The 71306-nt window shown below is 33.6% G+C and overlaps 7 protein-coding genes and 1 long non-coding RNA gene across 13 annotated transcripts in view; 4 read left to right on the forward strand and 4 right to left on the reverse strand.

Annotated features, from left to right (window-relative positions):
* Positions 1-11629: 11629 nt before the first annotated feature.
* On the forward strand, positions 11630-16567 carry LOC140957238 (glucomannan 4-beta-mannosyltransferase 2-like). The gene is made up of 9 exons (XM_073414378.1): positions 11630-12329; positions 12435-12533; positions 12957-13209; positions 14367-14477; positions 14634-14770; positions 14847-14960; positions 15057-15256; positions 15520-15723; positions 15832-16567. Exons 1-9 carry the CDS (start codon positions 12000-12002, stop codon positions 15992-15994), a joined length of 1611 nt encoding a protein of 536 aa, XP_073270479.1. The 5' UTR covers positions 11630-11999; the 3' UTR covers positions 15995-16567.
* Positions 16568-19352: 2785 nt separating this feature from the next.
* Positions 19353-21916, reverse strand: LOC140956608 (histone deacetylase HDT1-like). Of its 2 annotated transcripts, none has more exons than XM_073413421.1 (8): positions 21775-21916; positions 21103-21173; positions 20807-21023; positions 20530-20586; positions 20225-20409; positions 20056-20112; positions 19896-19986; positions 19353-19722 (listed from the first exon to the last, which is right to left on the reverse strand). In XM_073413421.1, exons 1-8 carry the CDS (start codon positions 21785-21787, stop codon positions 19604-19606), a joined length of 810 nt encoding a protein of 269 aa, XP_073269522.1. In that variant the 5' UTR covers positions 21788-21916; the 3' UTR covers positions 19353-19603. The 2 variants fall into 2 exon arrangements, with proteins under 2 accessions (XP_073269522.1, XP_073269521.1); XM_073413420.1 differs by having other exon boundaries at positions 19896-19989.
* Positions 21917-23823: 1907 nt separating this feature from the next.
* Positions 23824-25018, reverse strand: LOC140956693 (uncharacterized). Of its 2 annotated transcripts, XM_073413542.1 has the most exons (3): positions 24853-25016; positions 24336-24767; positions 23824-24181 (listed from the first exon to the last, which is right to left on the reverse strand). In XM_073413542.1, exons 2-3 carry the CDS (start codon positions 24739-24741, stop codon positions 23991-23993), a joined length of 597 nt encoding a protein of 198 aa, XP_073269643.1. In that variant the 5' UTR covers positions 24742-24767; positions 24853-25016; the 3' UTR covers positions 23824-23990. The 2 variants fall into 2 exon arrangements, with proteins under 2 accessions (XP_073269643.1, XP_073269642.1); XM_073413541.1 differs by having other exon boundaries at positions 24336-25018.
* A 2488-nt stretch (positions 25019-27506) lies between these two features.
* Positions 27507-29316, forward strand: LOC140957200 (uncharacterized). The gene is made up of 3 exons (XM_073414338.1): positions 27507-27857; positions 27939-28734; positions 28778-29316. Exons 1-3 carry the CDS (start codon positions 27507-27509, stop codon positions 29314-29316), a joined length of 1686 nt encoding a protein of 561 aa, XP_073270439.1.
* A 21551-nt stretch (positions 29317-50867) lies between these two features.
* Positions 50868-52143, forward strand: LOC140957379 (uncharacterized). Its single transcript, XM_073414610.1, has one exon. The coding sequence runs from the start codon at positions 51080-51082 to the stop codon at positions 51986-51988; it is 909 nt and encodes a 302-aa protein (XP_073270711.1). The 5' UTR covers positions 50868-51079; the 3' UTR covers positions 51989-52143.
* A 1338-nt stretch (positions 52144-53481) lies between these two features.
* LOC140957394 (stress-response A/B barrel domain-containing protein At5g22580-like) lies at positions 53482-54270 on the reverse strand. The gene is made up of 2 exons (XM_073414626.1): positions 54022-54270; positions 53482-53896 (listed from the first exon to the last, which is right to left on the reverse strand). Exons 1-2 carry the CDS (start codon positions 54138-54140, stop codon positions 53698-53700), a joined length of 318 nt encoding a protein of 105 aa, XP_073270727.1. The 5' UTR covers positions 54141-54270; the 3' UTR covers positions 53482-53697.
* An 8088-nt stretch (positions 54271-62358) lies between these two features.
* LOC140957427 (lysine--tRNA ligase-like) lies at positions 62359-69166 on the reverse strand. Of its 2 annotated transcripts, XM_073414663.1 has the most exons (18): positions 69003-69096; positions 67794-67927; positions 67507-67572; positions 67187-67352; positions 67007-67100; positions 66572-66657; positions 65850-65962; positions 65690-65752; positions 64962-65087; positions 64578-64860; positions 64397-64493; positions 64152-64308; positions 63588-63731; positions 63404-63472; positions 63177-63320; positions 62995-63050; positions 62723-62760; positions 62359-62609 (listed from the first exon to the last, which is right to left on the reverse strand). In XM_073414663.1, exons 2-18 carry the CDS (start codon positions 67863-67865, stop codon positions 62581-62583), a joined length of 1803 nt encoding a protein of 600 aa, XP_073270764.1. In that variant the 5' UTR covers positions 67866-67927; positions 69003-69096; the 3' UTR covers positions 62359-62580. The 2 variants fall into 2 exon arrangements, with proteins under 2 accessions (XP_073270764.1, XP_073270765.1); XM_073414664.1 differs by lacking the exon at positions 67794-67927 and having other exon boundaries at positions 69003-69166.
* A 301-nt stretch (positions 69167-69467) lies between these two features.
* The window catches only part of LOC140957712 (uncharacterized), a 3529-nt gene continuing 1690 nt past the window's right edge, over positions 69468-71306 (forward strand). For all 3 annotated transcript variants that reach the window (XR_012171674.1, XR_012171676.1, XR_012171675.1), the window contains exons 1-2: positions 69468-69732; positions 70573-71306. The exon at positions 70573-71306 is cut by the window's right edge and continues 608 nt beyond it. This is a non-coding gene — a long non-coding RNA (uncharacterized lncRNA). The remainder of the gene's footprint in view (positions 69733-70572) is intronic.

The raw sequence follows: 71306 nt of genomic DNA on the forward strand, positions 1-71306 counted from the left end.
TCCCAATCATTAATTATATTCTCTCCCTCTGCATTTTTTTTAATCAGTCTTAATTATGCAGTTCAGTTTCCATATTTGATATTATTTTACCTATTAATCTTTTACAAATCTACTTCTATTTAATTTACTTTCCAACTATATTTTATTCAATTAAAATATTCGTTAAATAGAAAATTTATTTAAAGAATTTATCTTTCTAATAAATTTTAAAATTTATGTGAAAACATACATAAATAAATCTAAATATATGGTGTGGTTTTGTAAAATCAGAACTTGACTACTTGTCGGGTGAGCGACATCATGTGTACTGCCAAATTAAGTACATTTCGTTGCTCAATTTGAGTTTTTAAGGTAATTATGTGGATAATAATTACCATAGCTTCTTTTTTACTTGTATTATTATTATTAATTGGGTTGCAAAGAGGAAAAAATATTACTTTAGGGCAAGGCTGAATTTTTTTTTTTTTTTTTTGGTCATGACATGTAACGAAAAATTGCTAGATAAATTTTGATAAAAATAAATGAAAATTGTCCCCAACTTCAAGGTCAAACTTGGCTCGGGGGTATGTGATTACCGAAAATAAATGAAAAAATTTTAAGTTTTACCTTTAGGAAATATGCACAAATTGAGCAAATTTTTTCAACAACTGATATTAATTTATTTGAGTGTGTCTACTCCATTTTATGCTACAAACTTTTTACATGTTCTCTATGGATTTAAACTTTCGCTTTCCAAAACTCCAACACATGTGCCTAATTTTGGATTATAAATCTAGGGTTTTGCTTTTGAATGTAGACTTTTTCATTTTATTAATTCTTTAATAAATTCCAAGATTTTCCACCTATTTAAATAATCATTGTTCAAATAAATAGATAAAAACTCAAACCAATAAATTACCGAGAATATTGTTAGATGTATCACATCATTTGAATTAAGTTATTGAAAATTGTATATATGGATTTGGATAACTTCTTCTTAGCTAACTTTTAATGTCGAGTTAGGTCCATATCTTAATCGTAATATGATATCAGAGAAAAGTTTCAATCCTGGTCCATGCCCCCCGTCATGTGTTGAAGTGTCCTACGAGCCATTCGATAATCTTGTAACTTCACGCTCCAAATGTTCGTTATTAGACGTGAGATATGTGTATTAGATGTCTCACATCGGTTGGATTAACTCTTTGAAAATATTATATATAAACTTGGACAATCATCAGTTTGAATTAGTTTTTGAGATTAAGTTAGTTTCAAGTTTCATTATTAATTAACAGGAGTCAACTAAATACAAAATTCTATAAAGAAATTCCATGTTGGAATAGTTTTACATTTCAAGTACTGTTTTCGTCGAAATCAATGGTCATTTTTTAGTATTTAAATTGATTAGTCCAAAGTGAATTTTGAATTTTATAATTAACATTTCGGAGGTCACAACAGGGCATACTCTGTAACGTCAACCGATGCAATGCATGTACGATTACGTTGTACTTCCTATTTAATTATTGATTTTTTAAATTGCTTTTAATTGTACTGATGATGATTGAAATGCATTATAAAATTTTAATATCATTTTGTCAGTAAATAATTAGATAATGAAAAATTAGAGACAAATTTCATTTCAATCTTGTATCTATTATTATATATCGGTTTCATACACATTGGATATTGTGAAAAGGGATGAAAATCTCCTAAATTCTTAATTATATCAGTGAAATATTCGACAATTATTTTCTTGTATCGAATTATCGTATCAATTTCATCAAGAGTGCATAGAAGGAAGGGGGTTTGAAATTTGACTTTGAATGAAAAAAATGTTCAAAATAAAAAAAAATATCGAAAAATAACGTGGTTACATCGTGGCTAATGGGAAGGAAATTGGGTTTTTGAAATTGAAAATTGTTAGTTTTTCCCTCTTGATATGATTAAAAAAAACAAAAACAAAAAAAACACTTCCATCCCTATCCAAACTAAAACACCACGTTGATAGTATGTTGTCCAAATTCTTTATAAAATAGAAAAAGTTATCCAAAATATCATCATTTTGTTATTTGCTATATTACGAAAAAAATATTGTGTAATATATGTTGATTTGAGTTAAAATTATCCAACCCACGAAAAGTATCACGTTTTGTCCAAAAATATTATTTTTTTGTTAGTTATATTATGAAAAAAATTGTGTAATATATATTGATTTAAGTGAAAATCGTTATCTTTCACTGCATCTATGAACCTTATCAACGAATCTCGTAAATATATGTCTGTGAGATCGTTGCACGCAGACCTACTCTTAAACATAACAGGTTTCCCAATACATACTAAACTCAATCCAAATTCCTTTTTACCTGTTTTTATGTGGATTGTATGTTGTCATTTGTTGGCCTTTAGGGAAAAAAATGTTTCAAGCCGCATTACTATTTATGTAAAAGAAAATACCATTGATAATTAATATTTGTGATTCTTGTAGTTGTTGTTAGAAAAAATGAGTTTTGTACTCATTTAGAATCGATAAAATAATTCGGACGAGTTACGTAGCGAACATAATTATTTATCGATTATCAATTAAGGTGAATGAGATATTAATTGGATTCAAATTTTATCGAGTGAAAATATTGAATCGAAAATATTATAATATATATATATATATATAATATTATTAGGTAATATTATATATATAAATTTTAAATAAAAATTATTGAAATCACACGGCCAATGTCATGAATTCAATTTGGACTTGGCGGAAACGCAAAGTCTTTTGTATTGAAATGATGCATCGTTCTATGAAAATACAAGTTTTTTGATTCAAGACTTTTTATTTTCTATAAATAAGTCTCTCTTTATTTGCATTCATTGCACCAATTTCTCTTCTTCTCATTTCTCTCCAAGTTTAGTTCTATATGCGAATTTTTATGCATTAGCGCTTAAAGTTCAAAATTTCAAGATATAAAATCTTGAGTTTGAATTTTTTAAGCTTATACGCTTAAATTCGAACTTCGAAATTAAATTTGATAGTTGTCTTCTAGTTTTGAGTTTTTTAAGCATTTGCGCTTAAATCCAAATTTTACAAGATGTAAACTCTTGGAATTAGATTTTTAAGTTTAACGATTATAATTCAAAATTAGAAAGGTTGAATATCATCTTGATAGCGTTCTAAACATTTCAAGTTCGTGTGGCTCAAAATAGGGTTTTAAAATTTGTAGTGCTACTATTTTAAAGCCGTAGTCGTTGTATCTTGAGAAAAGATTTTGCCAATAACCATGAGCACCGGGACGAGGCAATATCGTTTTAAGGAAAAAATTCAAACTCTTGCCTAACTATTTTTTCATAGCGATTTGGTAATTCACCCATTTCTATCCCGAAATTTTTCAAAAAAAATAATAAAAGAATACATACCAACAATCATAAAACGATAATTGAACCAAAATGGCATCAACAAGTACAACGACTCCAACTGTCCATCGTGGAGAAAAACTTGAAAAGTTCCATGGTACTGATTTCAAGAGGAAACAAAAAAATGCTATTCTACTTGACCACCTTAGCTTTGGCGAAATTACTCAAAGAAGATCCGCCTACTGTTGATGAAGGAGAACAAGATACTCAAAAGAGGAAAGCCGCTGATGCATGGAATTATAGCGACTTCCTATGGAAAAACTATATCTTGAATGGACTCGACAATACACTATACAACGTGTATTGTCAAGCGAAAACGACAAAAGAATTATGGGAGTCACTTGACAAAAGTATAGATCTGAGGATACAGGCTTGCAGAAATTCATTGTCGGATGATTCTTGGATTTCAAAATGATTGATTCCAAATCGATTATGGCCCAAGTGCAAGAGTCACAAGTAATTCTGCAAGAAATTCATTCGGAAGGAATGATTCTTAGTGATTCATTCCAAGTGGCGGCCATGATTGAAAATTTTCCTTCTATGTGGAAAGATTTTAAGAATTATCTCAAGCATAAACGCAAATAGATGAATCTTGAAGACTTGATTGTGCGCCTAAAAATTGAGGACAACAGGGCATCCGAAAAGAAGGTCGGAAAGAGAAATTTTGATGCGAGAGCAAATTTGGTGGAACAAAACACTAGCAAGAAGAGAAAAAACCAAAAAATGATCCAAAGAAAGGAAATGCCAAAAAGTTTGAAGTAAATTGATATAATTGTTAGAGTAGGTGCACGTCAAGTCAAGTGTTGGCCGAGTGTTAACAATGAAACTCTATGTATAAACAGTCTTTATTTTAATAATATTTGAAATTATTGTTTTGGCACTTCTTTATCTGTTTACCCATGCATGTTACATAGATAAATTCCTTGAATATACAAATAGTAGAAAGTATATGAGATGCTCATATTATGAGTATCATGAAACTCATATTTGGAATGCTGTATATTCTAAACTGTTCTTAGTCGATTCAGCCACCACTAAAAAAAATATAGGCCGCTCGAGTTTGAAACTAGTATCTACGATGTGAGTACCATGTTTCATTGGTAGAGGACATTGTGATGTCCGAACATGCAGATAGGTGCTCCTAGTAGAGTGCACTGAACAACCCTCCATAAAGGACTTTCCAAGTGGTTCTCACTTATCGAGTGGAAACGTCCTAGTTTATGGTTGTACACCATTAGTCCTTATGACACGGGACAACATTGAGACTCTATATGCTAGCATTACACTTTGACTTATTTACCGACTCTCATGGGATCATCAGGTGGTAAGGTTGGGTGTTTTGGCGAAACATATAGGAGTCGATGCATTGTAGTCGGGGATTCATCGCTTACCTTCGAGTATGGATATCCTATGTGATCTCATGTGTATGTAGTTTGAAATCTCTGATCAGAGTATGGTGATAATTATGAAATGGGGTTCATAGATTACACCATCGATGCAACTACGACATGACACATAGTATTGATTTATTGACAACTCTCGATATACCAATGGTTGTCGAATCGGTCAGGATATATGAGATGAAGGGACCGTACTGTACGCTAACCATAATTGAATGGTTCTTGCAGGCACTATCATTTGATACCTAGGGAATCATGTAAGCGATGCTGCTAGGCGTTTAACATGATTGGTTGGGTACTATCAGACTTGAGTTCTGACGTTCTTATTATCCAGGAGTTGATAATTAAGAATGGAGCAATTTGGGTATGCTCGTATAAGGAAATGTTTAGTCCAATCACATGGAGATGTGAACCCACGGCTAGTTGTATCAGTGAACCATTGAGGACCACACAAGTATTAGCTTTCTAGATCCCGTTGAGAAGTAAAATAGTTCAATGTGTTGAACGGCTTATAAAGGAGTTTATAGGTGTAAGAAAAAATAGAAGTATGACTTCTATGAGAGAATGTAGCTTTTAATTTGAGGAAGTGTTCCTAAATTAAAAGTTGACCAAACGAGTAATGTATTTGAAAATTGTGATTTTCATAAACATTATTATGGACTAAATTAAATTAATTCAAAGTATTGAATTAATTAAACACTAGTGGACCTAGTAGAGTCCAAATAATTAAATAATTTAAGTGTTGAATTAATTAAATTACATTGGGCCTTGTAGAGCTCAATTAGAAATAATTATTAAACTAGTGGGCTTGAGTAAATTCAAGTAATATTTAATTAGTCTCAAATTTGTTTGAGATAATTAAATTTAAGTCTATCGGTTTTTTAATTGTTAAATGACCCAAATAGATTTGCATGCATGTGAGGTGAAAGGTTGGGAGACAACTTTTTGTATAACCAAGGCTTGGCATGCAACTTTTTGCTTTACCTTTTTCCACAACCAAGAAAAGTCTTCCTCCTTTGTCTCCAAATCATGTGGTGGACGAAAATTACACAAATATTCTCTCCATTTTTGCTCTTTCAATTGTTGAAGAAAGCTCTCACTTCTCATTGAAAAATCCTCTTATTTTTCTAGTGCAAAATAAGAGAGGATCTTCCTAGTTGGTGGTGGGCTTGATTTTTGAACAAGGAGTGTTCAAAGGGAGGCTTGCAGATTGTCATCCTTGAAGAGCTTAGTTGTTTATCAACTAAGTTGGAGCCAAACATCAATCTTGAGAGATTGATAGGTATATTTTCTAAACACACTATGTATGACATATTTTGTGTTTTTGTATTTGCTACACATCTTAGTAGAGGTGTTCGAATTTTTGCCCTTAAAAATATGATTTTCGAAATTTTCAACTTCCGTTGCGCATTTGAACACCTAAAATCGATCCATTTCCAATAATTGTGACAAACCTAACCATTTGGCACGAGATTGCCGAGAAAAGAAAGGTAATCAAAAGAAGTCAAGGGACCAAGTGAACATCACCGAAGATGGGAAATTGTTAAATGACATGACGGATCTCATGCTTTCTGCTGTTGTGTTTGAATCCAATCTAGTGGACAATCCAAAAGAATGGTTCATCGATACAGAAGCAACAAGGCATGTTTGCGCCGAAAAAGAAATGTTCTCTACCTATACCCCAATTAGTGGATGATAACTCTTCATGGATAACTCTACTACGTCAAAAATCGTGGGACTTGTAAAGGTGGTGCTCAAGATGACATCCGACAAAGGATTAACTCTTATTGATGTGCTACATGTTCCGGACATTCGAAAGAATCTTGTGTCGGGATCAACACTTGTCAAGGCTAGATTTAGACTAGTGTTTCATTCTAGTAAATTTGTATTATCTAGGAATGATATGTTTGTAGGAAAAGACTATCTAGAAAAAAGTCTTTTCAAATTGAATGCGATGAATGTACTTCGTAACATTGAAAGCAATAAAAGTACCAATTCTATTTACTTGGTTGAGTCGTGTGATTTATGACATGTTCATTTGAGTCATTTAAGTTATAATTCATTACGTAAGCTAGTAAATTTAAATTTATTGCCTTCAATTGACGTAAACAAAAAACACAAATGTGAGATTTGTGTAGAGACAAAATTTACAAAGGCCTCGTTTCCATCCGTGGAAAGAAATACAACTCCTCTAGAGTTAATTCACACTGATTTATGTGATTTGAAGTTTGTGCAAACTAGAGGAGAAAAAAATATTTCATTACTTTCATTGATGATTACACAAGATATTGTCATGTCTATTTGCTACGTAGCAAAGATGAGGCTCTCGGAGTGTTTAAATACTATAAAAATGAGGTTGAAATCAATTGACTAAACGAATAAAAAATATTTGCAATGATAGAGGTGGAGAATATGGAGCACGATTTCACGAATTTTGTTGCGAAAGTGGCATTATTCATCAAACTACTGCGCCATATTCACCACCATCAAATGGTATTGCTGAAAGAAAAAATCACACTCTTAAAAAATGATGAACACAATGTTATTGAGTTTAGGATTACCCCAAAACTTGTGGTGGGAAGCAATCCTTTCAACGAAATACATTCTTAATAAAATATCACACAAAGTTAAGGCTGAAACTCCTTACGAATTATGGAAAGATCACAAGCCTTCTTACAAATATTTAAAAGTGTGGGGGTATTTGGCAAAAGTTGAAGTATCAAAACCAAAACAAGTAAAAATTGGACCTAAGACAATATGTTGTATATTTATTGGATATGCAATAAACAGTAGTGCATATCGATTTTTGGTATTTAAATCTGAAATAAACGATGTGCATGATGGAACAATTATTGAATCAAGGAATGCTGTATTCTTTGAAACAACATTTCCTTGTAAAGAAAATAAAGAAATAAGTTTCTGAAAAAGGACTTATGAAACTACGAACAGTAGAGTTCCATAAGAACAACAAGAACAACGACTTAGTAAGAGGGCTAAAACAACAAAGACCTTTGGCCCTTATTTTCTAACTTATATGTTGGAAATGAACCAAGAACAATTAGTGAAGCACTATCAAGTCCAAGCCCCCTTTTGGAAGGAAACGATGAACAATGAGATAAAATCTATCTTACAAAATCATACATGAGAATTGGTTGACCTCCCTTAGGGAAATAAACCATTATGATGCAAGTGGACTCTTAAAAGGAAATACAAGACCGATGAATCTATTGAAAAATATAAGGCTAGATCAGTAGCCAAATGATATAAACAAATGAAGGTCTTGATTATTTTGATACATACTCGCCATTGACGAGAATAACATCTATTCGTGTATTGATAGCAATTGCGACATTACAGAATCCAGAAATACATCAAATGGATGTGAAAACGGCATTCCTCAATGGGGAGCTTGAGGAAGAAATATATATAAAACAACCTGAAGGATACATGGTTCCTGAACAAGAGAAAAAAGTGTGTAGACTCGTTAAGTCATTATATGTGCTTAAACAAGCGTCAAAACAATGGCATGAAAAATTCGACAAAACTATGTTGTCGAATGACTTCAAAATTAACGAGTGTGATAAATGTATTTACATTAAAGACACACATGAAGCATATGTGATAGTATGCTTGTACGTTGATGATATCTTAATTGTGAGAAGCAATATTAATATCATCAAGACTACTAAGAAGATGTTAACAAAAAACGTCGATATGAAAGATATAGGAGAAGTATATGTCATTTTGGGAATAAAAGTTACCGAAACATAGGAAAGACGTGTTTTGTCGCAATCTCACTATTTTAAGAAAATATTGGAAAAATATAATGCGAATGAGATGTCCTTCATCAAAACCCCCGTAGATCTAATTTTGCATCTTTCCAAAATAAAGGTAAACCCATATCTCAATTAGAGTATTCGAAGATCATATGCAGTCTGATGTATATCCTGAACTGCATTCGTTCAGGAATTGCTTAGGTTGTCTACAAACTCAGCAGATTTACAAGTAATCATGGTAATGATCACTGGAAGGCATTAATAAGGGTACTTAAATATTTAAAATACACCTTCAATTATGGATTACAATATACGAGATATCCCGCGGTCCTAGAAGATTATAGTGACGCAAATTGGATATCTGACACAAATGATTCAAAATCCACAAGTGGTTACGTAATGAATAATAAATTTCCGCTGCATGTTTTGTGTTCGTGTTGCCAACACCCGAGCTCAACATTATATTTTGATACACACACATTAATTTATTTCATGTACGTTTATGATCAACAGCCCCCTATCAAATTCGAAATTAGAAAGGTTGAATATCATCTTGATATCGTTTTAAACATTTCAAATTCGTGTGATTTTAAAATTTGTAGTGCGACTATTTTATAGCCTTAGTCGTTGTATCTTAGGAAACGAATTACCAATAACCATGAGCACGGGGGCGGGACAATATCATTTTAAAGAAAAAGAGTCAAAATCTTACCTGACTATTTTTTCATAGTCATTTGGTTAACTCATTTCAATCCCGAGATTTCTCAATAAAAATAAAAAATATCTGCCAACAGTTGTTTTGATGAACATGAGACCGATAGCTATTTTCATTTCCGTGTGAAAAAACCAAAAATTATAATCGTGTCTGCGAAAAACTATGTTAAATGAATGGAAAGACAGCCACCTTAATTGATGTATTATTATTTGTAATTGAAATATTCCCTGCCCTATTATATTAAATTGCCTGATAGGTGTGGGCAACTTAAATTCACGGGCTCTCTGAATTTAATAATTGGAGCAGATCTGGTAGATGGTCGTTAAACTCTATACACATATGAACAAACGATTAGAGTGTGGCCATCATTGGTTCAAGATAATTCTTAGGAACCTAAACAGCATTAAGCAACCAATGTATATTTTTATTATTTTTCCAGCGGAAATTATTCCGGAATTCCCAAAACAAAGACAACAATAATAAGAAATATATATTTTTATATATTAATTATGAGACGATTTCTCTCAAAACCGGGAAATATGACACAGAGATGACCCACGATAGAGACCTGTAATGGTTTATTGCATGCCAATAGCAAATCTCGCAATTTTGTGCGCGCGTTTTAGCCTATTACTTTTGACCAAACGAGGAAAACAAAGAAGACTTGCAACCTCGAGCATGATATTTTTTAAGGCTGACATATATATCACTGCATAAGATCTTGACTTCCAATACTGAACCACGAAGAAAAGTGGTCATTACTATTGATGAAAATTAAAAAGCAGAGCGAGCTTGTTGATGTGTCAATATGATTATCTCTTCTCATGTATTGAATAGATAAAAACATATTTGATTATAAAAAAGTTTGTATATCTTTCAGTATAACACTATTCTCGTATCCAGATATTTCGCATCATCAGTAATTGCACCAATTGTTAGTGAAGAGTCCGAAAAGATATGAACATCTTTCATCTCAATTCTCAAGTAAAACTCTATACCATGTCGAATAGCGATAAGTTTCGCTCTTTTAACCAATTGAGATGCCTAACAACACTAATCATAGCACCTCGAACTGTACCTTGTGAATCCCTAATCCCCCCACACTATACATATGTTTCGCACCATCGAACCCACCATCCACATCCAACCTCCATGGATTCTGAGCAGGTGGTTTCCAGGTTTGCTCCGTCATTATAGCAATTTCACTCTCTCTTTGAACAAACCTTAGTGAAATTATGAACATCAGGCCAATAAACTGTGAGCCCAATAAATATTATAATCTGTAATGAATCCCTTTGAGTATGAGATTTGTTAGAAATCTTTTTTCCAGCATGCCTACACTATCCTTGTTGGAGTGGGTGAGCGCGAGGACAAATTATCACAAGTTCGATGTCTTTACCAACATTTTTTCGGTCGATTCACCCGCACAAAACAAAATGTGAGTTATTTTCTAAAAAAAGTATATCCAATGCCACTGATGTAATAATGTTTTCATAATAACACATAGATTTCCTAAAAACAGAAGAGTATTTGAGTATTTGGATATTGTCAGCACTTTCTCTCGATCATCAGCAGTATTTGTCAGCACTTTCTCTCGATCATCAGCAGCTTACAATCATGGAATGTGACGATTTTGAGTCAGTCTGCTTTTAGGTTTTACGGCATACCATCAATAATTGTTTTATCAAAATTCGGATCCCATTTCCCTATAAAAGAAAAAAAATCCGTATCCGGATCATGATCCGGAGCTGCTGCAAGTTTGGCCCACTTCTCTTTTTTTTTTTTTTTTTTTTTCCCTGAACATAATCCATACATTACTACCTAAATAAAAATCCAATCATTGTACGAAAGAAAAATTACTGCTAAGATGAGGCAGGTGATTAATAAATTAAGGGTGTTTATTTATAAAATTATTATAATTTTTTTATATTTCATAATAATAATTTTATTTTCCACTTATATCACGCACGTGTGTTCTTCGAAGATTAAATGTTTTTTCTTGAAATCCTTATCCTCACCAATATTTGTAGTGCAAATGAGTCTCTTTTAGACTTTGGCCACAAATTTTCATATAAGATATATATAGTTTTTCCAAGTGACTTACCAAATTTCGAATTTCAAATCAAAATTCAATACTTCCAAAAAGAATTAATGTGAGACCGTTGCTGAAAATTTAAAAATGAGTACAATAAGTAATAATCAAAGAAAAGATAGAGTCAAAAATTTATGCCACTAACTTCTCGATATTATTACTTTATTTATTTGTTTTCTTCAATAAAAAAAGACTAAACAATTAACAACGCTAAGCCTAAATCAAACAAAATAATGACTATAAAAAACCTCTTCGTGTCTCCCATACTTACTCTCCCAATTACTCACTTGCTCCACTCTCCTCCCCTCCCCTCCCCTTCTCTTCTATCTGCTCACGACGCTACAGTGAATAAGCATTCATTGGCTCGAACTAAGAGCAGAAACACCTGAGTGCAAGAGAAGGGGGTGTGTCGCCTCGGTTCTTGAAAATATTCGGTCACATTCGTGCTGCTGCAAGTTCCGGTTTTCGAATATATTCTTGGATTTGAAAACGGGCACAAGAAGTTAGCAGATCTATAGGTTTTGTTCAGATATAGCATATAGCACAGAGAGATTGAAAAACAGAATATCACCCACCTTCCTTTTTTTTTTCTTTCTACATTCCCCTGTTTCTTGATTTTTGAAAACTGAAAAATGGCTGAAGTGTCGGAGAACAGTTTTATCCCAGAAGCATTACCGGGATACACTGCAGACATGGCGGGGCAGATTGGTCTTTTGTGGGAGCTAATCAAAGCGCCATTGATCGTTCCATTGCTGAGAATCTCCGTGTACATCTGCCTAGCAATGTCAATCATGGTTTTCATGGAGAGGCTTTACATGGGAGTCGTTATCATTCTCGTGAAGCTTTTCTGGAAAAAGCCTGACAAAAGGTACAAATGGGAGCCGATGAAAGACGATTTGGAGATGGGAAATGGCGCTTTCCCTATGGTTCTAGTTCAGATCCCCATGTTCAACGAAAAAGAGGCGAGCCTCTGGTTTCTTGACTCTCTACTTTCTTCTCACAAACACACAGAAAGAAGATGGATATGCTTGAAGAGAAAAAAAACACATTTGTTTGTTTCTTTGCAGGTTTACAAGATCTCCATTGGTGCTGCGTGTAATCTTTCATGGCCTGCTGATAGGCTGGTGATTCAAGTTCTGGATGATTCCACTGATCTTGTCATCAAGGTACAATACATGATTGAGTAATCTTTTTCTCTTGTCGTTTCATCCCATTTTCCATACAAGGGCTGTTCCATTGTGGTGTACTTCGCAGTTGTAGATTTATAAAATCTATACATTTTCATGTAATGACACACATTTACCATGCACCTATATTATATTATTATAAGAAATATTTTTTTTTTTGGGGTGGGAGGGGCTGCTATGCAAAGGTTGGACCACATTAACTTTAACTCAATTGAAAGGAGGCCATAGGTGAAGGCTTGAATTTCATATATTATGAGATGGAATTTTATATTTTTAAGAAATCATGTATAAATTTGAAATGCTATAGAGTAGATGATTAGTTGTCATCAAATTGATCCGTTAAACGTAAAGCACAGCCTTTGTATATATAGTCTAAGGTTTAAACTGAATTAAACGTTGTAGGATATGGTAGAGAAAGAATGCATAAGGTGGGCAAGTAAAGGCATCAATATCCGATACCAAATTAGAGAGACAAGGGGTGGTTACAAAGCCGGAGCTCTTAAAGAAGGCCTGAAACACGATTACGTCAAAGAATGCGACTACGTCGTCATTTTCGACGCGGATTTCCGACCGGAGCCCGACTTTCTCCGGCGGTCTGTTCCTTTCCTTATTCACAATCCTGATATTGCCCTTGTTCAAGGCCGTTGGAGGTTCGGTAAGCATCAAATCTAAGTCGTATGTTTTTTAGTTAATAAAAATTTTAAAATACACTTTCTCTTGTTGTTTAGCTTGGTAAATCTTTTTCTGCTAAAGTGTGATATTCAAAATGCTTTTCCTTCAATTACTATAGCATGCATGCAAGAGTGTCGGTGATGGAAACATGCATGAATATAGTGTGTCGGTGGACTTATAATTTTGTTTACTATTTCAATTTCTAGATATTAAAGTTGTTATTTAGATTTTAACTCTTAATATTAGTTACCTACATTATTTATTTATTTATTTATTATTGAAATTCATTCGTATTTAGAAATTTTGAAGTAGTATCAAATTATTCAGAAGGAGAAAATCTAATTGTGTTGAATTTGCGTGGGCTGCTGCTTTTTAATGATATTTTGTCCGATATCTAAGATCTATTTAGACTATCTTCCTTGACTGACGGAGTGGGGCCGTTAACGCCCTGTATCATCTGAGACACTTAAGTTTGTCTAATTGGCGCCACACATCACGGCGTCAGGACCCAACTCTTTTCAAATTGGCGGAATATTTACATTTCCAGTATGCTTAATTATGCCAAAGTCAATATTCTTTAGAAAACATTTTCTCTTAAAATGTTAAATCAAAATGCAACTGTAAGTCTATTGTGATATATTCGTAGGTATTAGTCACGGAACTCTTGTCCTAATGACACCGACGTCTCAACAACAAATAGACCAAGAAATAGACGAAATCTTGAGTTCAAAATCCATTATTATAAACATTGATCCCTTGATATTTTTTTAAAAAACCATTTGATCTTATTATTTTAATGATATCGGGGAATAAAATTTAAAGCCGGTCAAAAGGTCAATCATGAGGTGGAGGGCAGGGCTGTAATTCATCGCCCCCTGTTTCGGAAACTGTTCTGTGCCGACAATATTTTGTATGACATATTGGGTTTGTTGTTGACTGTAAAGTCACGTGCTGTCAGAAATCTTGAGTCTCTTTTCTTGCTTATGTTTGGAACGGTGGGGGGTCACATTGGATGATGATACGTTTCTTGCAAAACTGGATTGCCTTTTTTGAAAAATTTGGACCGTAAAACATGAGTTTTTTTATACTGGCCGGAATTACAGATGTCGTTATTTTTTTGTACGTGGATGAATTTTACAGTGAATGCGAACGAATGTATGCTGACAAGAATGCAGGAGATGTCATTGGACTACCATTTTACAGTAGAGCAAGAAGTGGGATCATCCACTCATGCCTTCTTTGGCTTTAATGGTATGGTAACTCAACAATGATGCAAGCATGCTTAATTATGTATATGATTAATTCGATAATGAATTCAATTAGCCTTCATTCCATTAAAGTTATATATACGTCACAAAACTTGATTAATTTACAAACATAATAATATAATTTTAACTATAATTGCAGGAACCGGAGGAATATGGAGGATTGCGGCGATAAACGAGGCAGGAGGGTGGAAAGACAGAACCACAGTGGAAGACATGGATCTTGCTATTCGAGCTGGTCTTAAGGGTTGGAAATTCGTGTACTTGGGAGACCTTCAGGTATTGTATCAACTTAAAATCAAATCTACTCTCTTGTTGATTTAATAATCTTTTTTTATGTATATAATTATTACAGGTTAAAAGTGAGCTTCCGAGTACTTTTAAAGCTTTTCGATTCCAGCAGCATAGATGGTCTTGTGGTCCGGCAAATTTATTTAGAAAAATGGTGCTAGATATTGTGTGGAACAAGGTAAGTTATTTTGCAATAATCTTTACTTAAATCGACATTTTGTGTAAGATAACTGGACAAGAACTCACCCTTTTGTTTTGTGCTAATCTTTTGCAGAAAGTTTCGTTGTACAAGAAGTTTTATGTGATCTATAGTTTCTTCTTTGTCCGAAAGATCATAGCCCACTTCTTCACTTTCTTCTTCTATTGCGTGGTTTTGCCATTGTCAATTCTAATCCCAGAAGTCGAGGTCCCGAAATGGGGAGCTATTTACATTCCATGCATCATAACAGCCCTTAACTCAGTCGGAACCCCAAGGTATGCGCATCTATATGTACAGCGAAAATACTATTTGCTAATGCTTTTAACACAATCTGGAGCTTCTCTTTCATTTCCTGTGCGTATGCTATGATCTCACATCGACTCCGCAAGAAATTTTGAAGTGGTTAAGAAGTTTCTGGGGCTTGTTTTTTTGAGATTCACCCTCTTCACTTGTATTTATGGTCGCATCGTGAATTTATCTAAAGTGCTATGATGTTCATATCAGCATGACTTATTCATCAGACCTGGGTGATTTTCAGGTCATTCCATTTGCTGTTCTATTGGGTTCTTTTTGAGAATGTGATGTCGTTTCACCGGACCAAGGCCACGTTCATCGGGTTGTTGGAGGCAAAGCGAGTTAATGAATGGGTAGTCACTGAAAAACTTGGTGATGCACTTAAGAACAAATCCAATAGTAAACAAGCTGCACCTAAGAAACAGCTGTTAAAATTCCTCGGAGACAGGTAAAACATCTCGAAACTTCAGATTAGATTGTTGTTACTTTTGTGCCTCTACTCCTCCCCTGTGCTAATCGAATCCTACTTGCTTAAATATGTTCGTCTCTTCTACAGAATACAAATGCACGAACTGGGATTCGCCTTGTTTCTTTTCATCTGTGGGTGCTACGACTTCTTGTACGGAAAGAACTGCTATTTCATATACTTATTCCTTCAAGTCATCACCTTTACCATTGCGGGATTTGGGTACATTGGCACTATTGTCCCAAGTTCTTGACAGCAGAGCAGTGTCGTCTTCTCAACTCAGCTTCCGATTCTACACAAAATATGTATACAAGAGTTGTGCTTTTTCTTGGACCAAAAGCCGATCCAGTCCTATATTCAGGACAAAAACATAAATATTTATTTAGTGTAATAGAAAATGCAAGGTTTTCATTTCAGTCAGATGTCTATTGCTCTGATCGTGGCCAAAAGAATTGGCAGAAGATGCAGCAAGTTATGCATTCAAGAAAGATTGAAGGAGCATAAAGATCATATATGTAGTGCTTAAATATTATAGTGGTTGTAGTTTTCGTGTGAAATTGTGTTTCAGTTTTGTCAACTTGTTGCACAACTGTAAACTTTTCTTTCCTGAGCTTTTACATGAAATAAGATGATGGCCATACTTAAAATTGGTCATATTATAAGTTTTACTCTCATCTTTTGTTAAGCTCAAATATTGTCATCTTTCAAGATGATGGATCAAGTCTAAGTCTTTCCCTTTGTTCTTGTTGTAATCCCAAATGCTACACTTTGAACGTACGTGCAATGAATCGCTTAAACTTTTTTTATACAAGATTTTCTCCAGTCTTGATATTAAATTTAATTTATGATTTATTATTCACAAGAATCAATCTAATATTGGGATACTAATTAAAGGTTTGGTTCCATTCAATTATTTATGTGAATTAATTTTAGGGGTTGTTTGTCGAAGTCCATATATACCATTCTCGGAGATTTTATGTAAGACAGCTAACACTTTGTAAATTTGTCTAAAGAATATGGGAGGGGAAACATGCAATAACAACAATAATTCTCATATTTTATGAACGTGACGTTAAATATAATGATTTAGTATCCAACGAAGAATAAAGACAAACTTAAATGCTATGAATGTAGTTGCATTATATGAGTACGATAAAACTGGCCTCAGAATATGACATTGCATTATTGTCCATGTTCCCACACCTTGAATAGGACATTGCCCCAATTTCAAATTCCAAGCAGAAACGATTTTGATTCGAATGTTATCTCTAATTTAAACTTTGAGAAAGAATGGAACGATTAGGATTTAGAAGGATTTAGAACCAAGAAAGAACGTCGGCGTATCGATTTAGCTAGCAGAAATTGGTGTGGTCATTATTTTAGTTGTACCAAGATTCTTTCTTCTAAAAAAATAAATTCACGTGACACTTGGGGACGAAGGGGCCGACCCAACTTTAGTTAGTTCAAGTGTCGCCGCCACGAGCTATGCGCTGTCTTAGAGTTAATTCGAATCGGAAACTTGTCCCTCTTACTACTCTCCATTATTGCCAAGTATTTATAGCTAATTATTAAAAATATTCGAATGAATTAACATTATACCATGTACTATCCAGTAATAATTATTAAATAAAAGAAATTTCAACTTATTTCGAATTAAATTCTCTCCACACAATTGTAAGGGAACATCGAAACAACCCCGAATGGGTCGGAATGCTAGAAAGGTTTATGTTGTAAATAATATTCGATTTAATCAGAACAAAAATAAAAATGAAATATACAATTTATTTCTTAAATTCTTTTTTTTTATATATAAGATTTTGCATAAGAGTTTTGTGAGTTTCTTAAACTCTAGATTTGATATTTAATATTTAAATTTTTTTTTTTGGAATCTATTCAAGAGACTCTATCAAGATCAAAACAGATCTATATAAATTTAAGAATAATTGATGCACAATAGAACAACGAGATACGCTGGAAAATGGTTAAAACTCGGGAGAATTTTCTGAAAAACTCGCAAAGATGAATTATCGTCATTTCACAGTGTTGTTGTAACATATTGTAGACACTTGAAGACAACATCCGTACAAGTTTAATGATTGAAAAATTGTTTTTAAACTCGATTTTTTTTCTTGTAATTATTTTGCTTTGAAGCATCGCACAAACACACTTGTGCATAATTATTTCTGTGTTATTTTTAATTAAGTTATTTATTTGTGTTATATTATTTCGCAATATGTTATCACGAAATGTTATATTCGTGACAACATTTATATCTGATTTATACAATCATTATTATTATGTTAAACCGAAATTCTTTCAGTCGAGAAACATGTCATATATGTAAGAAATTATTTCACGACCGATCCGGAAAACTATGTTGTCAATGTTGTTTATTTCGGTTTTTTTTTTGTACGATTAAAAAACTTCCTTCCTTCTTTTTTTTTTCCTTTCTTTTTTTAAAATTTAAATTGCATATAAAAAATTCCTAGTGAATATAAAATCTCAAGCCCAGGGGTGGGTTTGGGAATCTTGAAAAGAGTCGGTCCAATAGCAGAGAAAATAGTACATTCGAGGGGCGATGCTAATGCTAAAACATCAATTGCAATATTTAGCTGCATTATGCAAGATGTCATTGTCTCAAATTATTAACTACACAGGTAATAATATATTTAATTCTAATATAAAAATTACTCAAAATTAACTGTATATGTACTTATGTGATCATATTTATTATATAATTTTATTATTAGTATTCTCTTGTTACATTGGTGTATATTATAATTCTCTCGGATTGTATTTTGATTGTTGAATTTAAAATCTATAGATTTTAAATATATTTTTGTAGTTTTACAGAAACAAGAATATAAACTTCAAATTCATCACTTCTATTTTTATATATTATTTCATGTTAAATATGATATATTTCAATTTCATTCAATAACTGAATAATCTATTATTTCATTATTAACAATAAAAATATAATCAAAATCCATGGATTTCGAATTCATCTATTAACCTCAAGTTTCTTATAACCGATTTGGTTTTTGCTTCTATTTGGGCTACACGTAGAACTAAAATTTAGATATTTGGATTTTGATTACAAAAAAATTGATTATAGGACTCGCCAAATCATGGAATTGAATAAAGTTAAGATGCTAGATTCGGGATCAAAAAATTTTAAATAAGTATCCAGGTCATCCATAAATTTTTTTTTTTTTTCATTTTGAAGAAATAAAAGCAAACCCAGAATGATCAATTTCGATATCATTTTTTTTCTGGGGGCATAATTTTGATCCCATTTTTGAGAAGCTGTTATCAGGCCATGAATAAATAATCTCTTTTAAGGGTAAATATTGTACAGGTAGCACGGCCACGAGGAGCACTAGAGAAATAATCGTCCTAAAAGGTAAAATAGGATTGCATCGAAAGATTGAAGCGTGTGCAAAATTCATTTACTCTGTTTGGAGGTATAATTTTTCATAAATACAAATTTTCTTTGTAAATGTGCTAGAACGATGTTATATAGTAAATTTCCCTCCAATGCGTAGTAGGATGGTTACCTCTCGAGAAACACATTGCCTTGAATGAAGATAAATAAGTACAAGAACACGTAAACAAAAATGAAATAGTAATTCATGGAGGATTTTCCCAAAAATGTAATAAGGTAAAGAAGATTCTTGATTCTAAACATTCAAAACTTTAAGAAAACTTAAACCAAAACATCAATTAGCCATATTTCTTGTGGTATATAATGCGGTGCAACAGCAGAGTGAAACAGAAGAGTACTCTTTGAGAGGGAGGAGCTAAATGCAGAAGAAGTGACAGTTCAGGAAGATTAAGATGGATGGAACTGTAGCTTCTTTCATTTGCGAGACATGCGGCCATTCGACTTCTTGTTCTTTCCATTTGGTTTATTGGCAGCTGGACCTTTTCCAGGTTTTTTTGAAGGTAAAGGAATGGCATTATGGGCAGTCTTGTTACCTACACAAAATATTTACTTAGTACTGTGTTTATCTTTGACATACACACGGTAGTGTAATTCTTAATAGAGGACAAGTTTAATGGTGTATTTTTTGAACTAATCGCTGTTCGAGACATGCTCAAGTACATGCAATGGCCCTGTTTACAGCAAAAAAAATGGATAAAGATGAAACCTGTATTGTTAGAAGTGGAAGGTTTAGCTTTCTTGTTTAAAACAGGAGCTTTTTGTGCAGAATCAGCTGGTCTTTTCTTGGTCTGCTGTGCCTTCTATGTAAAGAGAAATTAGCAAAATTCATATCATATCAATCATGGCAGAAATACAAGAGCTGGTACCTTTGGCGGTTCTTCTTCTTCGCTGGAAAAACTCCCGTCCATGTCATCTTCAGAATCCTGAACACCAACTCACAGAGTAAACAATGGATAGTTTACATAATACTATGTCTTAAGAAGAGAAAATAGACTAATGTGTGATGTAAAAAAAAAAACAAATAACAAAGCATACTTTTTCAGAGTCGTCACTAAAATCCTCCTGTGCTGATTTGATAAATGCTATCTCATCATCAGGATCAGATTCACTGTCATCCTCATCTTCATCGGAGACAGATAGCCCTTCTTTCTTGTTTCCAGCTTCGGTGGTGGCAGCAGTTTTAGCATCCTTCACATCCCCAAGATTTTGCTTGATATTCCCTAAAATTTTGAAATGACACAAAAAATGGAGTCATAATTTCTAGGATAAGTTATTATAGTAAAAGCTGTACAGCCTTTTCTAAAAGGGGAATAACTGAGAGGGCAGAGAGAGAGGATTACCAGTTAGAAGTGCGTCCATTGGTTCATCCTCAAATTCATCTGAGAAATCTTCCTCGTCTAAATACAAAGAACAATTGCATTATAATATGCATGTGATAGTTTGTTGCAGCATACGGTAAAAAAAATGCACATGCAAAAAACATAAATTGAATAGAGCTAGGATGAACAGAATTAGGGAAAACAATCAAAGCAGGATGAGACACCTTAAAACAGGTTTTGACTGCTTATAGAAAGAATAGCAATAACACAATTTATAAATGGGCCAAAAAATATGCACCTGAGACTGGATCCTCAGCAGTATAACCCATAAAGTACACACTTCCGGTTTTCCAGTCGTGTGATAGCTCAAATTCTCTCTCAAATACCAAGTCAAACATCAATTGAGTTCTTTCTGCAGCTGAAAGAGCTCCCAGAACTAAGCTCTTATCATCAATCTTCAGACGAAGGGGAACATACTTGGCTCCTTTCACATCCTTCACCTCCCCCAATGCTGCCTGTAAACATATATCAAATTAGCAATACTTACAAGCTTATAACGAAAGGCAACTTTATGTCGAAAGAAACAACTCTCACCTGTGAGATATGTATCAATTTGCCAAACTCAGGTTGCACCTTAAGTGGTTCACCGGGTTTCACTTCAACTCCTAGAATTGAAGATGACAACAAGTTAGAAAAATCACATCAAAAATAGGAAAAAAATACGTATATAAAAATTAATTGATCAAGAACAACATGAATTCGAGATGGGACAATTAGGAACCTTTTGACGGCCATGTTCAAAACAGGCCATTCACCGTTTCATATTAAAACGTGCTATATGTTGCTTCAACTTCAAATCATAAATCCAGATGATTGGAAAAGCAAACAAAAAGAAGAAAGAAATCCCAAAATTAAGAGAATTATGTACAGGCAGATAGAAGGAACTACATTTTTTTGGAAAAAAACACTAAATGACAAAACTCATAGCTCGGTCGGACCCCAAATAAGTCATCCACAAATAGAGCCATCACCTTGATCAAACAGCTTTAATATTTCAAAGAATACCAAAAAAGCTTCAAAGCAAGGGAATGCATACTTATATTCCATAAAAAAAAAAGGTTAAGTATTATATAAAAAATGACAAATAGTTAAACCTAATTTATCTTGAAACTGCAATTCGAAAGGGGAAACACAATCAACAAAACAATGACTGAACATAATACAATTTAACCTGAGCTCATTCAAATAAAATAACCAGGAGCTTACCCCAAAACTCCATTGAAACCAGGCAGAAAACGAGAAAGCTTGCAGAGAGGGGGAGGAAGGAAAAGTTTTCGAGTTCGAAAGAGAAGAGGCGGAGCAACTTGGTACGAGGGTTTAAGTAGGGTTTTTATAAACAAACGATGCAAGGGTTGTGTCTAGGCTGTGTTTTAGATACGGATGGGCTTTTTAATTGGGCTTGTTTAAATATTATAATTTTAATTTGTAATATGACTTTCCTTAATTTTTACAATTATTATATTATCTTTATTGAGATATAAATCTACTTTATTCTAAGAAATACTTTACGAGTATGTAATGCGTGTGTCAATGTATGTGTTAGTAGACAACGACGTGGTACAAAATTAAATAAGTATTGAATTAATTATAAAATGACAAAATTGTGGATCGTGAAACTTGTCAATAAATAAATGATATGTCTCTTGTGAGACAGTCTCACGAATATTTATATGTGAGACGGGTCAATCTCATCGATATTCGCAATAAAAAGTAATATTCTTAGCATAAAAAATTAATATTTTTTCATGAATGACCCAAATAATAGATCCGTCTCACAAAATACGACCCGCAAGACCGTCTCGCACAAGTTTTTGCCTAAATAAATATGATGATATGGTAAAAAAAATCCTATCAAATCTCTAATTATATTTTATAACTATTTCAGAATATTATACGGATATGCGCGGATTCAGTTATCTTATATAATAAACTTCCATATTCACTAAAACTCTACACCAATGAATAAAGGCAAAAACTTGTGTGAGACGGTCTCACGGGTCGTATTTGTGAGACGGATATCTTATTTGGGTCATCTATGAAAAAATATTATTTTTTATGCTAAGAGTATTGCTTTTTATAGTGAATATCGGTAGGGTTGACCCGTCTCACAGATTAGGATCCGTGAGACGGTCTCAAATGAGTGGGCATGAATAAAATACTCATGATCCTCGTTATGACACATCTTTCATGACCAATTACTTTCGCATTTCATATATATTATTTTATCTCAATTGACATGACCATCAGAGTGACTTCGCTTTCAAGCAAATCATCATTTATCTTTGATATACATGAATATTTTTTGGGTGGTTCGATTTAGTTTGATTGAAGAAATTGATTTGTGACTATCGATTCAAAATATTTTAATGAATGCAAATTTTTTATTCATCAAAATAGCTTTGAGTAATTTACTATCATAAACGTGACGTGTTTTTTAGTGCACTTAAAAAAATTAATTTATATCATCAACATCATATTATTAAGTTTTAACTTGTTTTGGTATCATGGTCAATTTTTTAAAATACAACCATACCCTCTAAAATTATAAAAGTACTCTATCTTCACTTAATATAAAATATGATAAAATTTGTTTTAGTAAATATGTGTATTCTCTTATCATTATCATATTTATTTTTCAAAATTATTAAAACTACTATAATATTTTATTTAATTTTTATCCAAAATTTTGAATTTTTAATCGATGCTATCATTTCTATTTTCTAATATAAAAAATAATTATAAGAAAACATTCAACTAAAAAAATTTAACATAAAAGAATCATCACAAAAACTCTTGTGAGACTGTCTCACGGATCAATTTCGTGGGTCGAATATCTTATTTGGGTCATCCATGAAAAAATATTATTTTTTATGCTAAGAGTATTACTTTTTATTATGAATATTGGTATGATTGATCCGTCTCACAGATAAAAATTTGTGAGATCGTTTTACAAGAGACTTACTCAAAGATCATTACATGCGCACACCACATCGCGTATGAATGATCGTTAGTATTAATAAATATCAAATCTCCTTACTCCAAAAATTACTATCTTTTATTTAATGATAGGTCAGTAAGTACAAATGATATAAAATGTGAAATTCTAATTATTTTAGTTTGAACATAAAATTTATATTTTCTTCGAAAATAATGCGCACAATCCTAACAAAAGTTATGGTTGACGTTTGACGGTCGTTGTTTGCTATTAATCCCAACGGGTCCGTTTCTTAGTTCCACGAGGGAAATTGTTGGCGCGACACAAATTCTATTATTGATTACAAATTTCCATAACCAAGATTACAGCCTTGATTTTTCTGGAAGATTTTCAAATTATTTAATCAATAAAAAAGTTTTTACGATCTTTTGAATTTAAAAACTTATCAAGATTCTTGAAAACAGAGGTAGTCCCGAATTCTGATCTGTCAGAGCGAAAAATTCATGAAATTGAGCCAAAGCAACCCCTTCTTGCTACCCTTTTCAGCTTCATTTGAACATCTTGAATTCGACGTTGACGCGGTGCCACCACTTTCCGCCCCGGCGGACGCCACAGCCTTTGGGCAGAGAAAGAAGTTTCTTGACCCCAACTCCGATAGCTTAACGTCACGGTCCAAACCTGCAGTTCCGATTAAAAAAAAAAAAAAAGAAACTTAGTTAGCTACTTGAATTTGATTGATATTTTTATGGTACATGGAGAGTTATCAATCAATTACATGTGAAGTTATATGCCGAGACACGATGTAGGAAATTCAAAAGAACAAAAAACATACTTTCCAAGCTAAACTGGGAGTAATGGAGGTCAAAGCTTGGAGCAACTGTTGAAAGAACAGGCCGGCGTGCCTCCTTGGCGTACTGGAGCAGCGTCGCCACAATCAAATCCTCCACTGTCGCCTCCGGCGGGATCAACACTTGAACAGGGCCAATACTCCTCTGTACGGTGATGTTCAGCAGCAACTTGGTCAGCTTCAGCGGCCTGACCAGGGCCACCGTTTCATCCGGCGTGTTCCCACCGCTTCTCCTGCCTGCCAGCAAGTCCGGCACCGTCCGCGGCCTTGGAAGAATTTCCGCCTCTTCCCCATACCGTCTGCCGTTAAACGACGATGACTTCTCCGACAACCTCCCCCTCTTGTTCTTCTCATGACCTCCATACCGTTGATTAATCTTAGACGACGGCATATGAAATTATATTGCTTGCTCTTTGTCTATAATTATAGTTAATATATAAATATATATCCTGTGTATGCTTTTATAATTATAGGTGGGAATTGCTAGTTGAAAACGGTTCACCTCAGGCGGCGGTAGCGGAAGAAGAGGAGGCGGGGGAAGCCAAGAGCTCGAGGATTCCGGGGCTCGGCGGCGGACATAACCCTACGCCAGGATTGTAATAATTAGGGATGAAGCAAAGGGTTGAGTAAGTAACGAATGTTAGCTAGAATAGAAAAGTAAGACAATTGGTTCCGGGGAAAAGGGGGGGCTTATATATACATATATGTATATACGGTAAGAAAATGGGAAGAAATTTTATTTTTGAATGAAATATTATCATTAAACAATTCGCAAATATATGTACATAAAGTAAGAAAATGGGAAGAAATTTTATTTTTGAATGAAAATATTATAATTAAACGATTTGCAAATATCTATTTATAATTGAGAGAAAATTTTGATTGGTGAAGAAGAGGAAATTTAATTTGGTTATCACGTGATGGGCACTATGCTTATTATTTTTATTATTTTTATTATTATTATTATTATTTTGATTTAATTTTTTTATTATTTTGATTATGAAACTCGTTATCGGCTATCATTTGATGTACATTGGATAAATCTTCGAGTTAAAGTAATAATCTACAAACTAGGTTAGGAAGATAAATTTCATTGGGGGACAAATGTTGGTACGAGAAATCAAACTTATTAATAAATTGATCACTTATTTCATGTATATTCATTTCATTATCGGGGTTGGGTTATTTTGGTTGTTTGCAATTTCGAATATTTCGATTTGATTAATTCAATTTGAATGCATCATTGACTTATTTGATTAATTAACAGAACTTATTAAATCAATGGTTAATAATGCATCAAGTCCGGGACTTATCCGTTACCTATTCTATATTTCTATTTGAATATTATCGTAGAAAATTAATATTTATTTTATTTTAGATATAGCAAATTAAATTGTTTTTAAGATATTGTAATAAATAATTGAGTTAATTGATGATAAATATGTCAATATTTATCTTAAGCGTCGTGAAGAGTGTGAAGTTTATTATTATAGACTTTCATAAGTAAATTTATTATGTTTTTTGATAGAAAATTAAAATAGTTCGACCTTATAATAATACATTATTAATTTTAAAGATTATTGGAGAAAAATTAATTCAAGACTCTTCTCAATAATATTTTGCGACGAATATATGTTAGGTTCTGTTTTCGGAAAAAATAAAATCTATTATAGGAATCAAATCGTGCATGCAATTCTTTGTCTGAAGATTATTAGCATTGAGTAGGTCTCTTGTGATATCTCACGAATCTTTATCCGTGAGACGGGTCAACCCTACCGATATTCACAATAAAAAGTAATACTCTTAGCATAAAAAGTAATACTTTTTCATGGATGACCCAAATAAGAGATCCGTCTCACAAAATACGACCCTTGAGACCGTCTCACACAAGTTTTGGCCATTAGAATTATAATACCCATGTATTATTCGAAGTTTTAAAATATTTTTATACAATTATATAGCTAGTAATATGGAGTGGTATTTCTGAAATAATTAAATTTTGGATTAAAAGTCACTACTATATTTAGAAATATGACATTGTTATTTTAGAAAAAGAAAAAAAAACATACATGTATTTTCATTTTAGTCATTTTTTAAACACCAAATTAATGCGCAATGTCATTAATAACTGAAACTCAATAATACTGTGTATTTTTTATTTTTTATTTACATATTTTTCATTATAAATGCCACTGAATGATTGACCAGTAAAAAAAGACTTTTTGCCTTCGAATTTTTTTTATTTTTCCAAAAAAATAAAAGGGTAAAACGATTTAAATGATATTCGAAAACGAACAAAAATGGAATAGAGGTATTGAACTTATTTAAATGATAAATAAAATAATGTAATTAATCTATGATTGAAAAATCATTATGCGACATCTGTTCTTTTTTGGGATTCTATGATACTATTAATATATAGGAATCTGGTTTCACATTTTTATGTGTCTTTTTATCATTTTTTACCATATGTAGCTTGGTCTTTGTAAATATTATACAGGTAGATAGTTTCTGTTACTATATTATTAATCTCCAGATGCTTAGTGATATCCCAGGGATGAACACATCAAGATCCGGCCCAAACTCCGGCCCATCTCTAAGACCCACATGTGAATGGCCCATGACAAGCCCATGTATTCTCCTATAAATACCAGGTTTGAGCGTATGATTATGGATTCAATATATATTGTTTTCAGCAGCGTCCTTACCGGCTCCCCCCCATATATCCTCAGTCTCTGACTTGAGCGTCGGAGGGGCTACGCCAGGACACCCTCCTGGCCCCATTCTAACGGTCATATTTGTGATTTCAGGCTCAGGATAATTTTTAAGCCTGCATCTGGATTAGTGACACTTGCAGGAAGCGGACCATAAATTTTCCGTGAGTATCACTTGGCGCCGTCTGTGGGAAATTTGAGTTGAGACGTAGAGATGGTAAGGAAGAGAGGGAGTGGGAGAGCCACCTCAGCATCATCGCGTCCTCGGAGGGGACTCGAACCATCTCATGCTGAGGCGGGACAGGAACAACCTCGTCAAGAGACAAGAACCGAGCAGCCCATTCACGAGATGAGGGTCGAGCAAACCCGTCCCAATGAGAATGTGGGGAACTTGACCCTGGAACAGCTGGGCCAATTTATCACTCGGACAGTGGATGAGGCCATGAAGAGGAATCAAGAGTCTATGTTTGCAGAAGAACAAGCCGTCCGTCAGGAGCGTGAGAAAAATGTTGAAGTCCACCAGAGTAGGGTGGAGGAGACGCAACCCCTCCAAAGTGGAGAGATTAGTGAGATGGGAGAGATGTGGAAGGAGATACGGAGGTTGAGGGAGCAGGTAAGAAGCAGGGCTCCGGTACCCAAGAGAGGAAGTCCTTTTTCACTAGCCATTTTGGAAGAAAGGCTTCCTCCGAATTTCCGACAGTCAAACGTTGGAGAGTATGACGGACATGCGGACCCCGAAGAACACCTAGGGAGATTTGAGAATGCGGCTCTGTTGCACCAGTATTCGGATGGAGTAAGGTGCAGGGTGTTTCTGGGCACGTTGGTGAGGTCAGCCCAGCAATGGTTTAATACCCTGCATCCCAACTCCATACAGTCTTTCGAGGATTTTTCTACAGCTTTCTTGCACCGATTTGCCAGCAGCAAAAGGCATCAGAAAAACTATCTGAGTTTGTTTGTGATGAAGCAGCAAGAGGCTGAAACTTTACGGGAGTTTGTCCAGCGCTTCAATAGTGCAGCGTTGGAAATACCAGCGGCTAGCCCCGACATCATGATAAGTGCTTTTACACAAGGACTAAGGGGAGGGGAGTTTTTCAAGTCGCTGGTCAAAAAGCCTCCGTCGAGCTATGATGATCTGTTGGCTCGAGCTGAAAAGTATGTAAACTTGGAAGATGCCCAACGATACAGAAGGATGGAGAACCGGCCCGGAGGAAGTAGAGTTGAGGGAGCGGAGAGCTGTGGTAGGAAGAGAGGTGTAAGTGAAAGGGAGGAGGACAGAGCCAGAGGTAGAGGACAATTCTCATCACATGTTCCTCTGAATAGAAGTCGGGATAAGGTGATGGAGGTGAGGGAGTCAGGGGAGAGGGAGTGGAAGTCGCAGAGGGTTGAGAGTAGTGCTCGGCCTCCGCCGCGGGGTAGACAAGAAGGATCCTCATCCGCGAGTGAGCTGAGATCTCGCCCCTCTTCTAGGTGGGGTCGAGGCCCTCCGTGGATAAATCAGAGGGTCGAAGAGCCGAGGGGAGAAGGTCGAGGTCAGGATGTCCCTCGGGAGCATGTTGAACCGAGGAGGGGAACGAATGAGTATAACCACCCTACGAGAGGAATTATTCATATGATCTCGGGGGTGCTACTGATGGAGATTTCGGACGAGCTTGGAAAGCACATGGTAGGAGGTTAGAGAAGTTTGAGATATCTAGGGGTGCAGACTTACCCCAGGATCCGGTCATCAGTTTTGGGCCGACCTCCGAGACGTTGTGACTCCACATAACGATGCCGTGGTGGTGACGACCACCGTTGCCAATTACGATGTGGCACGAATCTTTATTGATAATGGAAGCTCAGTGAATATCTTGTTCAAGAGCACTCTGGATCAAATGAAGGTGGAGGGATTTGAGTTCGAGTCGATCTCTACTCCTCTATATCGGTTTGCAGGACATGCCATCCCGCCGCTGGGTCAGATTGTCCTTCCTCTATCTTTGGGACATGAGCCTCGGTGGGTAACGAAGATGACAACATTTACCGTGGTGGACATCCTATCCGCTTACAACGGAATTCTGGGACGGCCGGCCCTAAAGGATTTTAGAGCTGTAGCCTCCACATATCATCAGAAGCTTAAGTTTCCTGTTGGAAAAGGAGTTGGGGTCTTGTGCGGGGACCAAAAAGTTGCGCGTCGGTGTTATGAAGGGGTAGTGAGGGAGGAAGGAAAAAGAGCGTGTGTGGAGGTTAACATGATTATGAAAAGAAGAAGTGAGTGACTTGCTCCTGTTGAAGGTACAAGAAGATCAGAGGGGAAAGTTGGACCCAGGGTGGGAGGGACTTTTCAGAGTGATTGATAAATTTAATTCTAGAGCTCATTACTTGGAGAATGCTCGAGAAAAGGCTTTAAAGAAACCCTGGAATGCTTACCACCTTAGGGAGTATCATTCTGGATTTTATTGTCGATGTATTTCATCTTTGCATTTTTCCATGTAATCAGTTAGAATTCAATAAAATCAAGTTCTTCTTTTCAGTTCTTGAATGTTGGTGTATTATGAAAGTGAGAAAATTTTATTTTCTTGCTAAGGCATCGCCTAGCAGAGGAGCAGAAGCGGGGATGAGAAAAATTTTATTTTCCTGCTAAGTCATCGCCTAGAAGAGGAGCAGAGTTGGGGAGGAGAAAAAGTTTATTTTCCTGCTATGACGTCGCCTAGCAGAGGAGCAGAGTTAGGGAGGAGAAAAATTTTACTTTCCTGCTAAGGCATCGCCTAGCAGAGGAGCAGAAGCGGGGAGGAGAAAAATTTTATTTTCCTGCTTGCCCTAGCAGAGGAGCAGAGTTAGGGAGGAGAAAAATATTATTTTCCTGCTAAGGCATCGCCTAGCAGAGGAGCAGAAGCGGGGATGAGAAAAATTTTATTTTCCTGCTAAGTCATCGCCTAGAAGAGGAGCAGAGTTGGGGAGGAGAAAAATTTTATTTTCCTGGTTGCCTTAGCAGAGGAGCAGAGGCGGCGAGGAGAAAAATTTTAATTTCCTGCTATGACGTCGCCTAGCAGAGGAGCAGAGTTGGGGAGGAGAAAAAGTTTATTTTCCTGCTACGGCGTCGCCTAGCAGAGGAGCAGAGGTAGGGAGGAGAAAAAGTTTATTTTCCTGCTAAGGCATCGCCTAGAAGAGGAGCAGAGTTAGGGAGGAGAAAAATTTTGTTTTCCTGCTAAGGCATCGCCTAGCAGAGGAGCAGAGTTGGGGAGGATAAAAAGTTTATTTTCCTGCTAAGGCCTCGCCTAGCAGAGGCGGCGAGGAGAAAAATTTTATTTTCCTGCTAAGGCATGGCCTAACAGAGGAGCAGAGGTGGGGAGGAGAAAAATTTTATTTTCCTGCTAAGGCATCGCCTAGCAGAGGAGTTAGAGAAAGGAGGAGGAGAATTAAATTTTCCTGTTAAGGCATCGCCTAGCAGAGGAGCAGAGTTGGGGTGGAGAAAAATTTTATTTTCCTACTGAGGCATCGCCTAGTAGAGGAGTAGAGTGGAAGAGAAATTTAAATTTACCTACTTGGGCTGAGCCTAGTAGAGGAGTCAGAGGTGAGGAGGTGAAACCTTTATTTTTCTGCTAAGGCATCGCCTAGCAGAGGAAACTGGGATGAGGAGGTGAAACTTTTAATTTCCTGCTGAGGCATCGCCTAGCAAAGGAGTTAGAGGGTGAAGAGTTGGAAATTAAATTTTATTTTCCTGCTCAGGCATCTCATAGCAGAGGAGTCAGAGGGTGAGTAGGTTGAAGTTTTATTTTTCCTGCTAAGGTCCGGCTTGAAAGAGGAGTTACGAGATGATGAGATGAGAGTTTTTATTTTCTTGCTAAGGCATCGCCTAGCAGTGGAGTTAGAGGGTGAGGAGGTTGAAGTTTTATTTTTTCTGCTAAGGACTATTTTAAATTATTTTCCTCAAAAGCTTAGTGAGGACCTTGAAGATGGGGGCGACGAGGGCAAACCGTGTTAGAAAAATATATTTGGTTTGTCGATAACGAACGATGTTTGCCACTGCGAAAATTACGGGGCGAGCTGGCGGAGGGCGAAGCGAGATTGGCGAGGGTGGCGAGGCGAGCGTGCGCTGGCGTGGGGCGAGCGTGGAGCAGCGCTGGGGCGAGCTGGCGTTGGGCAAGCATGGAGCGGCGTGGGGGAGCGTGGAGCAGCGCTGGGGAGAGGCTAGACTAGGCGAGGTGGGCGCTGGGCGAGCCGACGCTGGGCGAGCGTGGAGCGACGTGGGGCGAGCTGGCGTTGGGCGAGCGTGGAGCAGCGCTGGGGCGAGGCGAGGTGGGCGCTGGGCGAGCGTGGAGCGACGTGGGGCGAGCTGGCATTGGGCGAGTGTGGAGCAGCGTTGGGGCGAGGCTAGGCGAGGTGGGCGCTGGGCGAGCTTCGGGCGAGCGTGCGAGCTCGTGCGGGACGTGGGCGTGCGTTAGGGCGAGGCGAAGGCAATGCGAGCGTGCAGGGCTGTCGAGCGGGCGTGCGCGCTCGTGCGATAGGGCGAGGTGAAGGCGGGGCGAGCGTGCGCCCGGCCGAGCATGAGCACTCGAGCGAGCGTGCGCGCTCGTGATGGGCGAGGGCGTGCGGTAGGGCGAGGCGGAGGCTAGGCGAGCGTGCAGGGCATCGGGCGAGGGCGAGGGCGAGGGCGAGACAGGCGCGCTGATAGGGCGAGGCGAGCGCGGTGGGATGGGCGAGAGTGGTGCTGATGGTAGGATGAAGGGCGAGGGTGTTGATGGTCTATGGCGAGGGGCGAGCACGCTGATAGGCGAGGGTGATGAAGGCCTAAGGCGAGGGAAGACGTGCGCGATGCTATGGCGAATCCGAGGACTTGCGTTGACAAAGGCAAGGGTACAAGCGTGGGCATGGAGAAAATATTAAGTGAAGCAGGAGAGTCAAACAAGGTGGAGAATGAATGACTAGTTATATGGGAGCCCGGCACATATCTGACGCTTCACAAGGGGAAGGTGATTTAATTCGTTTCCAAATTTTTGGAGACTAGTGAGCAGCAGAGGATCGACACACAACTCACATGTTGTAAACTGATAACAGCGCAATTAATCGAACTTTTAACCTACGATTCAGTTCGACTCGGGAGGGGGAGACTGGTGATATCCCAGGGATGAACCCATCAAGATCCGGCCCAAACTCCGGCCCATCTCTAAGACCCACATGTGAATGGCCCATGACAAGCCCATGTATTCTCCTATAAATACCAGGTTTGAGCGTATGATTATGGATTCAATATATATTGTTTTCAGCAGCGTCCTTAACGGCTCCCCCCCATATATCCTCAGTCTCTGACTTGAGCGTCGGAGGGGCTACGCCAGGACACCCTCCTGGCCCCCTTCTAACGGTCATATTTGTGATTTCAGGCTCAGGATAATTTTTAATCCTGCATCTGGATTAGTGACACTTGCAAGAAGCGGACCATAAATTTTCCGTGAGTATCACTTAGGATAACTAATTTTGGAATCCGCTCTTCTCAAATTAATGATTTCAACAAATTTTAGAAGGGAAGTGAATAACTAATCTCAGTAAATTCTCAAAATATTTTATTGGGTTAGCAACATTGAAATATAATTCTTATTGATTTGGTATCAATAAGCCAGCAGTTGGAGACTGCGAAGAAAGAAGCTCGCTGACAGGGATTGAACACAAAAAGGCTGAAGTGTATGAACAGTTGTGCTATCAAGTATGAATCCAAACTAGAGTAAATGAAAAAAAAATGACACAAGTTTGTTTTTCGGAGCCTTCAATATTCTTAGGTCACTCTTTCTTTCTTACGAAAATATTTTATTAAAAGACTTTGAAATTACAACACCTTGAAATTGCCCACTTCAACAAGTCTTACCATACTGCCTAGCTAAAACTTTTTGTATTTCATTTGAACTTAATAAAAATGAGTATTAAAACTTCTTAATCTCAATTACAAAGATTTCTCAAAAGAAATTCTAAAGATCAGGTAACAAAATATCAAAGTGTGTTTGTTATGATCATTTGAGCTCTCAAAAAATGCTTTGAACTCAATGGTCTTTTCTTAGACATAGAAAATATTTAAGCGAGAAAGAGAGTTCTTAAGCATGCTTGACTGATCTATTTAAAAGCATCACCTGCAACGGTCGTCCTTTTGAATATAAAAATCCGTTTCGAATACATAAATCGTTGTAACATGTTATTGTCCTTTCTGACATATAGTACACTTCGGGTAGTGCATATGGACTCTAACATTCAACGAACTGAAAAAACTGTTACGCTAGATCTTATCAAATCTTCAACCGACCTTTGCTCTTTAGAAATGATAAGAAGATATTCATGGAATGTCTTTTATCTAGACTAACAGATCTACCAAAGTATATTCTTCTATCAGTTGTCCTTTGATCAACTCGATTTCTGTTAGCGACATATCATTTTGACTTCTATTATTTACCTTTTACTATTGATTAATCCATTAACAGTTTCGCTTAGAGAATCGGTAGGGCTCTGGTAAACAGTTTTGCTTCGAAAACATATCTAAAATTGAATACTCATTTTTCTTCTTGAATTCAGTTCGACTAGACTATGTAATTATTTATTAGATCAACGACTTTATTAAATCACCAAAACATAAAATATTCCAACATTTCATTTTTTTTATTAAAAGATATCATAAAAACTTATTTAATAATTTTATACAACATGTACGACAATCATATCCTAAAAAATGTCGATTTATTTTCTAAAATAATTATATTGTTCATAACATAGAAATTTTTATTAAAAAATATAATTTTTAATTTTTTTACTTTTTATTATTATCTTGAGATTTTTCACACAATTTTTGTAGTATATACTTATCACAAACGAGAGGGACTGGTTACTATTAAATTTAATGGACTATACAATATGAAGAATCTAATATATAATTTAAAAAACATATATTTTGTGTCATATGTTGAAATCAAAGTATGAAAACATATGTTTTTTAAAAAATTACTTATCGTGTACACAATTCGAAACAACACAAATAAATGGCAATCATGTGAGGTGCTGGACCAGGACTGCGCAGCTGGCTGGTCCACGTAATTGAATCATGCAAAAACGTGCCTTCTCATTCATTATTTTCGTAAGGTTACTGAAAAGCCCAGTTGGATTTTTCTTTCCTTACCAACAACACATCTCAACTCCATCCGATCAAAATTTCTCAGGTAGATATGATTTCCATTGTATAAATTCGGGAATGGACTATTCTCAGTCATTGTTTCTCTCATATAATTTGGATCAGCGTACGTTGTCGGTCAAGTTGATGTTATCACATATTATACTACATGAAATTTGCATNAATTCAAATATTTTTCTTTCTATTTTGATGAAAGAAAAATATTTGAAAATAGAAAGAAAAATATTTGAAGATATACCTGCACCAGTAGAAGACAAACCATTTGAAGATGACGACGCGTGTGTAATGGCTATTGATGAAAAACATAATACAAAACCTCGAAAAACACGTGCAATGATTTAAGTTATTTAGAGGGATTTCATAAATTAAATGAAACTCATCAAAATTTGTACAAATCCAAATAACACGTGAAATTGCGTGAAAATATAACCAACCTACCTGAAATAAACTAAAATAATCAGACCACCCTAATTCTATAGATAAGTTGGTATTAATACAAAAAGAAAAAGAAACTTGATGGAATTAAATGATGATTTTAACAATATTAATAAATTTGATAGATTAGTTTGACTAATAAACTAAATATTCGCACCCCTTATTTGATTCGTCTCAGTACTCCTTATTCCGGTTTTCTTATCTGCCTGAGGAATTTAAGAGATGATTGCTTTCGGAGACCTATTTTCTAAACTTTTTGATTTTAACCTTAGTTGACTTTATTTCTGTAACTCGTGTTAGAATTTTCCTATTCTGTCAATATTAACCTTTAACCGAATAACACTCCAATTTCCCATGATCGTCCCTAGGATGGCAATGGAATGAGCTAGTTTAAATCCGCAGCCATAGATATCAAAATCGCTCTCGACCCCTGCTTTCTCTCAGGGCCTGACCTTATGTAAGGCGATAGAAGCCATTGCTTTAGGGCCCGGCCCACTAGAGGGCCTATTTTTTTGTTGTTATTATTATATGTATATGTTCAATTCAAGATCCAGGACCGGGCTAGTATTTTAGCCCTTTTTGTATGTGTTTGAGCCTAATTACTTAATATCCTATGTAATATCCTAATCCACGAGCACTCCAAAACCTTGAAATCTCAATCCTTCGACCCAATGATCAATAATTTTTTTTTTTTACCGATGGACTGTTTGTGAATGTTTATTATTATCCATTACTATATTGTCAGTTTCTTTTTATTGCCAAAAAGTAGGACTAGGCACATAATACTTCAGGGTTCTACTTCAGAGCAATTGTGGCGTAAGCATGTTGAATATTTTAGATTTGAAGTTGTCAAAATTGTTAGAATTTAGTCACTTAAATAAATCCTATTATTTAGGGACATTTAGATAAAACATTTGACTCTCTCCTTTGCCATTTTCCACATTCTTATATGGTGTATAACTTGGTTTGTTTATTCAGATTTCTCTCTTTGTAATGCTTATATAAGCCAACATTGTGCTCTATTGCGAGTTCTCGTATATATTCTTCAGCAGAAGAAGGTATAAGGCTTACGAAAAACAACTTTGTTCAACCAACAATTCCTAAGTTCGATGGCCATTATGATCATTTGTCCATGCTTACGGAAAATTTTCTTCGTTCAAAGGAGTATTGGGGCTTGGTGGAGAATGGAATCCCTGTAGCAGTCTAGCAGAAGAAGGTATAAAGCTTACTGAAGCTCAACAAAAGTTAATTGCAGAAACAGAAGCTAAAAGACTTGAAGGTAAAAAACTATTTGTTCCAAGCTATTGATCGGAATATTATGAAGACCATTCTCAATAAAGATAATGCAAAAGATATTTGGGACTCTACGAAGCAGAAGTACCAAGGTTCCACAAGAGTCAGAAGAGCACAACTCCAGGTCCTTCGGAAGGAGTTTGAGATTCTACAAATGAAAGAGGGTGAAAGTGTTCATGAATACTTTGCTTGAACACTCGCCATCGCAAATAAGATAAAGATTCAAGTTGAAAGCATGACTCAAGTAGTGATCATTGAAAAAATTCTGAGATCTAATGACTTCAAAGTTCAACTATGTTGTGTGCTTAGTCGAAGAGTCTAACAATTTAGACACTTTAACAATTGATGAGTTGCAGAGCAGCTTGTTAGTACACTTTAACCATTGATGAGTACGCAAGGTGTGGATATTTTTTTTGCTGAAAAATCTGAAGCTTTTACCATCTTAAAAAATTATAAAAACCTCGTTGAGAAAGAAACAAGAGGTTTTATTCGTTGTCTACGTACAGATAGGGGTGGAGAGTTCACATCTCTCGATTTCAATGATTTTTGCAAATCTGATGACATTAGTAGGCAGCTCACTGCATCATACACTCCCCGAAAAAATGGAGTGGCCGACGCAAGAATAGGACAATAATGCACATGGTTAGAAGTTTGTTATCTGATAAGCAAGTTCCAAAGAGTTTCTGGCCTGAAGCAGTAAACTGGACAGTGCATGTGCTCAACAGAAGTCCTATATTGGTAGTGAAAGACATAACCCATGAAGAGGCTTGGACCGGGGTTAAACCCAATGTTCACTATTTTCGGGTTTTTGGATGCATTGCCCATGTTCATGTACCAGAAAATAAGAGAAAGAAGCTAGATGATAAAAGTTTTCAATGCGTGTTGCTGGGGCCGGGTGAGTGAAGAGTCTAAATCATATAGACTTTAAGATACAGTGTCCAAAAAGATAGTTGTAAGTAGAGAATGTGAGGACCGAATATTTTTCCTCTTAATCAACCATGTAATTAAATATTTTCAGGGAAATGTTAGGATTTTATTTTTGGGTACATATATTGTGATAAGATATATGAGAATACTTTGGAAATACAATATTAAGTCATTAAATTATGCATATCAAGATATTTTCGAATTTGGGGAATATATTGCAAGATTGGAAGGTAATATATTAAACCTAGAAGACTAAGGCATAAATATTGCATAATTTCGAAAATATGCAAGGGAATCTACCAGATTGGTAGGGACTATGCAAGGCTAGAAGAATCAATGCATAGACTTAGTAGATTTCCAAAAATCCACTAAATATTGTGCTTAGATATTGTGGTGCCTAAAGATATATAATCATGCAAGAATAGGCCACAAGAAAATTGGAAGAAAATCCCCTCACTTAAGCACCATATTTTCGAGATTAAGCAAGGAGATTTGGAACCCAAAAATATGAGATTTAGGCCAAATTTGGACTTAATTTGACTACCTTGTTTACCATCATCCCTTCACCTATAAATACCCCATCACTCCATCATTCTTCACGCCCTATAATTTCGAAATTCTTGGCTACAAAATTTCGAGAATTCAGCAACTCTCCCTAGCCAAAACTCTGTCCAAAAAAATCGTCCCAAAGATAGGCTAGAAATCGAAGCCGACGTACTGTCCGAGCAAGAACGAGAGGCGACGCAATTCCTGAAGCCAATCACCTACGTTTTCTTTAGCATTCAAACGCTGTAAGTGGGCTGTTTTAAAGAATTAATTTCGATTATGCATTCTTCGTGTGTTTTTGAAAATACGGTCGAGTACACGTTCTTTTCTACTCCTTTTCTTGTGTCGAATTGTCATACTGTTTTAAGCACTGTGAGGAGTCGACTGTATATGGGTGAGAATCCCAACCATGACGTACCCTTACGCGGTGGGAGATATAACCGCTATACGGCCTCGTCCCCTTAGAGGAGTAAAAATTAGGGACTGACGTCAGTAAATCATAGAAAGTTAGATAAATCACAGTGGCTGGTAAAGGTTATGCATGTGTTATGAAGTATGTATGCAACTCATGTTTTAAATTCGAAATTTATGCATGTTGTGTTAATTGTGCTCGATACGCCCCCACTTGCTGAGTATTCCCAAATACTCAACCCCCTTACAACCCTTCCCAGATAAGCTCGAAGAAGAACTCGAGGAGGAAGAGTCCGAACAGTTCTGGGGATGGTGAACGTTTGAGAATTTAGATTAAGTTTAAAGTTATTATGTTCTTTAGTTTTACGTTTCCACATTAAACTCTGTTATTTTTGAGATTTCGGTATTGTAAAGACAATTGTTATTTCATTTGAGATTATGATATATAAACTGGTTTCGGTTTACACTGTGCTGCAAAGGCTTGTTGTTTTGATTGTGTGATTGTTAAACAACGTCGGTGTCAATCCCGAGTTTCGGGACGTGACAGAGATGTAGTGTTTGAAAAAAATGAGAGCTGGAAAAGTAACAAGACTTGATGTGCTCCAGTGGAGTGATATTATGAAGAAGAAGGTTAACATTATCATAGTGAAGAAGTTGAAGAAGAAGCGACATCAGAAGAAGAAGGAGAAAATTCTTCGACATTTGGAGAAAGCACACCAAACTCACCAATAAGAAGGAACAGGAGAACACCGGTCTGTATGAAGGATGTGTAAGTGGGGGAGAATTATCAGAAGAAGATTTTGAGCATAGTGCTCTAAAGCTGTCTTTTTGAGGAAAACTTGAGATAACCTTTTCTGGCTTTCTTTCATGTAAAGCAGTTGGTGAAGGAGAAATGAGAGATCGGGTTAGGAGACTTATTCAGCCCTACCCCTGTTTCGGGGAGGGAATAAAAAATTTAAAGTTTTGAATTAGTTCTATTCAAATTCGAGCACGATTCGAAGTTCGAAAATTTTTAAATTTTTGGCTCGAATTCCGTCAAATTAAAATTCGAGTTCGAGTTCGGCTCGAATAATTCGAACATGTTCGCCAATTATTCAAACTATTGCTTGAAAATAATTACTCGAAAGGCTCGAAATTTATTTAATATATAATTATATTAATAAAATATTAAGATTTACGAACAATCGAACAAAATAATTTGAGTTCGAGGTTGTCTCACAAAAAGTTCGAACGTGTTCGAGTTTGGCTTGAATTTGATAAGCTCGAATACGAATCAAATTTTTTTCAAGTTAGCTCGAAAAAATCGCAAATCGACTCAATTCATCACACATTATGTAAAGCATTGATCATTAATCAATTTGTGAAGAGTATATAATACAAAATGGTGTTGGAGGCAGTTTAGTTTTTTTTTTTTTTTTTTCCAGAGTTGGGGTAGTTGCTCTTTCATTTTTGTATGTAGTTTTCTAATATATTCAGATTCCGTCCAAGTTTTTAGTTTTTGTTTTTGTAACATATAAGACATCCTAGGTTGGTCATGGGCAAAATCTGTTTGGAAGCTATTCATTCTTCCAAAAACATAGGTTTACCTTTTCACTATTTAAGAAAGCATGTTTTTTTACTTTTGAAACGACTGTAGGGTATTTTTTATTCTCGGGTATGTTCAGTGTAATTGTATTAATAAAATTTATTTATCGAAAAAAAAAATTATAGTTTTGAGTCGTAGATTGACCAAACCTTTATGTGAATTGGAATTTCGCCAAAATCTAGGTTAAATAATTATTATTTTTGTGTTTCTATGATTTTTACTATTTCAGCTGAATTCTTTTGTATTTCTAATACAATGTAAATTGACCATAACATCCCTCATTCATTATTCGTAGTTTTTAAAACATGTTTTTCAACATATTATTTAGTCTAAACATATAATAAAAATGCATATTAAGAAAAATAAATAATTATTTTATTCATAGGTTTAGTTAAAATTCTATGTATGTTATTTTTTTCGATTTTGTCACATTACATTATTGTCATTGTCATTTACTATTATAAATTATGTACTTTAATAAATAAAAAAAGTCCTTCTTACTAGTAATTTCTTTTTAGTTCTTCCCGTGTATTTATTTTAATACTTTCTATAAGTAAAACCAACATCTGATAATTTTTTTTATTTATTTTCTTAAATTAAACGAAAAAAAATCTTAAATATAAAAGTAAAATTAAAAACCAACCCCAATCAATATAAATAATAATTGTAATAATCTGCCATTTTCCTTTTTCAGAAGCTCGACTAAACGGATTATATGCTTTAGCCATATTCCTTTTTTAAAAATAAACTAAAATATTTTTCCATTCCAAAAAAATCAAAAGTTTTTATATCTAAAAAAATATTGATACATGCCAATTACTCGAAAGGAAATATGGATTCATCGAGTCTAAGGTCGTCGCCGATGTGCCTAATTTCTAAAGTTGCCAAACATTAGTTAATGTAGGTCGCTAAACACCAAGTGGCCCTTAAATTTAATGCCCATAATTTTTTATTTTTTTGGCTGACTTGCATAATATTTTATTTTTGTTCAAAATGATATATCGACTACATCTTATGAATAATTTAATTGGTTTTTAAAATATTGTTTTGGAGATATATTTCATTCATCCTGATGTGAAGAGAAAAAAAAAATTATGTAGATTATTTACAATTATCAGGTTTTTATAATTCCGATTATTCATTCCATAAATATATTTCTTTTTGGGACACTATTAAAATAAAAGAGGCTTGAATAGTAACAACGTTCCTACATACGACAGACAAATATTTTGTAATAAAAATGTGTAAACTTGGGATGCTCATGGTAGAACTATTTGCGATGGCAAGTTGTTGTTGATACAGATACGAACGAATCAACAATAAAATAATGATGAACCCAATAAATATATGATATATATCAGTTAATAACAAGGAAAAATGACTTTGGCCAGCCACTCAAAGGAACAAAAGTCGAATATTTTCGTGCAAAAGTGCTACTCGAGAAATTCAGAGGGTAAATTTTGATTTTATTTGTGTGTATTTAATTATTATTAATATTTAAATATATAAGTCTACGATAAAATGTGAGAAGGGAAGGGGCAGCAATCCCTACAAACTGATCTTCTCAGGAACTTGATGTTGTTTTCAATTATGTATATATTATGTTATGTTGAAAAATTCCGAATATCGTACTTAGACTTTTAAATCAAATTGGAGTAGGGCTCTATTGCAGTTGCCTTGCACATGTTGCAAAGATGTCACGTCGCATTTGTTCAATTAATTATTTAGCATACGGACAGCAATATTTAGTTAGGAAATTCTTTCCCAATTGTCACAATTAATGTGCATTTCTTTTAGTAGTATTAGTATATATATACACTAATTTGAAAATATAAACCAAATGCACATTCAATCCATCTTCTACATTTAGTTATCATGTTAATTAAGTTATGGACATGATTATAAATTATATAAGAGTGGACTAGTTAATAAGTAATTTGATTTCGACGCTATAATTTATAATCATGTCCATAACTTAATTAACATGATAACTAAATGTAGAAGATGGATTGAATGTTATACTCGAATAACTTATTGAACATCTACTCGAATATCTACTTTTTTTTTTCACTTTGTCTGTATATTTCAAATAATTGATAATCAAGAAATCAATTATCATCCAAATTTAATAAACAAATACATAAATCATGACAATATATTCTCTTATATTGAGTATTATCTTCTGTATATCACATGTATCATTTCCTATTACTTAATGAATAAAATCAAGGCTTTATTATAGGTTCAATTTAATTGATATTTTTTTATTAATATAACTAAATATGTAAATAACTAAATAAGAAAAAAGTATCATAATTGAATGAGTTTCATAAATCAAAACCAAATATGTATACTATAAAATCTTTTAGGAGCTGAATCCATAATTAATTACTACATGATTCTAAAACATCTTAATTTGCAAGCTTTTAATTCAAAGAATCATCAATGCAGTGATAACATGTTTATTGAACACGTTATTTTTTAACACGTTCTCCAATTGATGTAATAATTTATATCGATATACTTAATTCGACTGTCGTTTGTCACAAAGACTACAATTGAATTGTCGTAATTTAATATTAATGGCTTAGACATAAATTCACAATTTTAAGCCCAAAATGAAACTCCTTGACATTAACCATAAAATAATGCTTCAAAATAAGAAACAAAATTAAATTCCATATTGGAATTAGCAAATCACTTCCAAATGATCAAATCATTTATACATAAACATACAAAATTTTAGTACCATAAAGATACCTCATAACATTTTGCAACTTTATAGTGGTTAATAGCTAGAAAACTCCCATAATTTCCATACAAATTCTGTTCACACTAACTTTCTAATATACATAATGGTCCACAATATTCTCAAAAAAATTTAATGAAGAGGTAACATTGTGAAACCTTAAATACCACTGATATGAAAATCATTTCACTATATAGAGTTTTTAGATTTTCACACTAAATACTCAAATCACCGGAGAAGATTTCTTAAAGTTATTTCATATAACATTTTTACTCTAGATTAGCATTGATGAATATTATTTTCACATTCATCTAATGTAAATCTACATAAAATTGACTATTAATGACATGATCACATGAATACATTTTTTCTTATATACATGAGAAAATGTTCTCATATAATCAACTACTTCCATTGAGTGAATTTCTTAGTAACGAGTCTAGACTTATATTGTTCGATAATGTCTAATGAAACTTTCTTTGTGTTGAAGACTCATATACAATAAATGAAAAATGAACCAAGTTTTAAACTCATCACCCGCTATTGTATTCATCCACCATTCATAGCATTATATCACAAATTAGATTTATTATTGCTCATGACTTATGAAAATATCTCAAGTTCATTTTCGGCTCAAAATAAATAGTCAAATTATTTTAGATACACAACATAATCATTTGGAAACTGTTGATCTCTTAATGCTACTAGATCTTCTTAATATTGCATCAACATTTTTCAATTATGCTAGATCGTATCGTTCAATTGATGGCGTTCAACTTAATACTCAATATCTTGATGAGCATTAAGATCCATATTATCGTGATTAACAATTTGTAAAATTTATATGATTGGTCCCACAAACACATTTTAATTTTAGGGATGTTGTGAATAACAATCAATATATAACTTTTGCGGATGGATGAACATAATAATTATCAATATTTTGAAGTTGATCTCTCCCATTAATCAACTAATCAAGTCAATCTCAAGAAATTTCGCATCTCTTGATTCCACAAACTTTTTTTATTTTTGATGGACCATAAACTATACATCCCTTTAGACATTTTGGCATATCCAATGAAATACTCATTAATGATCCTTAGGTCTAATTTGTTTTCTTGTAGATTATCAACTCTTACCTAAAGCAAGCATACCCAAATATATATATGTGTGTGTGTGTCCCAAACTCGGTTTCCAACCTTCCTATAATTAAAATGTCGTCTTATGGACAACCTAAATTGAAATCCAATTTAACATATACACAGTCATCCTAAAAGTTTCAGTTCATGAACTTAAGAAGTTTGGAATTCAATTTAACATATACAAAATAAAAGGCGCTTTTTATTTTAACGACAATGTACTATCTTGCACTTGAGCTTCATTATAAGAGTTTTAGTTCAAAAAAACTTAATAATTTTGGAATTCAATTTAACGTATAAAAAATAAAATGCGCTTTTTATTGTAACGATCAGGTGCTATCTCGCTCTTGAGCTCTCTCTGAGATCTTCTCTTGTAAACAGGCCCCCTCTGGGTCCTTCTCCCTCATAAGTTTTTTCATGCGTCATTACTTATAACAATATCACATTCCTGAAAAGTGGTTTTTTCCACCTCTTCCAACACTCAAACTCAAGACCTTCGGGCTAAATACGTAGATTGATGAGAGTGGGTACCTTTGAGCTAGCCCAATTGGTACTCACTCTCATGAATTTAAATACTTATCAAGGAAGTCTAAAGTTCGAGTGTTTTCGTTTACGAGAAAAAACCCAGAGGGATCGGAGCCCAAGATCGTGATATATCACGGTCCTTACAATTCATCGATTGAATAAACCGATAAATCACAAAGTCGAAAAAAATGAAAACTCATATTTTCTCCCTTTGTTCAATGTTTCTGTCGATCGAGGTCAAATGAATTGGTGGAATTCAGTCCACCTAATTAACTTTTTATTTTCTTTTTTAATATTATAATAATAATAATAATAATAATAATATATAATATTTAATCTTGTCTACATTGATATATCCGTTCGGACCACTAAAACATCATATTTATCCAAATTCAAAACACGAAACTTGTATATCTCCGAATTTCTACTTCTTATCCAAATTTCAACTCATTTGGACTTCATATGAACAAGATATGACATATTTCATTATTTTAACATCGTTAATTATTTATTTATCTCACCTTACTAAATTAATAAATTATTATATTTCTGAGTACATTATATTGAACCATTTGACACGAGTGTCTTAGGTAACTTGTTCCGCACTTAAAAGAAAACGTGAATAATATGTATAATTTTATATATATATAATTAATGCCACAGAAAATGATTTTTTAACTACCGATAAACTTTGTTTATTTTACAAGATATACTAGGAGCATTAATATATTGTTCTTTTAGTTCACATCATTAAAATATGGAAGCCATGTGAGAAGGAAAATGCCAAAACCAAATGAAGTACCCGTATATATAAAGAGCATTTATTTAATTAAGTATCTAATTTTTTAAAATAATTGTTTGATTTATTGTGTATATATATTGTTTTTAAATCCATTACACCCAACAATGAATTAATGCGTAATCAATACAAGGACCAGATATTGTCTGATATCTTTTAACTTGAGCTCCCAACACAACATTCTTGTCACATGTGTAATTTATTTATTTGTTTCAACAATTTGTAATAATTATTCATTTCTGAAATCAATTAATTTTATTCAAATCCCCAATAGATTTGTATTTTTTTATGTTTTATTTCTATGCTGTCTGTTTTGGTCTCTTTCATATTCATTTATTGCTCATTAATAATCACAGCCCACTCGTTGGCCTGAGTGGCTTGATCACATCTCTGCAGACTTCGTATCGCTTTCGCATGATTAATTTAGGATAATATCAACTACTCCAATCGATACGAGTAATTGATAATGATTTTGATGATCTCTAGTTAATAAAATAATATGTCAATGTGATTCAAGTCGGAGTTACTTGTAATCAAGTTAAGTCGAACTTTTTAAAAGAAAAAAAAAAACATGAGCAGTGTTTGAATTTCCAAAGCTATCGATCTAGTAAGACCACGATCATCATCCATATCATTAACTGCTTGTACTGTTTGAATCGAGTTTGAAAATATACAAAAATTAGACAAACCAAAACTCAAATAAAGATCAAATCATTCATAGTTGATTTGATATTAAAGTCTCAAGTTTGAAATGAAATCTCGAGTTTGATATTTAATTATAAATTATAATAAACTATTGCTAACTCAAAAAAATAAAATAACACATTGATGCTCAAATTTCTTGGAAAGAAAAGCGTACTCATACATAAACTTGATGGAATATAGCCTTTCATTTAATTAATTTAAAAGCTAGATGGCAAGTCAATATTTTAAGTAAAAAACAAAGATAAAATGATAATCTTAAGTGCAATAATAGCAAGTGTTGGAAGAACAATTGAGCTGTCGTGGAGTTTAAAATATTTCAGTTGTATTGTTACCACTAGTTATATTTTTCAATAAAACGACAAGAGTTCGATCTTATAATTGATATAAGGGCCAAAGTCACATATTCGATTCTCATTGATGGAAAAAAATGCAATTATTGGTAGGGAAAGTGTTTGGTGAAATAAGTGTCCCTGTTGTCAAAGCGATCGAATCGTGGTATTTGAGTTGTTGTGCGATTTACAAGATACGGGTTACACTTTTAACACCAGCTATAACTTTTGCTAATGCGACAAAACGCCAAGTCCTATAAATAATCAAAATAACATTACAACCAATAAATCAACAATAAAAAAAACATATATGCGAAATCGATTTAAAACGAGGGCTTGAGTCACTCAAATTAAAGTCGAATTTAATTAACGGAATTATTTTATACAAAACATTCAAGATAGTTCAATTTATTTTCATTTCACTAATTCAGAAGATGGGGGTGGCCGTGACCCCATTTGGGGTTCAATGTTTTGTAGCAATTAAGTGCTTATTCATCTGTATCCAATTAATACAAGAAACATTAATTTGTTATCTGTGGATATTCCCTACCCCTTTACTCATTCATTCTCCATTATTCAATTTTGTTTCCTTTATATATGACCTGTGTCATTAAATTTTTCAGTATGGCTCTTCTAATATGTCTCACTTTTGTTTCCTTTATATATGACCTGTGTCATTAAATTTTTCAGTATGGCTCTTCTAATATGTCTCACGGAACTCTATTCGTATAACGAGTCAACAATGTTCATATTTATAATAAAAAATAATACTTTTTTCATAAAAAATAATCTTTTTTACAGCTGACCTAAATAGAAGATATGTATCACAAAACTGACTAATGATACCGTCTCATAAGAGTTTTGTGTAAATTTTTTATGATTAGANTATATTTTCCTCATAAATTTCTATTTTATTTCAATGTTTTTTCCTTTGTACGTGGAATCCATCCTTAACGAGTAATAATAATTCATCCTCTATTCTTTATCTTTTGTGCCATGCATGCTGTGAAGGGTACGACGTATATTGTTTCAATAATATTATTTGCAATGTTAAAAATATTATTTTTGAATTTAAATATAGACGAAGGGGATCCGTTTCACAAGATAAATATTCATATTGTTTTAAATCATTGTTTCATCTAATATATTAAGCATTTATTTATTATCTCATCACGAGCATAAAGAATCGATTTTATTAAATTGTTTTCCAAACGTAAGTCTGCTTCTCACTTTTTACAACTGACTCATAAAATTTGAGGGTCCTCGATATTAAACTCAGAAGATCATCGATTCTTTTTTTAAAAAAATAAAAAAAATTACCTATAAAATAAATCAAATTCTTTGTCTTGGTGTAAATAAAAAAGGACCTCATTGACATTAAAGATAAATTTATTTTTCTCCCAACTAACTGTAAATCATTCCAAGCCATAATTGTCTACGCGTTTGGCAACTCTTGCCGATATAGAAAGGAAAACTGTGGAAAGAAAGGAAAAACAAGGGCCCGTGAGAAAGTTGAACAGCTACCTTCAAGAAAAGGGGAAACTCAATTAGAAAGTAGATTATTTTGGTTAAAAAGTTGGAACATTGTACATAAATTATTTTGTCTAAGAAATTAATTGAATTATTCTCAACAATATATATCATTATTATCCACTTCTTTGTGCCATGTCAATTGGATTTTAATGTCATTTTGGGACTATATTTTTGTATTATAGGGGTTTTTATAAATCATTATATATAAAATATGTTGAATTTGCTATTGCTATTACCCCAATATAATAGGATTTAAAATATGAACTAGACTTTGAAAGGCAGTTGTTAATTAAGCACAGCACGTAAATAATTCTACCATCAATCACCACAAGGACCACAATATATAATCTCTTTTGAAATTTGAATGTCAAATATTCTATACATAGATTTTACTAAAAACCCGATATTGTTTATTTGGAACATGATCTTAACCAAAATAAGTGCATAATAAATAAAATAAGATAAATTTGCCAATCTGTAATGTCCAAAATCCGACGACCGTTTCCACTGTATCAAGACGAGTCTTTCCAGCGTGCTTATGTCCTCATTCACACAAAACTTACCAGAGAATCACTCATCCTAGAATTACCTCAAGTCAAGTACACTTAACTTTGGAGTTTTTATGTGATAAACTCCCGAAATGAATATGAAAATTCTTAATATGAGTAGTACATGTCAAATCTTTTAAGCACTCCTAAATACATAATTTCATACCTAAACAGTTTTGGAATCCATCTCATTCCGATGTGGGATCGGTTCATTCGTGTTCCTTTAGCCTAGAAGCATGCCAGGAGCCGCTCATTGTCCGTGCAACCTCATGGCATGGACGATCACTTCCTGCCCTCTTCGACTCTGGGCATCACATGTCCACCAGCTTCCGTTTGGTTCGTCTCCGAACCACACCGTACTAAGATAGTTCAGCTCCGATATCAACTGTAACGCTCCAGATTCGACGATTGTCCCTACTTTACCAAGATTAGTCTTTCCAGCGTACTTATGTCCTCACTCACACGCACCATAAAAAACTTCTCAGAGGGTCAACCATATCAAAATTACTTCAGGTTAAGCACGCTTAACTTTGGAGTTTTTATGTGATAAGCTCCTGAAAAAAGATGCACCTTCTTGATATGAGTAATACACTAATACCTATAAAAGCTTTTAAGCACTCCTCAACTGCACAATATCATACCTAAACAGTTTTGGAATCCATCTCTTTGTGGTGTGAGATCGGTTCATTCATGTTCCATTCGCCTAGAAGCCTGCCAGGAGCCTCTTCTTGTCCGTACAATCTAATGGCACCGGCAATCGCTCCACGCCCTCTTCGGCCCCGGGCGTCACACTATCATTATACAATTTTACAAAAACTTATTTGAGACGATATCACAGGTCAATACCGTGAAACGGATCTCCAATCCAATCTGATTCAAGAAAAAATATTATTTTTTATATTAAAAGCAGTACTTTTCACTTTAAATAAAAATCAGGTTGACCCGTCTTACGAAAAAATATCCATGAGACCGTCTCACAAGAGACATATTCTTATAATTACGTGCAACTATATTATGACAAAATATTAAGGAGTGTGTATTGGTTATAGACTTTTTAATAACTTTTATGGAGTTTAAAATCCTCTTGATATTCAATCTAGACTTTGTATATATTTTATGAAAATTTGTGATATTCAATGTAAACTTTTGTAGAGTTTTAAAAGATCACGTGATATTCAAACTTGATTTTTAAAAACTCTACAAAATTATAGAGCTTTTTTAAAATGTCCATATACTATTAAGGACAACAAAAAATTGTGTGAGACAGTCTCATGGGTTGTATTTTGTGAGACAGATCTCTTATTTGGGTCATCCATGAAAAATATTAATTTTTATGCTAAGAATATTACTTTTTATTGTGAATATCGGTAGGGTTGACCCGTCTCACAGATAAAGATTCGTGAGACCGTCTCACAAGAGACCTACTCATTAAGGACTACATGAAATTCTATTAAGTACAAAAATCAAATTCTAATATATAATTATAAATTGTAAAAAAATGTTTTTAACTCAATCTAAAGATGTATTTGATTCAACCTAAAGATATGTACGAACATTTAATTGAAAATTTTCTCAAACTCACATACTCACTTTCATTTATATTAAAAATAATATTATTACAAACACTAATTTTTATTTTTTTTCTCCTCCATATATTTTTCCTTTTATTTGAAAATTTTAAAAACATATTTTTATTGCTAAAAATAATTTAGAATCAAAATTATTAATATAATTTATTTTGTTTTTTGAGTTCCAGTCACAAAACCTTGTAAAATTTTAAATTATATTTATTAAAAATTTTAATAAAAATTTATTACACTACATAACAAAAAAATTAGATTATTTTGTTGTTTTAAAATTGAAAATAATAATAATTATTTTAAATAAGTAAAATGTAATTTTTTTATTACTTGTTATATAGCATTTGATATTTAACTATTTTATATACTTTTAGAAAATCTACATCTTATTTTTTTATTATAATTTAAAATTCTTGCACATGACAGTGAATAAAAATAATAATAAATTAAATAAATATATATGTGATTGATACATAATTTTAAAATTTTATCGACACACACATATATAGAGACAATTATAATAAATTAATTCTACTAAAACTTCATAAAATTACACTAATTGTAAATATTTTAACATACTTATTCTCTATTTTTATGTACAAATAATTGTCTTATTTATTTTTATTAGACATATTGTAAAAAAAAATTGATATATTTTTTTATATACAAAAATTTATTTAAAATGAATGAAATTATATTAATTTTACTATTTATTAATATTGAAAATTATTGTTATATAATTTTAAAAAATATTAATTAATTAAATAAACATATTGAATTTGTTTAAATAATTGAAGTTTAATTGTAATAAATTTAATATTGATTTATTTATTTTTGTTCGTTAATTAAATCAATAAAAAAAATATTTATTAATAGATAAAACTATTTTAAATAAATAAAAGTTAGTTATATTCAAGTGTTAGTTAAAATTATTTTTTTAAAAAAATCACAATAATAAATTACAAAATCCATAGCTTGTATGGAAAAATTTACAAATGTCAATAAAAGTCTTGCAAAAAAATTCACAAGATTATGTGAAAATCTTTAGAAAAATATGAGATTCTGCAGAAGTAAGTAAAAATCTATAACTCCACAAAAATCTGTTATTTTTTTAAAAAATTAACAAATATCTGGATCGAATGCAACTCTAAGTTCAGTGGTGGAGCCACATTCATTGGCACCTGGGTTCCAATTTCTTTTAAAAAATTTATACGTAAATTTTAGATTAATTTCTATTACTTCGATTATATCAATTTAAAATATTAAAATATTCTATATTTTAAAATTCTAGTTCAGATAAATCCATATTTCTGAGTCCGTGATTACTAAGTATGCTGCTTGGTCCTAAATTGATTATCGTTTTTCTCCAAAGTATACTCGCTTATTTACCATGTTTCTTTTTTGACTTCATATTTTAAGATTTCTAGTTACGACCACTGACTCATGGCCGATTGAATACCTAAAAAAACAGTTAAAATAACATTATTTATATATCTGTAATAAATAAAAAAAACAAAGCAACTCTGCAATTGTCATTACACTGCTGCATTAAATATATCTGTCCATACATCGACAGTTTTTATTCATTTTTCATAGAATTTTTCTCTCTGATGAAACGATGAGAAATCAAGCAGCAAAATTAGAGATTTTCTATTCCAAAATTGTACTATGTCCTTTCGTTGATCTTCCTCTTCCTTGAATTCCCTTTCTCCAAAACATCTGAATCGAAAAGAATTCCAAAAGTTTCGAAGATCTTTAATATCTCCGGAAAATATGATAAATTTCGCGTCCTGTTTGACTGAATATGCAGTCCAAGTCTCTGAAACTTCATGTTCTGCTTACTCAAACAGCTCTTGTATTTCTACAAATTTGACTCCTTCAATTCAAAATGCTGTCACATGTATATATAGGATAGTTCTCTCCACTCAAAAACCGATTTTAATTACACTCACATGGTGCAAGAACAGTTTATTTCAAGGCCTGAATGTATTCTTTGGCATAGATCCATCAAGCTCTATCAAACTCAACACGAATTCGCGGTTGTTTCGAAAGTTGAAAGGCAGCAAATCTATTGAATTTGATAGCTGTAAAATTGAGCTTTTCTGGGATCTTTCAACCGCCAGGTACCTAACAGGGCCCGAACCGGTGGATGGCTATTATGTCTTCATCACAGTTGATTCAGAACTAGGCCTAATTCTCGGAGACAAGGTGGAAGATGCAACAAGAAAGAAGATGAAGATTTCCTGCAACAAAATGGCTAAATTCTCATTGATCACGCGTCAAGAGCATTATTCAGGCAACACCCTTTATTCGACCAAGGCTCAATTCTGCGAGACCGGATCTTCTCATGAGATTTCGATACGTTGCAGCGGGGAAGATGAAAGATTTAAGTACCCGGCGCTGTCCGTTTCCATTGATAAAAAGATGGTAACTCATGTGAAGAGACTGCAATGGAATTTCCGGGGGAACCAAACGATTTTCTTGGACGGATTGCTCATTGATTTGATGTGGGATGTTCATGATTGGTTCTACAATCCAGAATCGGGGTGTGGGGTGTTCATGTTCAGGACTCGAACTGGGTTCGACAACAGCCGATTGTGGCTGGAAGAGAAGATGGCGCACGAGGACGAAGATAAAGTAGAGTTTTCATTAATGATCTATGCCTGCAGGAAAATCATTTAGTACGAAAATTTAAAGTTTCTGCATAATCTCTTAATTTTACATGTGAATGCTTCTTTATATACATATATATTTCAGATTAGCTAGAAAATTTAATGAAAAAAAGTAATGGATGTGAAATTCATTATGTTTTTTAAGAATAATATCGAATTCCATCACGTTAATTTTTTCTTTCCTAGAACTGTGAAAATTGTAGAATTCAGTACTCCTGTTTGCAAGTACACCAAAACTACTCAGTGACAGAAGGGGTTCTAATGTTCTATTATCATTAATGGGATGGCACCGGCATCCCAACATAGAACGAGGTATTGATTTCGAGATTTCAAGTTGTAATCTACCACCCCAAAAGTATCATAAATAAATAAATTTGAAAGGGCGAGGTCACAACGGGATCAGATCCCATATATAAAACGAAGTGTGGAGTAAGAGACTTTGTCGCAAATCTCTTTTCCTCAAAAGTATAAATAAATAAATAAATTTGAAGGAGTTGACAGATGAAAGTTCCTATCTGCATTAACTTTGGTCCACAAGTCACGGGTCCATTGAATTTTGATCTGGAAGCCTCTCTCGGCTACGTAACTGGTTGTTTTCGATACAGTAAACAGATGTAACCCATTATTTCTTATGTGTTTTTAATGTTCAACTATCCCAATTTTGACAGACATACACTTCTTGTTTATACACAATCTTCTCCTAATTGTGGGAGAGGACAATGTAATGGTGCCCCTTCCATAAAATAAATAAAAACTTGCCACTAAATTTTATTATGAGTATAATATTACAAAAAAATTCTTGTTTAATTTGGTCTAAACATCGTGTTGTAGTTTTCGTTAGTAAGGTTTTCGTAGGACCGCCATGGGCAAGGATCATGTCTTAAGCTGCTGTGGACACAAGGCCAAAATTTTAAATTTTTTTTTTATAAAAAATTGTGTATGAATTTCATATACTTTTTGTATAAGGGCTTATTAAGCAAGAGATGTTTGTCCCTTTTTTTTAATGAAAAATAAAATAAAATTGTATGTGATTATTCAAAATTTCAAATCCTCTGACTACAGTTAGGCTTTTATTACGGTTTTTTTCTTTGGGAAGAAAATCTCTATTCTACCTCGACAAGAAAAATAATTTTAAAAAATCCAAATTAACACCAGGCCTGGGGTTTTGAACTATATAATGCAGTTTCTTCAACANAAAAAAAAAAAAAAAAAAAAGAAAAAAAGCTGGTCAAGAAGCACAATTTAACAGATTGATATTGATTTTCAAAGTTTGTGTATAAAAATATACTAAGTTTTAATATAAGAATCATTTCAGATACTTAAATTTCATTAAGTCCGTCTCTCTTCCAAACATGTCCATTAAATTTCATGATTTCATACCCTATTTTGAAAACAATGCAATGGTTGGGAGAAAGAAAGAATTCCTTTTCCCCTTTGAGAGTGAACTTAGAACATTTATCTCAGGGATACAAGACAAAATATCAGAAGTGCACACACGTGGGAAAGAAATGTAACTTTATTGGCAAATGCATCACAACTTGGTCGAGCCACAGAAACAAAAGCCGGATGCAAATTTAAAATCTGATAATACCAAAATACATTGTCATGTCATACTAATGAAAAACAAACTCTCCACGAAATCACGCACAAAAAACACACTTGATATCACATATGTAGTAGTAGTAGTCCAACAAGCTAATTATGTTGTTGATCGGGTAGCTAGGCAGGAGATTTGACTGTGATAACTGGGAAATCAAGCAGCACAGCCTTGTCGATCACGGTCGAGAATTTTGAGGAGAACTCGACGTGATTTGGGTGGCTGGCAAATGCAGTGAAATCATCCTTCTTCTCAAATGTCATCAAGAAAGCATGCGTGAATCCTTGTCTCAGCATTTCCAGGCTTTCTATGTCTTGTCCCCTGTAATACCAAAACTTACAGTTTGAATACTCTTCATCTTCTTCTTCTTTTTTTTTTATTTTTATATGGAATCAAAATATATACATACAGCCATCAATTAGGCCAAATCAATTAGGAAAACTCACCATACAAAGGACTTGACAATGTCCATCTCAGAAACAAGCTTCTCCATTTCTTTTAGAACATCTTCCACCACCACTTCTTCTTTGAACTTCACCAGCACCAAATGCTTGAACTCAGCCATCCCCCAAAGTTGCTCACAACAACCACTCAATATATACACGCAAAGCAATTTCTGTGTCAACTTCAACAGTCAAATTTGTCGCACACCACACCCTTTCATTGTACCATGAAATTCAGTCTCTTCTTTACAAGACAGTATCTGAGCTACGATATTAAAGGTCAAATTTTGTGGGACCAAAGTACCACTAGCCCAGCTGCATTACCTTTTTTTTCAAAGGAATTGTGTTGCCTAGCTAGCTAGTTCCACGCCCTTACTCAAAACTTTTTGCAGTTAAGAGTGCCACTAACTATTATTGCCCAACGTAAATCTTTAATGTAAAGTTTAAATTGATGAAGAAAGGAAACCAGGAACTAGACCCATAACATTATTTGAACTAGATAGGATCCACCATCTTTCATAATTTTATGAGTATTAACTATGCGGCTTTATGTAAATAATTATTGCTCTCTCATAAATTAGACGCAAGACATATGAAAAAAACAATAATTTTACCTATTTTTAAATAATCATATTTAGAATTTGTGGAAAATAGTTAATGATTGTTGGAAAAAATGCTAACAACAGTAGTGTAAAATTGAACTCGTAAAGATAAAGCAGTAACAGAAACAAGCGTGTTGTTTACAGTATGAGTATCGTGTAAAAGAAACAAAGACCAAACCGAGACATGTAGCTTGTACAGTTTCCTTAAAACAGATTCGCTCCCTCCGGTATGTGCTATGAGGTTCCAGCGTACGTCTGTTTCTCAGGATATAATGGACAGACTAGCAGAGTTGCAGCACAAAGAACTATACTAGCGAACAAAATCAGTACCTGAACTTTATCAGTGGAGGAAGCAAAAGCAGAAGTCCAGCAGAACGAGCAGAAGCAGTAGTTCAGTAGAACCAGAAGCAGTAATTCAGCGGAACGCAGAAGCACAATGAGGAGAAAGTGGATTTTCGCTGTGTTTCTTGGCTATGCACATCCCCTATTTATACATGTCAACACCATCCCATACGAAAGGCCAAATGTTGCCTTAAAGATGGCAGATGAAGCACCAAGAATATTGTTACACCCCCATAAAGTGTAACACACTGTAAACTTATCTATACCACTTTATTTTTCCAATTTGGGACAAACCCACCTTTCAAATTTCTATTCAATTACATGGAAAAGCCCATAAACCTCACATTTAATCCAACAATGATAACCGTATAAAACAAGTTTCATATCGAAAAAAAAGGAATGAAATGCTTATAAGTGGAAATGCATCAAACAGGTAGTATTTGGGTGTTGACTAGTATGTAGAGAAATCTTCGAAGTTATATTTAATAGTCAAAGATAAGAACTTGAGAAATATTAATTCAGATTTATTATTTGATTACTAGTATTTTAGTAATTAAATAATAAAATGTGTCATAATAAATTGGAACGAATCAATGTAATTTTTCGAGTTGAATCAATGTCTATTCAGACAGTCACATTCTTTGGCAGACAGACGCATATTTTAACCGAAAATGTTTTAACGTTATAAATATAATTTCATTTTTGAATTGTGTTGTCCGAGATATTGTTGTCTATAAATTTTGTTACTTGTTTTGAAGTTCCTAGAAAGAAATTGTCATTAACCCACCAGCAATATAGTAGAGGCATTATTTCTTTAAGGAACAAATTCGCGATCTAAAAAAAGCACATTTTGGAAAATTATTTTTCTAACATAATTTCAATTCTTTTAGAAAACATGGCTGATAATCCACCTAAGACCCCTTTTTCCTCATTGTAAGCTAGAGATATCAATTCGGATGGATTCGGATCGAGTTGACATGTGATAGTATTTAAAAACTGCTCAATCCGAGCCCGAGCCCGAACCGTATTCGAGTATGAACCAACGAGAAAACTCTCAAACCGAGCCGAACCCGAACCGACTACTTAACCCGATTTTGATTCTTTTTCAATTTTTTTTAAAATAATTAAAAAAATTCAATTTTTTTTTAAAATTTAACACACAATAACAAAACCTCCTCCTAGATAATTTAAATTTAAAAGTCTAATTGTAGAAAATTAAAAGTATATTTACTAAATCAAATAAATAATTATTTAAAAAAATATACAAAATAAATATTAAACCATATAAATTGATGATATAAATATATAATAAATTTTTTTCTTCAATCACACCATTCATAAAAATATAAACAATATTTATTAATTATGTATTTTAAAAAAAAACTTAAAATTTTCGAGAAAATCCGGGTTGACTCGAACCCGATTACTTTTTTAGATCAGATCTTGAATTCAACTCGATTTGACTTGGACCCAAAAACCCTCAATCAAGCTTGATTTTTTCGGATGGAATCGAATCGGGTCAGATTTTGACACCCATACTGTAAGCACTTTTCGTTTCTGCAAATACTCTTAATTGGAACACACTATTTTGAGTACTTGAAGACTTGTCCGCACAATGTGCTGAAAAGTCTGAAGTATTACAAACGTAAACAAAATTCATGATATAACATCACTTGCCAAGTCATGAATGTTTTTCCTCTCAAGAAGAAAAAAGAAGGGGGAAATAAATGATTTTTTTTTTAAAAAAAAAAGAACAAAAAAACTAATAGTTTGATCAAGATTTTCTAGTGAAGAGACATTCTTAAAATGACTGAACCGAACATTTATAAAACCAACGATAACATATGTTGTCTATCTAAAAGTATTAGAGAAATTTTTATTCAATTATTTTGCCATTTTCCACCAATATTGATTTGCTTAAAGGTTTTGCGTGAGCAAGCATTGTTCGCGTAGTTGTGCTTAAAGTATATTGTTTTATTACAAGCGGAGAGTTCAGTATATTTGCAACCTCGAAAAATAAGTGATATTTTATTTTTTACTTAAAAAAATTAGTTTTTTGTGTTTCTTAATCCCAAATTGTGCCTTATGTTTTTGCTAAGTTGAATTCAAATTCACAAGCTGATCACTTGTTGATATGATTCTTCTTTTAAAGTGATTATGATATGTAAATAAATGAAAATTTTTATGACCTTTTTTATCCTAATATTTTTGTATAATCCAATATTACACTTTACAATACACAATCAAATTATAATATCTTTTGCAAACACTTCAATAAGAGCATTTTTGGTATTTTATTTTAAAACTAGTATTGGAAAAATTTATTTACCAAATACTCCACCTTGAAAAAATATCAGTTTTTATGTTCGGATCAAACAAGGTCAAAATTATGTATAGTAGCAGACACCCAACTTTATTTCTTTATACTTATATAAATGTAGAGTAATACTAAGCGACGTGTGGACGTGAGTGAATGGACTTACCTGAATGCCAATGAGTTGGGTTGTTAGTTACTGAATCTCTGTAAAAACGTGTTTTACAAAGTTACAAATAGTGTTGAGTCATGTTACCTAACATTCACTTTTATTTTCAAACACTACCCACTTGTGATTTTGTTTTCAAACGTTTTTCAAACACTCCCTCTATCTTAGTTAGAATTAGTTTGAAAGTAGAAATAATAATTACCTAAAATAGGGGAACTGTGATAGTAAATATGTGAAAGTTGAATGGAGTGGAGACAAGTTGTTTGCTAGAAGAATAGGCCAACCCCTCAACGTGCACATTCGTGGGTATCTGACCAACTACTCTGCATATTTAGAAATAATTTAACCAACATTTCCAAAAGTTGGTGGTTTTTTAAAAAGAAAAGAAGAGGACAGTGAAAGGGAAGTGTCATTGGTAATTCATGTGATGCACATTATTTGACCCGGGATAGACACTATAACCACAACTTAATCGGGTCAAAAAAAATTAAAAAAATTATGATATCTTTAGAATGAAATTAAACTCTTTTTTTTAAAAAAAAAATTCAAAAGTACACCTTTGTTTGTCTTCTGGGTTTCATCTCAATTTAATTTGTAGAGTTTCAAGATTTGTTGATTTACCTCAAATCTTTCAAGAATTGAATTCATTGTCAAACACAACTGGCTTATATGATTCATTAGCCATTATTGATATGTCGTGAAGCGATTGAAATCTATGATTTATTCGATTCGGTGTATGAAATAATTGTTATGGATTGTTTTTTTCCTTTTCGTTAGGTGTTCTTTGGAAATTATTGGGAGGACAACATCCAAATCAATTATCATCAAAATTTTAAACCAGAGAATGACTACAAGAAATCATTTTCAAGTTGTCCCATTGCTTTTGCTCATATCAAGAATTTAAAAATAAAAAAAAAACTTAAATCATTGTATTTGCACCATTTTTTGTAATATAAAGAAAATTACAATATATATATATATTTTAAAATCAATATTCATCAAAGGTTGTTAACCCATTTTGTAAAAAAAAAAATGATTACCGTTTTAATTTCTTCATATGCAACACAAAGTTGTATTTATTTAGATTTTAAAATTTTAACGAAGAGAGGCCAAAAAAGAAACCCTTTTATTCTCCTATCCTTTTTATTTATTATAGTTAATTAATTTTCATATTCCCTATGGGGCTTTCTGATATGTTGGGCTTTCTGATATGTTGGGTTTTCTTTAATGGACCAGAACCACAAGTTGTGGACTATTTTCTATCAGCTGTTAGAACAAGTGATTTTGGGCCGACCTAGTACAGTTTAAAATAGCAGCCCCTGTAATATTTTCCAATAAGCTTGCTGATCGATCAAACTTATAAGGTCACAATCAATTACTGGCTTTCATTTTCAAAAATCCTTGGGCATTGGATTCACAAACAGTTGAGTTCAATCTACACGTATGACAATAGGACGGGGACGAGAGCGGGTTTGCTACTTATCCTCGTACTCGAATTTCATCCACACTTTCATACTCGCCTAATTCCCCATCCCCACCATCATCCTTGTTTCAAAAATATTAATGAGCAAGACGATGGCGTGTTCGAGGATTTCTCCTAACCAAAATTTATTATTATCTATTATTATTATTATTATTATTATTAACATCAATATAATTAATAATAATAATAATATATTATTAATACTAAATATATGATTAATATTATTTTCAGAGTGGGGCGAGGATGGGGAGAGTAATCTTATATCCCACCCCAATTACTTCGGAGATTTTAAAATCCATGAACCCGAATCCGAAAAAATCGAGGATCCCAGTTCCCATTCGTGTTCCCCGCGAGACTCTGAATCCGTGGAAAAAGTTGTTATCCCTAGTTCTAATTAATATGTATTCAATGTTTCACATTAACACTTATATGTGAAGTTCNTTTTTTTTTTTTTTTTTTTTTTTTTACCGTGGATCTCATATGCGAGGATTATCGAATGCATCCATAGGTAATACCCCAACTGAAGCATACATCTCGTGTCACATACCAATTAAAAAATGTTAAAAATATAGGTGTGGTTAAATTCTATCCACATGTTTTCATAGTCAATAGATTAAATAATATTTAACGAATTATCAGTATATATCTTTGCCTAGATTCGTTTAGCTTGCTTTTGCTTTTTGAATAAAAGCTGGATTAACTTAATTATAATTGAGTCGATTTAGTTTTTACGTTATGGGAGAAGTTGAATAATTCTACCGATTAAAAAAGTGTTTGAGAGAGTTTTTGTTTATTTTAAAATGATTATTCTAGATATTATTTTGAAGTGGATGAGAAGCAAAAAGCAGGAAGTATTTGGAAATAAAAATCTAAAGATAATATAAGCTAAAGTTTGAGTGTTTGGAGAAAAATTGTTTCAAACTTAATTTTTAGTAAAATAACAACAATAACATTTATCTTTTTTGATTATCTAAATTTTTATACACACGTCTACAATATATTTATATAATTATCATTATATTTTGTATTAAAATTAATCTTTATATAACATGAATGTGTGAAAATTTATATAAGATTAATAATAAAAGAACAAATGAATTTTTTTTTTATAAATGCACGTAATTATATAAAAATGCATTATATATTTTTAAAAAAATTAACGTTTGTAATAAAATTATTGAAATTTTACGAATTCCATTAAAAACTCTTAAAAACACACATATATATATATATATAAAATTTAATATTTTAAAAAATCTCCAAAAATATTTATAAAAATGGAGAGCAATCGTAGAAAACGATAAAAAATTTCAAGCATACAAATTTAAAATTGTAACTTTAAAATGTTAACAAAAAAACAAAAGCAGAAAAAAAACATATTAAACTTGGTTCTAGTTTTTGGTTAAAAATCATAGAAATTGAAGCAAAATATTCACAAACACCCCAAAACATTTCAAACCAGTTTGAAGCCAAACAGTGCTTCTTAGACGCTCTCCGAAACATTCCACAAGTATATGTCTCTAAAGAATTTTCGAACGTTGACTCTCATGGAGCCCTAATCCATCATCATCTAATACAAGATAATTATATTGTTATCTATTGCAAATAATCTACCTATTTGACAAAATTGCGTGTATTCGAAACAAAATGATTTTGGTACATTGTGATATATACGGTCTAATATAGAGGACGATGAATATGTTACGTGTACATAGTTATACAAGAAAAACGATAATAAAAACGTTAGATTTTTTGCTTTAAATTCATTTGATAATTCTGTTTTTATTTTATTGAGAATTTATTCTATGTTGATCTAATAAATTCATTTTTATGTTTTGAATCCATTAGAAAATATGTTTTTTTTAGCTCAATGATTTGATTAGATCGTGTAATCTCTTTTCTTTTTATTGAAATTTCATTGATTTTGATTGTATCTATACATCCTTTGTTGATATTATGTTTAATCTATATTTTTTTCGGGTTGCTAACTCAACGGTAGAGTACTCGACTTTTAAGTGCGGCTGAAATCTTTTACACATTTGTTAATTATGTACAAAATATTGTCTTTTCAATTTAAACATGTCCATTGCACATAGGAATAATTTGTTGCGAGTCATAATTTCTTGAAAAGTTTATGCGAGGGGAAATTGAGAAGTGGAAAACTAGGTTGCGTTTGGATTATGGTTATAAACGAATTGAGCAGATTCGCTAGTTTTTAGATCTTGCTCGATAAATATTTTATTTATATTCGAACTTATCGAACTCGAGCCGAACTCGAACATGTTCGAATTTTTTTTATCCAAACGCGAGTCAAAATTATTTTGTTCGATAGTTCGCGAGCCACTCGCTATTTTTAATATTTTATTAATATAATATTATTATATATTAAATATATATACGTTTCGAGCTTTTCACACGTTTCGAGCTTTCGAACATTCATTCTCGAACCTTAATATCCGAGCAATAGTCCAACTAGCTCGCGAATAGGTCAAACATTTCTTGTCGAATGCGAACTTTTTGGCTTCGAAACGATCTAGAACTCGAATATACTTAATTCGGACTTTAAATTTTTACTAATATTCAGTTCGATTCGTTTACACCCCTAGTTTGATTGAAGAATTTGGATTAATTGAAAGAAAGATTTGAAATGACTTTATATTATGATGAATTTGAAATTCGCCACAATAACTGAAAAAATAACTAAATGAGATTCGAAATTCATTATCAAGTTAATTTACACAAAGAAACCAATGAACTTGTTACACATTTGAAATTTTTATTTTCAAATTTATCAATTCAAATATAACTTTACGTTCTTATATTTAGTGAAAGAAAACTTTGTAAATCCGAGGAAAAAAGTCTTGACGTTGAGCTTACTGGAAATGCATTTGTGTATACTATTCCGTCTACGCAGTAGAGTTTTTTTTTAATAATTAATTTGATTTATATTCAAATATAATTAATATCATAATTGTGAAAAAATAATAATAAATCACGTTACAATTTGAAATAATAATAAAATGAAAAAAAGGGGAAAAAAAACGGACCAAACATATTCTTAATAATTGTAATAGACGCGTAGATGATAATAACGAGAAGACAAATCATGCTCTGATGCGAAGAAGCATCGTTGGTTTTCAATTTATTGAGACTTTTCTCCTCGAATTGTGCAAGCACCTGAAAGTACAACCGCATCTGCAAATTGCATTATCAGTGTAGGTATCATTCTAAATCCAAAGGCAAGTTAGTGCTTACATTTTTTCTCTTCTTTCTTTGACACAATCATCCATGCAACGTTCTAACAGTTTTTCGTTTTAGGTCTAGTCCAATCATCATACATAAAAGTTGCCCAGATTTTGAATAATTTTATAAATTAACAAGTCATTAACAAAATCAACACTTATACATAAAGGTAAGATTTCTGGAAAAGTGAATTAAACTTCATTCTTTCTTCATCTAGTATCCCCTGGACATGGAATGCATGCACAAGGACTTTCAAATAAACATCGGAATCACTGAAAAATGAGTATGTATATAACATAAAATTTATCCAAAAAGTAACCTTTGTAGAACACAAATTTAATACAGCGGCCCCTTTCACAAAACTTTGAATCGTCTTCCTGTTTTGTCTGGTGTTAAATGTCTGTCATTCTTAAGATATAGCGATGATCTTTTCAAGTGCTGCGTTTGTGCAAATAAATGAGGTTAGTTATACGAATTCTTTCGGGAAACTCAAATTTCATCGCTTTTGGCTTTCATTAAAGAATTTTACAAATCATAAATAGATTCCATACCTTCAGAAAGAATAGGCCCAGCCTGTGCTTTTGCGTTGCTGGCAAAGAAAATTGTAGAAATTACAGATTGTTGATATAATTAAAAATAGAACGCTTAATGCAGACTTTTACATGAATATTACTTGACCAGGTGTATATTAAATTACAGCTGAAGGAAAAAAAATAGGCATCAAGTTCTGGTGTAGTGAGGCAGGATCAAAGTGGAGATGACAAACAGAATTAGAGAATAATATAGAGATGCAACAAGACAACTCAGAGAGCTAAATTTGTACCTTTCTTTGGTCAAAGGTTCATCTTGTGGTTTCATTGCTGGGAAAAGCAAAACTTCCTGTTCATAGTGATCAAGTAAACAATTTATAGAGGTAGGCCAGAGTATACGGAGATGAGTAATAAGTTAAAGATGAGGAAGTCGAATAACAAATTATTGTTCTGGAAAATAGGTGGTGTCACTAACCTTAATATTCTGTGAGTCGGTCAACAACATTGTGAGTCGGTCAATACCCAATCCCCAACCACCAGTGGGAGGTAAACCATATTCAAGAGCAGTACAAAATGTTTCATCTAAGGCCATGGCTTCATCATCACCCGATTGGCGATCCTAGTTAAGGAGTAGAAACTCTTTCAGAATCCTACTATAGCCACTTTTACATAAATAAATTTGAGGGTTCATCATTATCATACCTTGAGCTGATCAGCAAAACGCTGCCGTTGTACGACGGGATCATTCAACTCAGTATATGCATTGCAAAGCTGTCAAGTTGATAATCGAGATACAGTAATGCAGGCAAGTCAGAAATGCAAACACTAAAAGAGATAAACAGAAAAGAAGAAACAGATGAATGAGATATCTGATTATATCACTTACTTCATGCTTGTTGATGAACAATTCAAATCTCTCAGTTAGGCCTGGTTTTGACCTATGCCATTTTGCCAATGGACTCATGATCTCGGGATGATTTATAATAAAAGTGGGGTTCGTACATGTCTCCTCAAGAAAATGACCCACAAGCTGTATTTTTATAAAAGCTTAAGACAGTTCATGAGGGAGAAAGAGAGGCAAGTAAGGCAGTGATGGAAGACATAATAGAAGAGCACATCAATGGATATTCACAAGCAGCCAACAAGCCCAATGTTATGGTCTGCATATTTGCTCAAATATTCAGTGACGAATGTAATTCAAATTTTACTTGAACGGAGTAATATGAAAATAATAACAATGCCACACTTAAAATCACATGTCATGGTCTCACAGGAGAAGGAACTGACAGGTCCTATAGAAAGCAGGTCCATATGAAGACTTTCAAGTTTACACCAGGCATGACCCATCAAGAATATTTTTGGCCTCAACAAGGCCATTGTGCTAGGGTGTGAGGTAATAGTTATGTTTTTCTCCTCATCTTGTAAATTCAAAGAAAAGAGAATATCTTACTTTGTCCAACAGCCTAGTAGTTGTTTGCGGAGGGGGGCATTTGATGTCGAATTTTGAACATGCCTCAACTAAATATTTATTTGCTTCTTCACTGGAGAGGTCCTTGGGTATGCTAAGGTTTGCCACCTTTTCTAACTCATCTATCATATCAATTCTTCTGTAGAGGTAAAGAAAGAAATATAGCAAGTTAAATGTAAGTGATATTGAAATGAAAGGTATGTAATTGAACAAGCAAATCAAGAAACCTGAAAGGAGGAGTGAAGTCAATCTCAATGGGATCCACATCCAACCCATTGGCATGATATTTAATTTTATAGCTACCGGTAACTTCCTTGATCATTCCTGTTGCAGAGAATTTGTTCATCAGACTCGAAGACAGAAGCAACATCTTCTTTGAGTCATTTATAACCTATATTTGGCACTCACCGCTGAGCATTTCTTCTGTCAGCTTCATCAAGTCGTCGTAATCCGCAAACGCCATGTAAAACTCACAAGTAGTAAATTCAGGATTGTGAGTCAAGTCGATTCCCTCATTCCTAAATTGTTTGCCAATTTCGTATACACGGTCTAAGCCACCGACAACTAACTCCTTGAGATAAAGTTCAGGTGCAATACGCATATAAAGTTTCATGTTAAGATCATTGTGATGGGTCACAAATGGTCTGGCAGCAGCCCCCCCAGCAATCATGTTCATCATGGGTGTTTCAACCTTAAAGAAAACAGACAAGAAGAATTTATAATTAAAGTGTATAAGCAAGCTACTGGCAGAACATCATTTTACGCTAAAGGCAATAATGAATTGAAGCATACCTCCAAAAAATCTTGTTTATCGAGAAAACTTCTGATGTAAGAAATAATTTTTGACCTGGTCTTGAATATTTCCCGAACCTCCATGTTTAGCATCAAATCCAAGTAGCGCTGCCTATATCGTGTTTCCTGGTATGAAATGTTCCACTACTCATAAACAGATCTCACATAGATGGAGACATGATCAAATACATTTGAATTACACACAAATCTCTAAACGGAAGGATATAAAAATTAAACAGGCCAAAAGAGGTAGTGAATTGTAAAGATAAAGTGTAAAAGCAATTTAAAAACAAAGATGGGGCAAAGTGTCCCCATTGAACAATAAAGAAAAGCCCAATTATTATTGTTATTATGCTTAGTTTTGGAACATTCTATTTCCATTGACCTTACTATGCGGTCCTATGAAGTGATGACTGGAAAATAACATTATGATCACCACCCCGATATTTCTTGCTCTGGCATGCAGTTAAAGAGAAACAAGCAACGTATATATTATAAAACTATCTAATAGGTCATCATGCAAAGGCAATATACTAACTTATCTACATAGACACTCATAGGCCTTAGCAAGAATACGATGCAGTCAACCAATTAGACCATTGGTGCATTAATTGGTTTCCAAAGATTTGGTCTCTGGATTCAAGTCACATAAGGTGTGGTGAATGTGTGGGTGAAATTTAAAAACCAAGTATATGAATGTCCAAAATATCGATAGCTTTGTTCAATACCTGGTCCTTCAATGTATAGGCCTCAAGATTCCTACCAATTCCTGGGACCCAAACATCAGTTACCTGTCCAGAGTAATTCAATGTCAATGAAGTCATACATTATTGATTCATCAAATTGGTCAACAACTGAAAAAAAAAAAAAGACAAAAAACAGTGTCACCTTAGCATTGTCAGAACCTGGACCAATTTTTGGCCGTGGCATCATGTGTAGACAATGAGAAAGAACTACAAATGTTTTTGGAAAAATACTCAACTCTCCCCTTTTACTTTTACCTACAAAATTACCATAAAAGGAAGAAGAATTACATAAAGAATCTGGAAAAGTGGCATCCAAAAGTAGGATAATTAATCACTTCACAACGAACTACACAATCAGACCACTAAATACCAAACACTCTTCCTTCAATTACATCAAACAGATCATACCCAAGAAAAACAAATAGTTGCCAGCAAGTTATCCTTCGATACAAGCATCACATGCTATACAAACCAACACAAACCTTATGTTCAATACCTACAAGTTTAAATCAACTATGCACCCTCTCTCACAGAGTAAACAACACATCTAAAAAATGCAGCAGCTATCGAAATGTCTCCAATTACACACCTGAAGTAATATTCCAAAAAAGGTAAATTTTGTAACTACCAAGTTCATTCTGATAAAGTCATAAAACTTAAGTATAGATTTCAAGACACGATTTTTTTTATCAACTCTCTTGAAGGTGATCATTTTATTTTATCGACTACATCAAGAAATACATAGTTTAAGAGATTAATGTCTTTTTTCCTCAACACATTTATTAGAGAAGTATGCAGAGTAACAAGAAATATTAGCAAATTGTTTTGCATTACATAGATCACATTCATGAGAATGACACAAACCTGGAAACCCAATGATACCAACAATATCACCTCGCTTGACAGAAGAGTGAAATCTAGAAAACTCTTCCTCATCCAATTCGGATCTCCTAGAGGGACAATTTTGATGACAGTAAGAGACTGTATAAATGCCACAAATAAAATATAAGGACATTCCAGTAAAGAAAACATAGTATGGTTGATCTATCTCTCCAACATTATTGGCATAGCATCCCCTAGCAAGACCAGTATTACCTTACTGAAAGTTACACCATCTTTTACTTAGGAGAGCAAATTGGAACCCAGAATCAGGAAATATGGAAAACAACATAATCAATAAATGACACTAATGACGAATAAGAAACCAATTCAATATAGGGCAGAGAGTTTGGGCTTCAACAAAAGGGGTCCATATACACATCACTGCAGCTGTAAGCAAAAAATAAGATATGCAACTACCTTGCATCAGCCATAACTTGAACTTTAGCACCACCACCGTGCAAATCATAAAAGAATAGCTTTGATGATGATGAGCGTTTGTTCATAAGCCGCCCTTCCAAAAGAAACATCAATAACATTAATCAAAAGTAGCGCACTATTATCACACTAAGAATAAATCACATATACAATCTCTAGTACCAGCTATTCTTTCTTCAACATCCTCTAGATGATCTCCACTATTTAAACTCTCATATCTCTTTACATATTCAGGGATAGTCGATTTAGCTTCAAATTTGTGGGGATACGGATTGCATCCAGATTCCTTCTGAGCAGCAAGAAATCTCAGTCTATTTTCATAATATTGCTGCACGTAAGATTAAAACATTGCATTCAGTGAAACATTCTAGATGGCCTTGCTAGAGGAACAAAATAACCCACCCGATCCAATATAGATTATAAGGAAAAGGAAGAAGGAAAAAAACCACAACAGTAAGAGGAAACCAATATAATAGGCCTACCGTTGGATCCATGCCCTCATCTTCTGCAGCGGTTTTCTTGGCCGGCTGCCTTGGCTTGGCAGAGGCCTGAATTTAATACCACCAGTGATTATAATGACAAGATAAAAATATAAAAAATATGCACTGGAAGGCAACAGATTAAATTATGGAGTTCAATTAAACAAAAAAAATGTTTTTCTTCGACTATGAAACAATCACTGAATAATAGGAGGAAATATAAAGTAAATATACAAGTCATCAAATACATTATCACGAAACCAACTTTCATAAATACCGGATTGATAAACCTCATGAGAGGATACCAAGGCACTCTTTTTCAAGGGTGATATGAGAAATTCTTGTAGTTGTATGCTCTCCATGGTGTTTCAAAACATTTACAGATATATGCACTTAAAATAACGTGCAAAACCCATTAGATAACCTATCAAATTAATACAAAAGTTTTATAAGACTCACTTATCAAGTAAATCTAAATCATCTTTGTCAAAGGCGATCGCCTCTCGCCTAGAGAGGACCCTGTGCTTGGGGTCATCCCAGGCGAATAGATTCACTAAGGTGAGCATCTGAGTAGCCTTGGAAGTTCATTTAAGCGCACCTTTTTTCTAATTATTCGTTTAAAACAAATGGCCAAACCAAACCCTAGCGTCTTAACGCCAGAATCAGAAAAAGAGAGCTCTTAACAGAAGAACGAGATTAGGACATCTACATCCAAAACAACCAGAAAACGACCAATTTCACGTCGTTTGGATGAAGAGAGAGAAGAAATTGATGTTGATCAAGAAAATGATGAAGTCCAAGAAGTATACATGTCCGAAAGTTCTGGAGACTCTGATGATTCGATGGAAGAAAATGAACTTGATTTGGAACATTGAAGAATTTTAATCTTGTTACTGCTTACTATGAACTTATTAATTATTTTTTGGCTTGTGTGACATTGTTAATTAATTATTTCATATTTTAATATATTTTTAAAAAAAATAAAAAATGTGTCTTGCTTCAGTAAGACGTGTCCCTTGCCTTTCGCCTTGCACCTCAGGCTCCATAACTTTTGTGCGTCTCGGTGCGCTTTGTGTCCTTGACAACTATGATCTAAACATCCAAATACAAAGAAAAATATGTGAATGCGCCTTCTAGCTTACAATAGATTTGTCACCAAATCCAAGCATTTATACTTTTCTCCATTAACAGAACTTTTTCCACCATGTCTGCGTTCACATGTACCGATGCGTTGATTCTGCTATATATTTTGCACTAATTAGAAATCTATAAAACGCATATAGTCCTTTTAACAAAATTCTACATCGCATAAAACAATATAAACATACATTAAAATCCTAGGACAAAAGATTTATAATCTTAAATTCGAAAGCGCCAAAACCAAGCCGAAATGAGAAATTAAACAACATAAGGAATTGGCATTCAAACAGAAAGATGAGCAACCAATAAAAGCACACACAAAAGTTGTCTACGTATGATTGTGTAATAGACGAAATTACCATGTCGGAAGTTCGGGAATGGAGAAGTGCGATGCCTCACACGCTGGTCAATTAAAGTTCAAACCCTAATCTCAGAGGAAGACAAAAACCTGGGGCTTCCAACATTTCTCTTTGATGCTTATATATTTCTTAGCACTGGGCTCATTTACTGTTGTTTCCGGGAGGGATTGGATTGGATTGGGCTTTAGTGAGATTCGGACAAGGGCATTTTGTTGCAAAAAAAAAATGATTTCACGTAATAGATATGTTGTGAATGTCATCATCGTCGTTAATTTAAGGATGACAATCAGTCGGATTTAAACCCGATCAAATGAGTCACAGGGTATGTAGGTTCGATCAATGAGTCTAGAAGTGGACCCCAGGTTGGTAACTAGGAAACTCACTGCAAACATATATACACTAGTCGTCACGCACACATGTTGAATCTACTAATATTAAAGCGTACAATTCAAAAAAACGGCCAGTTTCAGTATGGTAGCAGATTATCACTTAACCCGTGTAATTCACTTTGCAAAATAGCTGACCACTTGTTACATGTTTTGCAATCCACCGCCAAAAACAAAAAGGGAAAGCAAACTATGGAACCGATTTACAAAGCACATGTCCTTATCTCCGCTTTCCTTCTTCCTTTTTGTTCGTTTCTGCCATCTTCCTTTCTTGTTCACGGTTTCTTGATCTTCATCTCTTCCCAGCGGTGCTCTCTCCTCTTGGATTGGAAAGCTTCTACTATGTTAGTGTTCTTCTCTTGGTTTTGTTTGGGTTTTTTGTTCTCCCTGGTGTTCTTCGCCTTTGTTGTCTTAACTCATTGAATGGGTTATTTAGGCGATGTCCTTTGGGTAAAAAAAACAACAGTGCCGCTTTCATTTGGGTTTTTGTTTTCCCTGATAGATACTCTTCGTCTTTGTTGTCCTAATTCATTGAATGTGTTATTTAGACGATGCTCTTTGGATAAAAAAAAAAAAAAACAACAACAACATCGTGACTTTCATTTGGGTTTTTTGGTTTTCCTTGATACTCTTCGTCTTTGTTGTCCTAATTCAGCCACCAATTGATTCTTACAATATCAGGCATGTAGATTCAGTGGCTAAGAGAAAAGCTTAGGCCCCATAAAGTAATATGGAATCCATGAAAATAATTTCACTAAAACTTGAATAGATTGCCTTTCCACAATGCCTAAACATATGGTAGACTTCCTAGGTCCCACGTTCCGAAGAAGCACTTACAGGGATGAATAAATACCTAGAACAAGTAGATGTCGGTGAAATTAAATAAAGATAGAACATAGGGGTAATATAAATATAAATTAAAGTATAATATGCAACCTAATCAACGGAGTAAAACAAATGTATACTTCACTGAATTCTTGTCAGAAAAATAGAAAAACACATACTTAAGGCCTGATCAGTGTCTAACAAACCGTGAAAACTATTTTCCTCTGCTGCTTTGATCTAACTACAGTAACATCCGACCTTATCACTCATTGTCCCTGTCAAACACCTAAATATTAAATAATTTACTCTCTCTCAGACATTTATACCTAACATGCGATGTCATCCAATTTTTCATACAGGAAACATAGAGCATGTTAGATAAATAGAAACTGATACACCATCAATCAAATCTGGTAAGATTATGCTTTTACTTAAGGGGATTCATTTTCATACAATGTCAAAATTTGTGTTGTCTTGAGCTATTGATTAGAGTTTAATCGCAATAACTTCAAAGTCTACTATGGTTTATTTATGAGGCTGTAAAAAAAAATTTCCCTGACTTTTTGTGTCTAAGGTAAAAAAGAAAAAAATTACTATTCTATTTGATCCTCCAACACCCCATGCTGATCGGTTGAAGTTATGGTAATTGAGAACCCCATTATTTGTTATGTTATTTTAAAGTTCCTTAATTGATCTCTATTTTTTTGGAAGTAGCTTGCTATATTTAGTACATGGTTTTATTTTGATTGATTTGTACGTATATTGTTAGCTACTGTGTTTCTCATATTTTTATTATTCACTTACTTGCCATTTTATTATAGTTTAAAAACATATTGTGGTTGTTTTTCACTATATTACTTGTGGTCGTCCACCAGACAACATAGCCAACTCATATATCTCCTTTGTAAATGTTGAATTCAAATTAAACTCTACTTTGACCATCTCCATCAACATAACAAAGGATCTGTGTGAGTTGGCTAGGTTATTAATTGCATGTTGTTGCCTTCTAAATTAATTATTAAAACTTTATTAGCATCTCTCTTGTAGTTTGCAAGCATCAAATATGTGTTTTGTGTTCATAACAATTACTTGA

This window comes from Primulina huaijiensis, chromosome 14 (genome assembly GCF_012295235.1).
Source record: "Primulina huaijiensis isolate GDHJ02 chromosome 14, ASM1229523v2, whole genome shotgun sequence".
In the NCBI taxonomy this organism is placed as follows: Eukaryota; Viridiplantae; Streptophyta; class Magnoliopsida; order Lamiales; family Gesneriaceae; genus Primulina; species Primulina huaijiensis.

Excerpts from the sequence above, each read along its gene's own strand:
- LOC140957238 (XM_073414378.1), top strand. The coding sequence starts at position 12,000 with ATGGCTGAAGTGTCGGAGAACAGTTTTATCCCAGAAGCATTACCGGGA. Across the intron at positions 12,534-12,956 it reads CCACTGATCTTGTCATCAAG|GATATGGTAGAGAAAGAATG; the intron begins GTACAATACATG and ends TAAACGTTGTAG. Across the intron at positions 14,478-14,633 it reads TGCCTTCTTTGGCTTTAATG|GAACCGGAGGAATATGGAGG; the intron begins GTATGGTAACTC and ends CTATAATTGCAG.
- LOC140956608 (XM_073413420.1), bottom strand. Across the intron at positions 21,024-21,102 it reads AATTGATACATATCTCACAG|GCAGCATTGGGGGAGGTGAA; the intron begins GTGAGAGTTGTT and ends ATATGTTTACAG. Across the intron at positions 20,113-20,224 it reads TTAGTGACGACTCTGAAAAA|GATTCTGAAGATGACATGGA; the intron begins GTATGCTTTGTT and ends GTTGGTGTTCAG.
- LOC140956693 (XM_073413541.1), bottom strand. The coding sequence starts at position 24,741 with ATGCCGTCGTCTAAGATTAATCAACGGTATGGAGGTCATGAGAAGAAC. Across the intron at positions 24,182-24,335 it reads CTCCCAGTTTAGCTTGGAAA|GTTTGGACCGTGACGTTAAG; the intron begins GTATGTTTTTTG and ends TCGGAACTGCAG.
- LOC140957200 (XM_073414338.1), top strand. The coding sequence starts at position 27,507 with ATGAAGAGGAATCAAGAGTCTATGTTTGCAGAAGAACAAGCCGTCCGT. Across the intron at positions 27,858-27,938 it reads TGCACCAGTATTCGGATGGA|TCTTTCGAGGATTTTTCTAC; the intron begins GTAAGGTGCAGG and ends AACTCCATACAG. Across the intron at positions 28,735-28,777 it reads TGGAAAGCACATGGTAGGAG|GATCCGGTCATCAGTTTTGG; the intron begins GTTAGAGAAGTT and ends GACTTACCCCAG.
- LOC140957379 (XM_073414610.1), top strand. The coding sequence starts at position 51,080 with ATGATAAATTTCGCGTCCTGTTTGACTGAATATGCAGTCCAAGTCTCT.
- LOC140957394 (XM_073414626.1), bottom strand. The coding sequence starts at position 54,140 with ATGGCTGAGTTCAAGCATTTGGTGCTGGTGAAGTTCAAAGAAGAAGTG. Across the intron at positions 53,897-54,021 it reads ATTGTCAAGTCCTTTGTATG|GGGACAAGACATAGAAAGCC; the intron begins GTGAGTTTTCCT and ends TTGGTATTACAG.
- LOC140957427 (XM_073414663.1), bottom strand. The coding sequence starts at position 67,865 with ATGGAGAGCATACAACTACAAGAATTTCTCATATCACCCTTGAAAAAG. Across the intron at positions 65,963-66,571 it reads TGGTATCATTGGGTTTCCAG|GTAAAAGTAAAAGGGGAGAG; the intron begins GTTTGTGTCATT and ends GTAATTTTGTAG. Across the intron at positions 65,753-65,849 it reads CAGGTTCTGACAATGCTAAG|GTAACTGATGTTTGGGTCCC; the intron begins GTGACACTGTTT and ends TACTCTGGACAG.